Source organism: Anoplophora glabripennis, unplaced genomic scaffold (assembly GCF_000390285.2).
Source record: "Anoplophora glabripennis isolate ALB-LARVAE unplaced genomic scaffold, Agla_2.0 scaffold58, whole genome shotgun sequence".
In the NCBI taxonomy this organism is placed as follows: domain Eukaryota; kingdom Metazoa; phylum Arthropoda; class Insecta; order Coleoptera; family Cerambycidae; genus Anoplophora; species Anoplophora glabripennis.
The window spans coordinates 1417316-1489404 of record NW_019416277.1 but is presented as its reverse complement, the minus strand read 5'-3'; the positions used below and the strand labels follow the sequence as shown (position 1 = coordinate 1489404).

At 31.7% G+C, this 72089-nt stretch overlaps 1 protein-coding gene across 1 annotated transcript; it reads right to left on the bottom strand.

Annotated features, from left to right (window-relative positions):
- Nucleotides 1–30679: 30679 nt before the first annotated feature.
- Nucleotides 30680–41210, bottom strand: LOC108917600 (follicle cell protein 3C-1). Its single transcript, XM_018724289.1, has 3 exons — nucleotides 41137–41210; nucleotides 40819–41076; nucleotides 30680–30865 (listed from the first exon to the last, which is right to left on the bottom strand). The coding sequence occupies exons 1-3, from the start codon at nucleotides 41143–41145 to the stop codon at nucleotides 30680–30682; spliced, it is 453 nt and encodes a 150-aa protein (XP_018579805.1). The 5' UTR covers nucleotides 41146–41210.
- Between the last annotated feature and the right edge of the window lie 30879 nt (nucleotides 41211–72089).

The following is a 72089-nucleotide window of genomic DNA, read 5'->3' as shown; positions in this document are numbered from 1 at the left end:
TCAAACATTTCAAAAATGAAAAACTTATTCAATGTTTAGAAATATTTTTTATGTTTTCTATAATAATAGTGGACATTGTTATGGGTGTCTATTATATTTTATCTTGTCATAATAATTCTCTGAACTGTGTCAATTGATTTAATTTTAATATTTGTTTGCCTTAAGCGGGGGCCAGCGGAAAAATATGCAGTTTATTTTAAATGTTCAGTTTTAAACCAATGAAAAAACTCATTGAACAAATTAATGGGGTGTTTATCACCTCTTCAGATATTAACAGAAAATTAAATAATGTGACAACAAATTTGTTCTGTTTTAGCGGGCAGCTGTAACGTGCTAAACCATGCCTTAACCGCGCCGTCTATTAACAAGAAGTTCAATTAAAATGCCATACCGTAGTCCTCCTATTATTTATAATAGAGAGACAGAGAGGAGTGACTTAAATAAGAATGTTTCCTGTAATAACACCATAGTCTAGTACGTCACATGTTGATAAGGGTTTAAATTAAAATTTTTAAAATTCAATAAATTTTTAAATAAGGAATTATTAGTGAAACTGCTTATAGAGTGCAGAAACTCTTACCTCAAAAAAACTTGTATTCCAAGAAATAGATAATAGAAAATTGTACTCAAAAGTTAAATGGTAATTGAAATGAATTCATTTATAATTCATGTTAAACTGGACTAGGGACTTTGATCCCGACCCTTATTTTTTAATCGCAGGAAATAAAAAAAAGAAAATCTTAATAGAAATCAGCTCTTTAATCAATAAATCAAAATTTAAACAAAAATCATTCAAAATTTTTAGACGAGAATCAACGTATTTTACGGTATACATCTAGCTAATCTAATCACTACTACTAATCCGATTTAGAGTCAGAGTAACCAGACTTAAAATCACTGAGTCGTTATGTTAAAGTTATTCTTTTTCAAGAATCAGTGAGATCTCTTTAAACTTATACAGGGTGAGTCAGAAATAATGGGTCAACAGTAAACTGGAGATACTAGACACCAAAATATTATGTTTGAGCTCATCATGCATTATACGAATGTCGCTAGTTTAAAAAATACAGGGTGTTCAAAGTTTAAATTTTATTCTAAAATTTCTCAATAATTCAGAAAGTTTTGATAGCATGGTTCTGAAAATTGGTAGTTTTGGGTTTTTTTGGTGTGAGAATTACGAATTTGGAGCTTATTTTGATGTTGCTGCTAGAGGGCGCTAGTTTCACCGTATTATTTAGGTAAAACAGAACATATTTTTTTTATCTGTTGAGCTATGCTTAAAAAAGCTAAATATCTAAATGAACGTTTAATTCTACATAAAAAATGTACTCTTGTTTAAGTCGCCTAACTTTATCGGTTTCTAAGTTATTTACATTTAAAAGTTTCAATGTATTTTGTGGTGATTTTTTATTCTGGAAAATATCAATAATTATTGATAATAGTAATAATAACAAACCATTAATAAAATGCTGGAAGTTTCCACTAGCTACCTCAATACATTTTATTATACACTCTTAAATGTCTCTGAATATTAAACAAAATGTCCCTATTATTTTTAAACGTATTCGCGGTTGTTTGTATTTATTTTTCTACCGCGATACACCACATCCTTCAACACTTAGACCACCACACTTAGAAGTCCAGAGGGTTTAAGTCTGTACTTCTTGGTGGCCAACTAAATTCATTTCCAAGGCCAATCCACCGATGAGGAAAATGTTCATTTCAATATTGGCGTAATGGCAAGGCAAAACGTGGTGGTGACCGTCGTGCATAAACCACATACTCTCTCTTAAAGCGAGTGATACATCATCTAGAAGCTCGTTTAAATTATATTGAAGAAAGTTTAAATAACGAGGTACAGTTAGATTGGGTGGCAATTCAAAAGGTCTTATGAAAAAAACAGAAATTAAACCACACCAAATATTCACCTTGAACTTATGCTGAAAATATCTTTCTTTTACTCATCAGTAAATAAAATCTTATTGGGGAAATCTGGGTTTTCCGTTTGCATATTTTGTATAAACTGAGCAAATTGTAGGCGAGCTGGTAAATCTTGAGACAATAACTGCTGAACCGGAGTATAATGACATGGATGGAACATTTCTTTTTTCAAAATTCTACAAATGGACGATTGGCTTACCCCCGTTGCCGCACTTAACCGACGAGTACGAGTAGTAAAATTTTCTATTTTTCATCGACTGTGATAGATTTTGGAGTACCATGTGTAAGGAAATTAAATACTAAACAATTAAAGTAAAAACTGGTAATATAATAGGTGAAGAGTAATTCACAGCGTGTTAACATGTTAACAGTATATTAATGAATGTCTGTCTCAGGAGTATTCTGTCCGCTTCCAAATCACAATGTTTATATTGAAATAGCGCCTATTCATTACTTATAACCCAAACAAAGTCGTCTAAGGCTGGCCGGCTATGTTGAAATTCCAAACGCCAATCTTGTACCGCTTACACATGGTTACTTTTTGGTCGAAAAGATCCACACCCGCCTAAGCGATTGCAAAGATTTCTGAATAGTTTATAATTAGGTAATCTATTTGGGTACAATTGCACATATCTTCGGGCCGCCGCATGTTCATTAAAATTAGCCTAAGCAAAAACACAAATCATATCATGCATCTCACTGTTGGAAACATTATTATGTCATGGCATTTTTGGATCACTAGCTAATAATTTTGCGCGAATAATAAATCAGACGCACGCAAAATACGTTAATATTTATTGACATGAAAATTTGACACAAGCCTACTTAGAAAAGAAATAGCGCCTGAAAGAAAATCCCCACAAAACACATTGAAACCTTTAAATGCAAATAACTCAGAAAAGTATAACACCAAGTAACCCAGTGAGAATTGTTTTCCTATCCTACCATTTTAGTTCAAAATACAAGAAGTTTTATTCCATGCAAGCATCGTAAGCCATCTGGGTTAATTTGTGCAGTTAAGCAATTGCTGTTTCGCTTCACGCGATCAATCTCGGGATCAGGAAAACATAAATCAAAATTTCGGGACTGAAAAGTAGCATTTCTGGGAAAAATGATGAGGACAAAAGTCCCGGCATTTTCCACGGCGCATCCGATGGTAACCTTGACCTTGAGGTTAAGGTGAAAGTTCAAGGTCATATCAGTATCAACCGGTTTTTTTTAAATGACGACCCTTCTTTTCGATCCCAAAAATGGAAGGAGCAGAAAATTCTGCATCCGAATATGACATTGACCGTGACTCAAGGTCAATAGTTAAGGTCAGTTCAAGGTCAAATGTTGATTTTTACTGTAATTTTTAAATTTTAACTACGGAATCAGAGAGAGTGACAGTCTTTGAGTAGATACCTGATGGTACTCTTTAGTGCCTTTGATCTTGAGGTCACTAAAAAATTGTGAGTCCCTTCTATTCCAACGTTGAAAATAAAAAATGACAGCTGGAATAGTCACTTGACCTGATCTTGACCATTGACTTTAAGGTTACGTTTAAGATCATAATAACATGTAGAATTCTACGCTCTCTTACTTCTAGCGTCGAAATAACGGGTCGCTACTCCAAAAACTGGTATGACCTTGACATGTTCTTTCGACCTTGACCTCAAGATCAAGGTTACTAAGGAGTATCATCAGGTATCTACTCAAAGACTGTCACTCCCTCTAATTCCGTAGTTAATAATAAAAAATTACTGTAAAAATCAACATTTGACCTTGAACTAACCTTGACCATTGACCTTCAGGTCACGGTCAATGTCATATTCGGATGCAGAATTTTCTGAGGGAGGGTCGCCATTTGAAAAAGCCGACTTGATCTTGATATGACTTTGACGTTGACCTCAGGAATGCGTCGGATGCATCGGATGCATCCAATTTTTGGGGATTTCCATACTTTTGACTAACCCTGTATATGAATATTTCCAAAAATTTTCTCGAATTTCCTGATGTTGGCATTTTATATCCTCTGTGGTTCCTAGACACGTATAGAGACTTACAACTTCAATAAACATTTTCGTTTTCTATTCATTTATTATCGTTTCAACAAAGCTTGAAAATTGGTCAGGGAGAGAATGTCAACAAGGCAAAACAGCACCGCTGCATCCAACTTGATAAGCTCTGCTTTTAGTGTGCGTCTGACTTTATTCATTGCATACATGCTGTTAAGAGTACTTACATAAAGTCGTGACTCACTTAATACCGTAACCATTTAAATATTTAGTTGTCAAAAAGATAAAGCTTATCGTAACCGCTAATATGTTTCACTTCCTTTTGCAAGGGGAGACTTGATGGCCATAAACAATCATGGAAAGTCCACCTTGCTATGTTATAGTTGAAATTATTCCAAGCTTTAATTAAATATGAATTAGATATGTCAAGGAAGCGGTAGGGAGAGGACCGGCTCGGCTCCAAAGGCAGTGAAACGTTGCTATTGCAATTTTATTAAATCCGAGATTTAAAATCTTTTTTCTATTTTATCTTTGTAATTGATGTAAGAAATAAATAAACTTAAGTGATACTAAGGAATATTATCATTTTAAAATACTTTTATGGTATAAATGTATAGGGTGACTGATGATTGGCTGTTGACATAGTAGGAAAATAAATAAAAAACCGTAAACACGAATCATGATGGCACAATGATATAAGTGTTTAACATAAAAATCCATCTTGTAAATTTACCACCCTAAGGGCTGTGGCGTATGTAATTTTTTTTCCTAACAACTTTTATTTAAAATGTTTATATCTACCCTTTGAAAATATTACAGTATGTATGTCCACGGTTAGAGTGGAAAACAGAGAACATATTTTTATTTTTCATTTTACGAGAAAAAGGCATTCTTGATTAAAATGTTTGCTTGTCTTTGAAATGCGGTTGAACTTTCATCTTGCATGTACAGGGTGAACAGAAAATCGGTAAAAATAAAAATCGTTCAAGAATAAACCACCTTTGTTTTCAAAATACAGAAATATGTTATTAAGAAAAGTTGCTTAGAATTGAAATTTATATTATAATATCAATTTGTGTATGAATCGGCCTACTTTGATAGAAACGGACAGTAAAACATTTTTATTGTTCATTTTACGAGAAAAATGCATCCTTGATTAAAATTTTTGCTTATGTTTAAAATGTGGTTGGCATGGAGAACTTTCATTACTGCATGTACAGGGTGATCAGAAAATCGTTAAAAATAAAAATCGTTAAATGCCTTTGTTTTAAACAGAAATATATTATTAAGGAAAGTTGCTTAGAATAAAAATTTATATGTATTATAATTTCAATTTGTGTATGAAGAAAATTCTCCACGCCAACTGCCATTTTAAAGACAAGCAAATATTTTAATCAAGAATGCCTTTTTCTTGTAAAAACAAAAATAAAAATATTTTCAGTCTTTTCTACTTTAATTGTATACAGTATGTATATGGACGATATGTATAGAAAAATTAAACACTAGCAGATGAAATCTGTACTGATTTTATCAGAGTTGCCGTAGAAAACAAGATGCTTCCAATGTTTATACCCTTCACTGACATATTTAAATTGTTATTGTGCAAATTCAGTAAATTTATTAAAACATTTGAATACTCAATGAAAAAGGAGACATGAATCTAATTTTTAGAGATGCGCGGAAAGATTCGTTAAAAGTGTCTTATTTTCCACGTCAACGCTCGTAAAATCAGTAACAGACTTGATCAAACCAGTGTCGCTTTATATCTCTTGGACAGGAGGAGCTATTGAAACCTTTTTTAGTAACAGCTGTTTAGGTAAAAACTTTCATATTAGTAAGGAAATTATGTGTGAAAATGAGAAAAATAATTTCATAATAATATAACTTATTCAATGATTTGGAAAATTCCTTTTCGTGCAGTTGCGAACATTCGACAACAGAGAAAAAGTTGATGCGACGCATTTTAATACAAAATACAGGGTGTAACTTAAAAGAGGGGTCAGCCTTTTACGGGCAATCGTATGTGTTCCTCTGAATACTAATCTGAAATTCTGTTTCTTTAATTAAATAAATACTCGAGTTATAATTAGTTTTTCAAACTGCAATTGTATAATTCTTGTGTACGCCGCCACTGGATGGCGTAAACCAGCGCACCCCGAATTTACGTGTTTACTATGATAACAACTACATTGTGCGATGTTATGGAAAATAATTTAGAAAAACGAATTAGTTTTGTATAATTTAGGGACTTGTTATTTTGAAGTCACCGTATTTTTTTGATATCAAAGTTGTCGAAGATCCAAACTTTAAAAAAATCTATTATTTCTAAAAAAAAATAAAAAATATTTATATCATATTAACTAACATTGTAAATGATTTTTTTTTAATTAACACAGCGAAACTAATGAAAAACTATTTAAGGAAAACATATTGCTTTTCTATGACAACGTATTATTTTAGTCATCACATTTTTTTTATGTCAATGTAGACGAAGCACCGAACATGAAAAAAAAATTTTTTTTAAATTTTTAAAAATATTTACATGATTTATTACGTATTAATCAATGTTGGTACGTAGATACGTTACTAATTGTAAATAAAAGTAATTTGTGTTTTAGAATAATTAATTTTGCTGTTTTATATATAAAATAAGCATAATAAATTAATCTAAAATAAATAAAATAGAAAGAAAATTGGAGTATGTTAAATGGCCTCCGTTGATCTGTTTACATGCTATATTTTCCCTTTAAGAATCGAATACTGCCGATTGTCTTTGCAGGTGTGGTGATATGCCGAAATCTAACGCGTTAAAAACAAACTGTTACGTTAACTGGGCTAAACGGGATTGGTCGAACATATCGTCTACTACTTTTTTATTTTAATATTCGACTTTATTTGTGAAATGGTGTTCGTATAATGTCCTTGTGTGGTATATAACCTTATAAAGTTATTTATTTCAGTGTTTAATGATGGTACAGTGTATTTTTCTCTTTTCGTTTTCAAGATTTCTAGTGATATCTTGAAAAAGGATGTATACGAATCAAGGAAGAGTTCATATGATTAGATCCATTTTTTTCGGAGAAAACGGTTCTGCTGCAAGAAGACGATATCAGATGGATTATCCCAAAGAGCAGTTACTTCACGACAAGTGGTGTGGAAATTTGCTTTTTAATAATTTTTTCCTTAAATTATGAAATTTGACAACAATGTATAGCCCAGTTCTCAATTGTGCATGCGTTGCAACTAACACGCGGCGTTGTTTGAGACAATACCTTGTCCAGCGGTGGGGTATGAAAATTATTATTAAAAAGAGATTTAAAAGAGATAGGTTTTCTCCACGGATTTTGAAAAAATAAACTACTGATACGTGTTTCTAAAAGTCAAAGGTAACCTCTGTGTAAATATGACCCTACTCGATTTTACACCCTGTATATTGCAAGACTACAAGAATTTTACGCAAAGTGACAAATTTTGTGTTATTACTATTTTTGTTTGCCAACTTATTCAAAAAATGATATTTAAATTCGGCATTTTAAAATCAGATTTGAAATCACTGTCTTAACAACTGTAAAGTTACTAGAATTTTTTTTATAAAAGTTTTTACTTTAACAGCCTGTATCTATCTTTAATACAGTATCATTAGGGTAAGTTTGGTAAATCGTAATATTTTCATGTCTAGAATCTATTCTTGCTCTGTGATCCATTACTTATGAAACACTCTGTATGTATATACACGTTTTGACCAACGCGGATAGCGTAGTGGTATCAACATGTAAGAGAAACTTGAATATATTTACACACTGACTAAGGAATGATCCACAGAAACAGTTAAAAATACCATAAGTCCAATCAAATATGGTGAATCTGATAAAGAGTTAAATTTACAACGGCTGTGACGCTTAAAAGAAACCGTTTCCTCATACCCGACTGCAGTTAATAATTGAGAAACGTTTATTACTGTGGGTAGTGGGGGCCGCACCTTTATGACGCAACGTCATACACAAAATACACCCATCGCGACCCCTGAGCGGCTTTCCGAGATAAATCCGTACACATGACCGGTTTAGCCATATGGTAGGTGGCTGAGATCAAAATTTGATCCACGTACTATCCCGTGCAGCAATAGTAGTTACTAATTAACTAAACTTAACTAATTTTTACAAAATTATAATGAGTAGTTATCGTATATCTGTTGTACAAAATATACAGCGTGGTTATGAATACCTACTGTGTCAAAGAGATACAGTGTTGAAATTAATAATGCAGTATGACATTTATTTAGATTCTTGACGATGACTGATGAAATTTAGGCTAATGGGTTACTGAGTTAAGTTACTGGTAAAAAATTATGCAAGTCAGTGGCGGATATACTGGGAAACAATGTCATTAAGAACCCTAGAATTTCGACGCCAGTGAGTGTTTTGGAAACTGAATTGAATATTTACTTCCGATTTATATTTCCAACAAATAATATGCCGTCCATTTTTTTATCCATATATTTTTAAATTTAAAATAAACCTGCCACATAGTTGAGTAAATCGAAAATAACTCCAAAATTATTCGTCTCAAATCAGATTTTAGGAATTTTTATTTAGAAATACAATTTTAAAAGCAATGTAACTATCAGAAGACAAAAAAGTTTTTGGTGCTTAATTTAAAATTATTTACTGTCCTTCAGAAAATTAAAAATTCCCACGCAAATAGAATTCGAGTAATTTTCGTTTTAGTCAGGTATATCGTAAGTAAGTATATTTTAAATGAAACAAAAGTAATACATGAAAAATCCCTCGTTATTAATATAGAATAAAATCTTCCTTTTAGAAATGTCAACCGAAAACACCCTGTATATTTCGAATACCATAAAGGTACTTATGTATAATTTATCGTTAACCGCTGGAATACTGTTAACATTTAAACAATTTATTTTTGAGATATTAACATTTCTCCATTCTTGTACTTGCTCTTAATTTTTTTCTAATGAAATTTTTCTGTATTTTTATCATAGTAGGTAATGTACAGTTTTTCACAAAATAACTTTATTTTATAATAAAACAATACAACATTGACCAAATTATCTCAACACAACACCTCGTCAGTCGTCTGTGGTCATTCTCTCTCTCCCGTGTCCCTGCCTTTCAGTCTGAATTTCCGCGCTTTTGCCTTCACTTCTTATCGTTGTTTTATAAACAACGGCCCCAGTCGAAATAATACCCTAACAGTACTTATATTAAACTAGACTAATACAGAGCTTTCATAAATAATTACAAGCCACGTGACCAGTAATTTTGATTGGGACAGTATTTTTTTTCCTTTATGTTGGCAATTAAATTTCGGTAAAATTACACAACATTCTGTTTAACCAACTCTGATTGGTATAATTTTTCAAGAGATTCTATTCAACCCATCAGCATTATATCGAGCGTAGGCGTAACGGTTTGTTACTGTTCATTATAGACGGATCATTAATATTAGTGACGCCAAGATTTATGAATTTTTCGTTACCAGTACCAGTCGTGCAATGTTGGGTTGCTCGGAGGTCAGGTGGCTTGTAAATTTTATGAAGGCTCTGTATTACCAGTATTCAGGATGTCCAGGAAATGGTCGGTAATCTCTTGAGTATGGGTACGCGTTGCACAAATAACTCGCCCTATAGAATTAGAATTGGGGATTGAAAATCTTGTTTTTTTTGTAACTTTTTTGTTTCTCATTAAATTTGGATAATTTTTTAATAAAATGTGTTTCTACTAATGTATTCAATTTACCTATTGGATTTACTTTGGAAGCCCAGGGGTAGTTATACCTTTTACAGTTCTGACATTCTCAAGACTTTTGTACTCTTTTTAGTTGATAAAGATGTAACGGTTGTTATCTAAATAACGAATGGTTTTTGAAGATAAACGCGAGTTATCAATCCCGATTAGACGCATTAGATGCTGACTTTGCAACCCTTGCAGTTTCTTTGTTCTACTGAGCGCTTAGAAATATGCGTTAAATTCATTGTTCATTCAGTTATTGTGCTGAGGTATCACGTAACTCATACCTTTGAGATTATTGTGTTTATTTCGGTTTTAATTCATCGATACTTTTGTGAAGTTTTAAAAATAGAAGAAATTTTGTTTTTAAAAACGCAAACCGGTCGGCGCAAAAGTTATCTCGCTTTTAACGATAAAGCCCATACTATTTCTGACATATCTTAGGATCTAATAAAAACCTCGAAACAATTAGTTCTTTATGCATAAATGAATAATTCATGTTTTCATGCATCTTTAAATACCGCAAAAGGTTTGTGTATCGATGAAACAAGCTTATACATTTTTTTAAGAGCCAAGACTGCTGAGACCACTATGCCACCGGGCTTCCAAAATAGTTATCAGGAAATTGAATATATTAGTAGACATTGCTTTATACAGGGTGATGCAGGTTTAATCTGGATAACTTCAGGAATCGATAGAACAGATTAAAATAATGTTCATTCATGATATAAACTTATTTCTTAAATCGTACCGTTTCGGGGACAGAGGGCGTTAAAGTAGGATTTTTTTCCCGTTTTTCCCACATAACTTTTGAACTTAATAATACTTTTAACGATGATTTTCACAGACGTCAGCTTATACAAATCACTGTCGGTTTTGTTTTTCTGGCGACCTTAAATCGCCCCTAGCTTGAAAAAAAGCGTTTCACGAAAAAATGTCAAAACAAAAAGTGTTTATTTTTGCCCAATTTACCTTAGAAAATTGTTTGCAGAGCGGTTTTTTGCAATATTTTTATTTTGCAACTTTTTTGTTAATAACAAATTACCTACCACTCGGACACAAAAATATTACTTAAGTTTTTTGTTCGCAATAACTCAATGCATCGATTACAAAAGGTTTCATCCTAGCCTCTCCTCGTGGTCGGTGACCTTGATTTTCTAAGCATCTTTTTAGGGGTGGACCGCTCGTCTATTAGTGGATATGTGAACGAGCAAATCTGTCGAATTGGGGCAGAGATAACCCTCGAGTCATTCAAGAATGCTGAACAACCACTGTATTGGATTGAAAATGGGTCACAATTCAAATCCTGTATTACTTTTGGAACACCCTTTATATAAAACGCTAATTAAGAAACTTCTTCACTCAAAACAGAGAAAATAATCATCAGAACGCCATTAGAGCGATGTGAATATAATAACGAAAAACATTTAACCTGCATTTCAGTAAGATCCACTGAAAATATAGCAGCAAAGTTTTCAGAATCATCTTCAGATATTTTCGAATAAAACGCATTTCGCAAGATGTATCAATCGTCTTGTGCATCAAAATGTACTCTATTTGTAAAAAAGATTGAAAATATTAATTTTTAAGAGAATTGAATTATTGGAATTTTTTATATGTATATCAATATTTATTTATGACGTTATTTCAAATTAAATTACCCACAATAGAATGGAAGCACTTACGGATTTAAAATAGAAATATAGTGATAATATAATGTTACAAAATATGGAGTACATACAAAAACTGATGTTCAAGCAATATTACTTTCTTAACCTTTACAATAGACTTAACACCAAGATTAGAATTAAATGGACAAATAAAATCCTGTTTAGTTACACTAATCAAGCATTCAGTTGTTGATACGATTAATTTACACAACATAGTGAAAAATAGTAATTTCGTAATTTTTATTCCATATCTTCCATCTACTATGACAATGGTTGAATTGCTAATATTATAAGACGAAATAATGAATTACATTAAGGAATTTATCTCAATTTATGAATTTATTGATTAGTTGATTGAATCACGACAAATACTGACAGTTCAGAAATTATTACCGTTTGGAAACGCATTAGGTTGCATATTTTTTTAATCTGCAATATTACTTTCAGTGTGAGTATGTTCAATTGTATATGAGGTCTGTTCAGAAAATAACTAAACTTAATTTCTTTAAACTTTATTATCATTTTTATACATTATTGGTCCTTGTCTTCTACAAAGTACTTCCCTCCCCTTTTCCCAACGGTATTTCTATTTCGCGAAGCAGTCCTGGATAGTTTCATTTGAAACGGCCTTTAAAATCTGTGGCGAATTTGCTTTGAAGTCATCAATAGCCTGAAAACGATGTCTATTCAGCACTGATTTTAATTCAGAAAATAAAAAAAAATCGCAAGGAGCCAGGTCTGGCGAGTAAGGAGAGTGAGGAAAGACAATAATCCCATTTCTGGCACAAAACTAACTAATTGACGAAGCTGAGAATGCGGCGGCATTATCTAGGTGCAAGAACCATAAGTTGTCTCGCCAAAACTCTGGTCTCTTTTTGCGGATTTTTTCATGAAATCGTTGTAAAACGCCTTGATAGTACACACGGTTCAGTGTTTCACCTTGAAGGAAAAATGCACAATTCCATTAAAGACGAAAAAACAGTGAGCATCTTAAACTCACCTTTCGTCCCCCATTATGATCCTTCGAATGAATATTTCATCGTCATTGAATTGTTCAAGTAATTGTTGACAAACGTCCACACAATTTTCTTTCTATTGTTCGGTCATGAAACGAAGAACAAATTTTGCTACAGCTCGATGCATGTTAAATTTTTCAGTCAAAATTTCATGGCATGACCCAATTGATATGATCACCTCTTCTGCAATTTTTCTGACAGTCAATCGACGATTACCAGATCTTTGACTTTCTGAACGTGAAAGTCATCAGTTGAAGTCGAAGGTCTTCCTGGTCGAGGAATCTTCAATTGACTGACGACCCCTTCTAAATCGTGAAAACCATTCGTAGCATTGCGTATGAAACAGAGCATCATCTCTTTAAGCTTGTTTCAAAATTGAAACGTTTGCATGAGTTTATCCTAGTTTCATACAAAATTATACGTTGCATCGTTGTTCCAGACAATCGCACATTTCAAAAATCGTCACTAACACAAACAAGTGCACTCAAATAACAATATCACGAAAACTAAATCAGATATCAACAATCCAAGAACATGGGGTTACAGAGGATATCTCCAGTAGCGCGTAATTAAAAAAAATTTCGGTTATTATGTGAGCAGACCTCGTATGTATGTATGAGCATCTGAGCATTGTATTTAAATAAATACAATATAAACATTGTATTATAGTAATATTACTATCAATATTTCTAATCTTTTATTATAAGTTAGATATGTAAAAAAATTGTTTACACTCGACTTTCTTAGCTTTTTGTTATACACTAATGGTATAGGTAAAGCGTTTCATTTGAGTCCGGAAAGTAGGATGACCAGTGGTAAAGTAATGGCACAGAAGATAAAACAACCAGAATTATATCACGTTGTCGGCACCTTTGATCACTGAAGTCTTTTGTCAGGGACCTTGAATGACGTAAATCCCTCACTTTTGGTATACAAAGTCAGGATTGTATTCAGTGAAACTTTATTGCGCTAAACAGGGATGTACTAACAAAAAAGCCAGAAATTTATGTGCAACAGAAAATGAGATTAATCAAGCAAAAGACTAGGTTATTTACGTGAAAAAGTTTTTTAAAGGCGAATTTTAGATTTATTTTATTTTTAAGTTAAATCAGTCTATTAATGAAATTATTCAATGTTCAAAATATTTATAGTTAAGATCAAACTACTGAATAATTACATATTCAATATTTATTAACATAAATTTATAAGTACAAGGTAAAAAATTAAAAATGAAAAGAATTGCGTAAACAAACAATTATTGTATAATATACATATCTATCAGAACACAAATATATGTATACAGGGTGTCCCGTTCATGTTTCAAAAAAACTTGTATGCAAGTTCCTCTTGGTAAAATAATGGGGATAGTTCATGTAACGTTTTTTTCTTAGACGCTCTATTTTTGAAATACAGTGTGTCGAAGTTGTTACTTTCCAAATGGTTTTCCTTAATTATCTTTAGGTAAAGATAAAAATGTAAAAACTTGTACACGAGTAAACATCAACTGTGCGTTAAGAATAATTTGCAAACAGGTTCTTTCTGAAAAGCAGTGTCGCCGATACAGGTAATTGCAAAAAAATATGTTAAAAGTCAAAATTTATTACATTTCTAAACGGTTCTGTAAACTCTAAAGTATACTACAAAAAAGGCATACTTGTCGAAATTCGGAAGCATATACCATTTTCGCGAAAAATTAAGTTGATTTTTTTTGCTCACATAAGCGGCATAACAAAATATTAAATTGAAAGAGGACTTTACCATTGAATGGGCTGAAGACATTTATCTACCAACAGTATTTGCATTTAAGACTATAATTTTAATTTCTTACGAATCACATTAAACAGTTAAATTGTAAAACATTTTATTAACTAAAAAAAAATTTAATTTATTTTCAGATTGTTGTAAACTAACATTTAAAAAAGTAAATCAAAATCAGGAAACGCCATATTTCTTTTCAACCACAATTCCTAGTTTCTATATTGTCTTTTATTTTCTAACACTTAATTTGTCCTGAATTTTACAGTACCTTATAGAATAATTATATATACACTCGAACAATCATTTATTTACACCACAACAAAATAAATCACGTAAAACGAAGCCAATGCTCAACGCTCTGGATAACAAACGACAAACAGGTTCATAAAATGGCTAAAATGCATTTGTAACTACGCCACTTTGTTCGCATACCAAAAGTGGGGGGTGCGTGCACCGATCTGCGCGAATACCCCCTCCACGCCAACTTATAATTCTGATTGTTTTATCTTCTGTGGTAATGGAGTGGGAAACGGGGCCCATATGGAATACTGGCTACCTGTACTTCCATCTCATTCTATATCAAGTGCATTTTCTTTTAGAATTGCATATTTCAGGGCACAACTGGAATTTATCCAGTTGTACAAATTCTTAATAATACAGAATGGTGTTTTTAAAAATATATAATTTTTTAAGTCTTAAAAAAAAACTTACATCATTCCAAAAAAAATCTTGTATAATGGATAGGTAGGAATCTAACACCATATTATTTTCAATTAAATATTAAAAATATACAACTCAGAAAAGGTACTTCTAATAAATAAATGAAAATCTGCTTTATCTATGTAATACCTAATATGCTCTTCATTAAACATAATATTGATAACTTTCTTTAAAATGATTTTGGACGTCAGTTTTGACTGTCAATTTATTCAAGTTATACTTAGATAGTCTCAACCTCTCCTTTGACATGTACCTTAATGATTTATCATTTTCATTATCTTTTTTTTGTATCGTACCTACCAAGTTCTGTCTAAACCAACGGGAATACCCGTATACCTATGGAATTTTATTATACTGTCTTACAGAATTCGTTTTATTTTCAATATTCTTAAATTACTAATATTCTTTTTCTCTCAATCAACAAGATTCTCAGGGAACTGGTTCTTTATTAATCAATATTTTATGAATTTCAATTTATTTTTAAAAAATTCAACTTTCGAACAAATCAATAATGATTCTAAAATTTGATTTGAAAATAGGTCAGAACTGGTGAGCTAAAGATAAAAACTTCCATAAGTTTTATCCAAAAATTAAAAAATTTTGTTTTCATTTTACATAAGACCATTACCGATTAAAATCGAAAGTTCTATCGCCCCATAAAAATGTAAATAACAATCAATAAATTGGGCATCTCATTAATCTGGATTATTAGAATCCTGTATTTTTGTACGTTTTGTATGGTAATCTTATTATGGGGCACTGCATAAATCTCGGAGGATGTTAGTAGGTATCAATAAAAATATGTAAAGTTTGTATAAAGACTTATGGGGATTTGCTAAGGAATTAATGGGATGTAGACGGATTTAATAAGGAATTACTAGGATAAACTGTGATTTAGAGGGATGTAATAAAATTTACAAAGGATTTAAGGAGGAACTACAGGATTTATTTCAAAAAAGGTTGTCGGTGTACATTTTCTGGCCATTATCCTTCTCGGTTTGCGATATATGAAAAGGTTTGCCCTTTACCAATTAAATAATATCTCATTAATTTTCGTTCACTGTTACTTTTTTCTTTTTTGTGACAGGATTAGTTANTTTTACAGTACCTTATAGAATAATTATATATACACTCGAACAATCATTTATTTACACCACAACAAAATAAATCACGTAAAACGAAGCCAATGCTCAACGCTCTGGATAACAAACGACAAACAGGTTCATAAAATGGCTAAAATGCATTTGTAACTACGCCACTTTGTTCGCATACCAAAAGTGGGGGGTGCGTGCACCGATCTGCGCGAATACCCCCTCCACGCCAACTTATAATTCTGATTGTTTTATCATCTGTGGTAATGGAGTGGGAAACGGGGCCCATATGGAATACTGGCTACCTGTACTTCCATCTCATTCTATATCAAGTGCATTTTCTTTTAGAATTGCATATTTCAGGGCACAACTGGAATTTATCCAGTTGTACAAATTCTTAATAATACAGAATGGTGTTTTTAAAAATATATAATTTTTTAAGTCTTAAAAAAAAACTTACATCATTCCAAAAAAAATCTTGTATAATGGATAGGTAGGAATCTAACACCATATTATTTTCAATTAAATATTAAAAATATACAACTCAGAAAAGGTACTTCTAATAAATAAATGAAAATCTGCTTTATCTATGTAATACCTAATATGCTCTTCATTAAACATAATATTGATAACTTTCTTTAAAATGATTTTGGACGTCAGTTTTGACTGTCAATTTATTCAAGTTATACTTAGATAGTCTCAACCTCTCCTTTGACATGTACCTTAATGATTTATCATTTTCATTATCTTTTTTTTGTATCGTACCTACCAAGTTCTGTCTAAACCAACGGGAATACCCGTATACCTATGGAATTTTATTATACTGTCTTACAGAATTCGTTTTATTTTCAATATTCTTAAATTACTAATATTCTTTTTCTCTCAATCAACAAGATTCTCAGGGAACTGGTTCTTTATTAATCAATATTTTATGAATTTCAATTTATTTTTAAAAAATTCAACTTTCGAACAAATCAATAATGATTCTAAAATTTGATTTGAAAATAGGTCAGAACTGGTGAGCTAAAGATAAAAACTTCCATAAGTTTTATCCAAAAATTAAAAAATTTTGTTTTCATTTTACATAAGACCATTACCGATTAAAATCGAAAGTTCTATCGCCCCATAAAAATGTAAATAACAATCAATAAATTGGGCATCTCATTAATCTGGATTATTAGAATCCTGTATTTTTGTACGTTTTGTATGGTAATCTTATTATGGGGCACTGCATAAATCTCGGAGGATGTTAGTAGGTATCAATAAAAATATGTAAAGTTTGTATAAAGACTTATGGGGATTTGCTAAGGAATTAATGGGATGTAGACGGATTTAATAAGGAATTACTAGGATAAACTGTGATTTAGAGGGATGTAATAAAATTTACAAAGGATTTAAGGAGGAACTACAGGATTTATTTCAAAAAAGGTTGTCGGTGTACATTTTCTGGCCATTATCCTTCTCGGTTTGCGATATATGAAAAGGTTTGCCCTTTACCAATTAAATAATATCTCATTAATTTTCGTTCACTATTACTTTTTTCTTTTTTGTGACAGGATTAGTTAACTAAAAAATACGTATAAGCATGGATTGTAGATAAAACGTAAATAAATAAATAATAAGTTTTACATAGGTTTGTAAATAAATTTGTAGACATGAAAACCACATACACTCTAAATATTAAAATTATAAAAGTTCCTGTGTAGGCCAATCAATAGAGGTTTTGTTTGTGACAAACATACTAGTAGCAAACGGACTGTGCCATCATATAAAATACAATCTGTAGATATATGCTGATATGTTTCCTACTCCAACTTACCATTAATTAATTTTTTATAAACATTTTTACTCAAAAAAATGCATTTTTTTAGTTTTTTGCTTATAAAACTTAAACTAACGAAGCAATCTGAATGCTGTACAAAGACAATTTGTAGAGAATCTAAATACGAATAAAACGAGGGAGAGATCGATGCGATCGGATAATAGAAACGAAGAAAACTCGGAAAAATCGGAAAATGTTGCGTATTTTTTTTTAAATTTATTACTCCGCCATTTTTTTAAGTTGTAGAGTTAACGTTGTGCGCAAAAGTAGTGAATTATATGTACTTTACCATGTACCAATAGTTTTAGCACAATTGCAATATAATTTTTTTGTGCACTATTTTGCAAAGTTTCTGGATGCGTTGGAGGTGGTCTGATTTTAATCATTCGGATTTTAAAAGTAGAAGTATAATACTACAAAACGTATATTCTAATTTTCCGATAAAATGATGCGAAATAGGTGAAAAATTCCTCTAAACATACTCAAAAACGGCCGAGCGGATGTACGCGGTCGAGTAGTGGGAGAAGGTCGGGAGATGAGAGGGGCCATGAATATATAGGTATACAATTTTGATTATTTTTGGCTATAGTTTAATATTATTGTAAGTGGTAACACATAATAAATAATACCAATACACGGAATCACAATGATGTGGAACTTGTGGACATTCCTTGTTTTGTTTCTGTATTTTTTGACATTTACACGAAATATTGACATCAAACGTGAATTTGAAAGTTTTCTTAGAAAATGTACTTTCCTGTTCCAAAGAATACATATTTAGGTGTCTTGTATACCGTTAAGCAAATTTTATTACATTTTGTAAGTTGTTTATGAACGAATTTACAATAAAAACTATAACTAACAATATTCAAAATTGTATACCTATATATCCACTGTATATATCATTTTATCGGAAAATAATATTATTATTAATTAGTCCATAAGTCGGAGACTTGTGCGGGAGAGGAGGCGGCATATTATTACTAGGTAGGCCGCATTTGCGCCCAGGAACGACTTATGCTGGTAGGCCTTAACCACCATTCAGTGCAGGAATGAGGGAAACCTGGAAAACCTCATTAATTAGGGGGGTGGTCAAATGCCAACCGGTGTCAATCTCTCACATTGACCCAAGCCAACATTCTTCCACCCTACCATACCTGCACAGAGGGTGCCAATCCTCCCTACAAGCATAGCTAATCTACGGTCTACCGGCCGCGGGAATCGAACCCGGGCAGAAATTTGCACACGATTAAAGGACTGACGCCTTAAACCTTACGGCTATCGACAATAGAATATACGTTTTGTAGTATTATACTTCTACTTTTAAAATCCGACTGAAAAATTAAAATCAGACCACCTCCAATGCATCCAGAAACTTAGCAAAATAGTACACCAAAAAATTCAAATTGCAATTGTGCCAAAACTAATGATCCGACAGTACACACTTAAAGTACATATAATTCACTACTTTTGTGCACAGGGTCAGCTCTACAACTTAAAAAACGGTGGAGCAATGCATTTAAAAAGAAACGCAATTTTTTTTATTTTTCCGGGTTTTCTTCGTTTCTAATTATTCGATTGGATCGATCGACCTCTCGTTTTATTCGTATTTTGATTCTCTACAAATTGTCTCTTTGTAGCATTCAAATTGATATGTTAGTTTAGGTTTTATAAGAAAAACACTAAAAAATGCGTTTTTTATGTAAAAATTTGTATAAAAAATTAATGGTAAATTGGAGTAGAAAACATATAAGCATATATCTACATATATATACTATATCTATGCATGATGGCATAGTCCGTTTGCTACTAGTATTTTTGTCACAAAATTACTGATTTAATGCTCTATTGATTGGCTTAGTATGTAACACGGGATGTTTACAGATTTGGATGTAATGTAATTTTTAATGATATGTAGAACGCATTAATAAAAAGCATATTTAATAATCAATTAATAAAAATTACTTCTTAAAACTTATTGAGGTTTTCTGGAATCGTTAATGACTTGACTTAACATACTACATAAAAAGAAGTGAATAGAGGTGGCAGTATAATATGATGTGACATTCGTTTTTTTTGTAGTAAAAAAAAATTGCTAACTCGGTTTTATCATCAGATCTACTTTAGTTTTCATTGCTTACTTTAAATTGGGTTTTCTTTTTGTGATATGTGTATTAAATTAAGTGTGAATTATACTAATTCTAAAATGACAACAAGTGATTCCGATTCTGAATATTTGATTAGTGCAAGGAATAGAAAATATTCCTTTTATATTAAAATTAATAGTGATCTGGGATTTTAAATTAAACGTAACGCTGGGTTAGTAGGTAAAACTGGGTAAGTAGGTAAGTCGCTTTACTGTATACAGTTTTTTTGTAATAATTTTTCATAGTTAATCTAGCATATCTCTCAGGAGAGTGCACATAAATAGAAAATTTGAATAATTTATCAAGCTATCAAACATTTATCAAAAAATTTTTTCACAATAAAATAGATTTAATAGATTCAAACCTTCAAAGATAAATAATATTATTTTAATGAAGATGCTAAAGACAGGTTGCTTTATTGTTTCAATACCAGCAAAAGTTAACAAAATTATAATTTCTTACTCATAAGGAAAGCGATTATAGAGAATAATTAACAGTTGTCCTAAGTGTTCAGCGGTTAATCATCTCCGGCGATCAAAAACGAAAATAACCGTTCAATATTTACGGGGATCATAGGCGTATATTTAAAATAGTCGAAGTTATAATAAATGCTATTTTTACTATTGGTGGCGAAACATCAACTATTTCAGATTTTAATAATTTCACTGTCCGCATCGTTGTACAACAACATGTACATGTCAGCCTCTAATCTGCAGCTTCACATCGATAAATTTATTCGATTCGTATCTACTCCTAATGCCTGCTCTGTCCGCCTAACGTGCCGGTGAACAATCCAATTCAGTAGCAACGACTTACGTTGGTAAGCCCTAACCACGATTTAGTGCAGTAATGAGGAAAACCTGAAACCCTCATGAATTGACCCAAGCCAACGTTCTTCCACCCTACCACACCCGCAGAGAGAGTGCCTAATTCCTCTTTACGAATATAGCTGATTTACGGTCTCGCAGCTGTGGGGATCGAACCTGCGACAGTGACCGACGAGAATTTGCGTACTTCTTTGTCAAAAATTCACAATATTGGTTAAATGATTAAATTATTTAAGTTTTACATATAAACTAACTCTTATAGTTTCATGGCAAAATTGATTTTTCGGAATGGTGCTTCTGGATTCTGTCGATAAATTTTAGGAAGACGTTCCTCATAAAACCTAAAAAAATATAGTACCTATTAAAATTAACCTTAATCTCGAGTATGTGTGAGTCAAATAAGCCTTTTTGTCTCCCCTTCTCTTGGGTTTAGCCAATAGTATTAAAATTATTTAGGAGATGCTTCGTTTCTGAGATATAAAAAATGGTATCTTATAAGATGTGTCATGCCAAATTTGGCTTAAATAGCCTTCTTCATTTGGAAGTTATTTAAAAAATTTGAATTTTTTAAAAAATCTTTAACGCCCTATATTTCGAAAATGAAGCGTCTCTGGAAAAAAAATTATACTTGATTTTCTTCTTATTTTTTTTTATAAGGAATATCTCCTTAAAGTTTGTCGACTTAATTCTGAAACACCCTGTTATATGGAAAGAGTAGAATTTGTATGTATACATTTTTTTGTGAACTGGCACTAAACGTTGCTGCATTCAAAAGAGAAGAACTGTAAAATTAAGTAAATAATAATTGTAATTATTAAATTAGATAAACTAACATAGAAACTGTCAGTTTATTTAAAATGATAAAATTTAAGACAACGTTCAACGAAAAGATTTTCGAAATTATTTATTTGCACACATGGCAAAATATTCAAATGAATAATTTCAGACGATATAGAAATGCGAATTAACATTTTCACTTGTAAAAAACGCAATATTTTCTTTATGTAAAATAACAAAACATTACATAATAGTGACCACTAGGTTTCGATTACAAAGTACAAAAAATAGTTAAATAGGAGAAAACTGTTTATTCAGCGAAGCACATCATCTTTTCTCGTCTTTTCATCATGATTGCCTACAATGTAGCAAGTGATTTTATATAACTTTAATTAAAAAAGCAAACCTTAATAAAATAGAAACCTGTAAATAAATAATGGACTACTTATTAGTAGTTATTTAAAATAATTAAAGGTTTGTCCAAATATAAGTCCGTATAATCGAGATTTATTATAGCCAAGCCACAATCGTTTAATAAAAAATTGTTCATTACCATTTACAGTGACAAAAGCTAAATAAAAAATTTGTGCTATTACTTTTGGCTAATCGTTTGCGAAGTATCTATTTTATAATCTCGGTACCTATTAAAAAGATCATACATTAAAAAGCAATAATAAACATTTCAATTTAAAAGTAGAGGTATTAATAGGAAGAGATACAAATCAGTATTTATTAGTTATTTTAAATAAAATATTGTACATTTTTAGGTTGCACAGATCGTAGTTTCAAGAAATGCTTGACAAGTATGTCCGTATCCAGTGAAAATTTTTTAAGTCTTTGTAAAGGATTAAACAAATTTTCGATTCTTGTACTTCTGTTGACTTGATGAAATTAAAATTATAAAAAGTTATCACTTTCTATTAATTTATTGTAATTAATGTAAAATTCCAACTAACACAGATATTGATAAATATTAAATATAAACCCACTGGCAATTAAGGAAGGTAGTTGGCAAAAATTGGGACTCAATCCAAGGATAGGGTGTACATAGCGGTAGTCAGACAGAGGCTGCAGTATGCAGCCTTGATCTGGTTCTGGTGGCCGAGTGTGGGTCAGGTGATGGTAACCAGGAAACTATCGAGGTTCCAAAGGCTTACCTGCTTAGGTGTTACTGGTGCCATGAAGACTATCCCAACGTCCGCAGTAGAGGTCCTCCTGGAGTTACCTACATGGATTGTAAGGGAGGCGATGATGACATAGATGGTTGGAAATTAGAAGGATGGATAGAGGGTCACGCTGCCATAGCCCTCAGGGCGGAAACGGAGATTCCAATATCTGCCATGAGAGTCATTGAAGCAGAGGACCACTGAGGACCACCACGGTTACCAGATATTGCATTTAATTTTTTAACCAACAACAAAATAGTGCGAAGTGACAGTTAATTGACTGCTAATAAATAAAATTTATTATTAATTCATGTAGATAGTTTTGTATAGTATATTGTTCAAAGTTTTGAAATTAAACTATAAGCAGTGAGCACATCTCTAGAAGAATGTATGGCACGAAAACGGCTTTTCAGTAACCCAAAACAACGTTTAATAACATTCCTTGTTTTAATATGCGCCTGGTTATATCTTTCTTCTGGTGAGTTATCAGGATTTTTTATACGAGTTAAAAGATATAGGTCCAACGGGTAGCTAGAGTCACCTATATAATAAGTAATAAATTAATAAATAAATTAGGTGAATAAGCAACCAGGATAACAAAAACATAATTAATAATGGAAGTCACTAGAACAATCCACGAAATTATTGCAATAGAATTACTAAAAAATTTAAAAAATCTTATTTAAATAATTCAAACAATGGAAAAATACTCATAGTTGTGCATCACAAACTGCTTGAACGTTTAATGATGTTTGACCTTTACCCTTTACGATTTATATAACTAGCTTTGTATTCTAGGGGAGGCGTTAACAATCTGTGTGTGCAATCTATAGCACCTATTACATTTGGCATACCATCAATACCATACCTCTTTCGTATCAGCTGTATATGGGTGATCATTTAATGGATATCTAATGTTATTTGCTAAGTTTTCTGAAGATGTACAAAAATTGTTTAATACTCTATGCATGCAACATGAGCAATATCTCCTATTAACCTTTGGAATCCCCCTGATACCAAGAACCTTAGCCCAATAAGTACCTATTTGCAGCAGGACAAAGAGGGAATTACTTCTTCTTGTGGGATGTTCCAACGCTGGTGTTAGTAAGTCACTCAGCTGCAAAATTACATAATCTTGGCAAGCGATAGTATCTGCAATAAAAAGTATTTCATAAAATATGTTTTTTAAGTTTTTAATTTCATTAAGCATTTAAGCACATGTTCATCTGATATTTGCAAAAGTTCCAGTCTATCCCGAAATAATCTCTCTCTACGTATATTTACGTGATGATTTTGTTATTATTCTCCTATATCATTTTCCTCATTTAGCATAAAAATTCTTGCTGCACCAGGAAACATAGGTACGAATATGAATACAAGAGAATTTTATTAAATTGTAGTTTGATGTATGTTAAAACAAAATTTATAAATCAGTGTATAAAGTAGTGTAATACTTATAAATCTATTTTATGTCTGTGTTGTTTTGTAATTAAACTATTATGAATACTTATATTAACAAAATACGATTAAAAAAATAAAATGCAATAAAGTTAACCACGATTTTTATGCATTTTGAAGGTGGCAATTTTATAGAGGATTTTTATCTGATCCGACAGTCAAACCGCGCTCAGCGCGGTTAGTTCCCGAGGACAAGATCCGCTCTTGTTCAGCAGTGTGGAGATACCTTGGAGTCACTGGCCAGACGAAGAGAGGTAGAATTGGTTTGGGTTTCCGACCACATGGGTATCACTGGCAACTAGAGAGCAGACCAACTAGCTCGTCTTGGATCCAGGGGGCCTGGACAGGGACCTGAACAGAGGATGTAGGCAGGTCCATAGCCTTATATATGGACCTAACAAACCTAAGAAAATGGCTGCTGAGCCTTAGTCAGAGAACCTTAATCCAAATGGTGGGGGTCTTGACAGGCCCTTGCAGATTTAGGTCCCTTAATAGGAATTGAAGTGAAGAAGTACAGTATACCCCTATCCATCTTCTGGGATACGGTTAAAAAGTTTTTCACTAACTTTTTATTTATTATTGCAAGACCATCTTATTATAGTAGCTGAGTTCAATTTTTACCAAAGAAAACATTTTTTATTGAAGTTGTTATCGCCACACGTATATTATTTTTAACCGTTAATAGGCTCAACTAAAGTCAATTACTTAGTACAATAAGTTATCTGCTTAACCTTTAATGTCAGATAAAATGTACCTATTCACCATAAGAAGTCCCTTCTATTCTATTATTCTCTTAAAGCATCGACTGAAGGTAGTAAAATCGCGTTGGTAAAGTAATTTTTATTAAGCTTGGCATATGATATTTTAACAGCAATAAGAAAAACTGCTGTTGTAATACAGATTATCTTAATAAAACTTGTAGACTTGTAGGAAAATATTCTAGATCGAAATGTCTGGTTCACATTTTTATGTTACCATTTTAATCGTCAGTAAAGTTAATCAGAATAGAAATGGATACACCAAGATTAGTATCTTAGTGTGAGAAAAATACACAGACATTGTCCTGCACTTCGAAAATATTCAGTATTTTCAGATGTGTCAACAATTTAACAAGAGGTGTATTAATACGAATCTACTTTCTTTATGAAAATTTGGTCTTTCGAAGAAATTGATTTTGCTGTATCATCTAAATCGTTAATTACATCTTTTTTTAAATTTCTCTGATGATTTTAACTGACATTTACACATTAAATAAATGTTATGCATACTGTAAAAATTGATAATGTTATTCATACCTGGGTAAACTCAGATACAATATTCTGAAGACTACATCAACTTTATAACTTGTGCATATAATAAATATCATGTTGGCGAATACCTTTAAATAAATGAATATTAGAATGGGAGAATTTAAAAACTAGTTAATGGGTACTTTTCCATTATAATTTATAATATAATGCAACCCAGTAATAAATACGAGAAATTGATCGCTAATGAACACCACTTCCGGTTTAATTTAAAGTTATTTTTAAGTATTCTAATTTTGTTAATCTTTTTTCAGCCAACAACTCATTTTTGGTCATTATTTGTACGAACTTTTTTCTCTATTGCTGCTCTGAAGTATAGGCTTATCTTTTCATTATATCATATCAAAATGAAATTTATTCCTTAATATAATTAAATTCATCGACAATCTTTACATAATAGATTCCTTTGTCACAAATTTAAAATAGGTACCTATTTATCACTCTCTAATAAAAATATGGTTTCCTGTTATAATTACTGTGTGAAATATGAAATTATTAACTTCTTATGGGAAATAACCACTCTTATGTTTTGTTACATACCTATACAAATTGTACGTCGAGTTTTACGATTTAAAATTAATTCCACAATTGTTTTATTATCTCAATATTCAAAGTCTGGTAAAAATTTGTGTTTAATTTCGGCGCTATTTACCATCCATTACTTGATTTTCCATTATTCCATAAGAAGGCTGAATATTGTCTGCTATTCTTCCACTGAGGTTGATTTTTATTGGTGCATCCCTTAACAATAGATAATTTTGTGATTCGACGTTGACTCAGGTAGGTATTTATACAGAGAATTGCCAATCGGGGAAGTTTAATGTAGGTAAATATCAGCAAAAGGTCCCTTAAGACTTCCTTCATAATCCATTGCGATTCTTTGTTCATTTTCGTTTGGCAAGTACTCTTACAATTAGCTGCTAATTTTCCTTTAACGAAGCATCATATACATCCCTTGATTTTTGAGATTGTCATCTCTTCTTTTGAGATTATGAAAATAATGTTTTCTTTGCCTATTTTTTTTAATCTACATATACTTTTTCCAAATGTGTTTCAGAAAGCATTAATTGCAATTTAGAAAAATCAGTTTTATTTTAGAAATTACATGGTATATTTAAATTAAGTCATTTGTATTTAAAAAAATGTCAAATATATTTCATGTCCATTAAAAGTATTTAAGTAATAAAAATAAAGGTTGAGGTATGTCACATACGTACTACTATGTTCTTATATAGGGTGATTTCACTTTAAATACAGAAGTTGCAGGAATAGATTCATTACCAAAAAAATTGACGTTTTTCCTGGAAGACGCGGTATTCGAGTAGGCAGTGAATGTAACTTTCAAACTTTTCAGTTAGTAATAAAATTATTTTATTTCAACAATTGCCTTTGATTGTTGTTGAAAAAATATCCATTATTATTTTTATTACGTATTTTTATTTTTTACTTAAACTACCTAGGTACTTGTTTTCTTTTTGTAGAATTAGGAGAGAAGTGAAGTAAAATTTATTTGGCCAATTGTCAAATTTGAAAGATAAAGCCTACTACTGACTTTTTGATTATTTTCTAATGAACACTGTTAAAATCTTGTGTCAGTTAATACGGTTTTTCTTGAAAACCATAAAGTTTTTTAAAATTTAACAAGAGTAAAAAAAATTTAGAATTAAATTCTGCTGTGAATTAATATTACTATTTTTCAATTCGGTCAATAAAAAAAAAGTTTGGCACAATTTTAGGGATGAGTCATCCCCAATGGACACCTTGTAGTGCTTCAATTAACTTTAAATCATAGTCAAAGAAGACCAGTAATAAACCTAAATCATGTACCAAATTTGGTTCTTCTACGGTAAAGTGTTGCAGAGATATTAATTTTTTTCGAAATTTAGGGCCCCACTTTGGGGGCTAATAACTTTTTAGGGGTCCAACTTTGTATATAGGTAAGTTTGGTTAAATTACAATATTTTGGACACCCCTACATAAACCTGTCCTGTGTCGGTTCTTATGTATATATTTCCCTGTATATTTCCTTTGCAAACTTTACTCTTTATCCCGAATACCGCATCCCCCAGAAAAGTTTATAGAACAAACTCTACATTTTTTTTTGACAATTAATCTATTCCTGCAGTTCCTGTATAGATGAAATTATTTTGTGGCTACGGAAACGTTTATTGACATTTAAGAAAAAATATCTTTTAAGAAGTTTAGTAAAATAACTATTTATGGGCAAATATTGTCGATAGTTGATATATAAATCTGTCAACCAGTGACGGAAATATTGGAAACTAACGTCGTAAGGAACATTAGAATTTCGGCGTATAGGGTAAATATAATTGTGGTTGGTGTTTCCAAGAAAAAAGACGTATTCCATTTTATTGCAAAAATGAACCAGTCTAAAATAACTCCAAAACTGTTCATTCCAGAAAAAGAAACACTATATGCATTTTTCGTTAGAAATATGATATTAAATGGAAGCCAACAAAATCATTAGCTTAGCAATTTTAAATTTTTAAAGGGTTTTAAGTTCGTACTATCGTTCGTATACTATTTTTGTGTAACGATTATTTTTGGACTTATTTTTATTTATTTACTTAGGTTGAAGGCTATTTTAAACAAAAATATAATAAATACTCAATTGGCTTGTTTTTCAAATAAAATGAAAGACAAGGATGCCAACTAGATTTAAATGCACATTGTAAATCATTCAGGGGCATCGAAATTCTATGGTTCTTAATACAATATTTTGCATTATTTCCAGCTTAGAATTATTCACTTCGTCAAGTATCATTAACCTGCATCAAACATCCTGATTTAAAATTAAATATCAAAAACGAAGCATTCTACGACCTATCTTTATATGAACTTTTTTTCTTATTTTGAAGTGTTATATTTTACTAACAAAAGCTAAAATTAATTTTTATTCCAAATATTATGACTACAACACAGTTGATAGCTGTAATGAATGTACGAGTAATGAATACTCGTCTGAAAAAAAAAGAAATAATTTACCTACGCTTTCTCAGTTATAATTACAACAGTTTTCCCTAAAATCAAATTCGCGAGTCCTGAAATAGAATTAACTAATCTGTAATAAAAATGTCCCATTCAGAAATTAAATACATATAGGTACTAACATGAAACAGTAATGCTACTTTCTCAAATTAAATAGACAGCATCTGAAAATCGCATAAATGTAAAAAGAATCTCAAGTGATGGGGATATAATTCTCCATAGCAAAAATCTGCAACAGAACTAATTAATAAATAACTGAATTTAATTTGATAAAACAGCGATACATTTTAACACCCCTCAAACAGTGAGTGAACTACCAAAACCTCTTATCAAAAAAGTATTTGAATTGACGAAAAACTAAAATATTGTAATTATTTTCTACAATTTAAAGATTATATGTACAGGGTGATCCATTAACGGTATCGAGCAGCTGTAGATAGGAAAATAGACGTGCTACGATTATGGGGTAAAAAATCTGTTAACAAATACGACCAAAACAAATTGATTTAAAATATTTTGAAGTTTATAACTTCACCGCTACTGCTATAGTGTTACAGAAAATTGTCGGATTTTCGAAATTTCGCTTATCCCCCCTCCAAAACTGCTTCCTTAAAATTATTTTTTTATTGCAAATATTAAATTTCTACGCTATACCTGCATTTTCACTTAAATTGAAATATCTCACAAACTGTAAGTCCTACAGAACCTTTAATAACTATTTTTTTACGGTGCTTTCAAAAATGCAGTAAAATACAGGGTGTTCCATTTAAAAAAACAAAACTTTGATATAGTACGCTTTTCCTGGACATCCTGTATATCTCAAAATATTTTTAAAATGTAGCCGTAATCAACCTACACATACCCACCTAAACAGGTTTCTGTAACATTTTCCGTTTGGTCACTAGCGACCGAGGCGTTACTGGTGGCCCACCCAGTATAACCTAAGTTGCAAATACATTTTTTAGATACACTGTTAAACCCTTCACAAGTTTTGTTTGAACTTTTTTTTTTGTTGTTACTATAGCAACGTCAATATGAAGGACGCTATCTTGACGTTTTTAAATTGTTATAACTTCTAAATGCCTTAATCGATTTCAGTAAACGATGGCTCATTTTAAAGAACTATTAATAAAATTTATTTTTATGATATAGGAATAAAAATATCATTTTCATGCGCAACGGTAGACGATGCTAATGATAAAAGTTTTGTAATTGTCTCCGTTTACTAAAAAAAAAATAAATGCAACGATATAGTTTTTTTTTTTTCATGGCTTGATAGACAAAATATTATGGAAAACAAATACACAAATCGAAGGTCGATATATTTTTTTCGCTTTCAAGTTATTGCTAAAATAGTGAGGTAGTGCTAGAACTTCCTCCTTTATTTAGTTCTCTAAATAACATTGACATAATCCAAGCCAAAATTAAATTGTAAAACTATACCAATCTTGTTCTTAAAAAGAATTATTGCTTTATTTTGAAATTTTTTTGATAACTGCAATGTTTCATTTTTTTATTAATTTCAAATATCTGAGTAGTTATAAAGATTATTGTTTCCATAACGAAGGAGGCTTTGTCTTATGAAAATAGACAAATAAAAAATTGCCAAACGAAATGTCACCCTGTATTAACTATAATATAATTTTATGTTATGTTAAGTCCACAAAAGTGCATAACAGCATATGAAATATTTATAATAAACCGGTTAGTACTTTGAATCCAATAAGAATTTAATCATATTATATAATTGAAATCATGTTCGAACGCCTGTTGGCGTCTATATTCTGCCATCATTGATAAAACATTTGATATATGTAAGTCAGTATACAGGGTATAACAGAAATGTTGGTAAATCTGTGGAAAGTGACAGGAGTTCAAAATCATTATAATATATTTCTCAGGAAATTATAAACTTTTTCAAGCTATTAAATACGTATATTATTAATTAATTAATCAATCTATGCAGGCATATTTACCTACATTCTTGGAAAGATGTTTCCATCACCCTTCAGAAGAAAAATTTACCTGTCTCAGTATTTGTTTTTTCTTCTTCTAGCTAAATACCCTATAATTTTTCGAAAACCGTTGATAAAAACTAATGGATATAGTGCTTACTAATAAATTTAAGATAATTTTTTTTGCAGACGAGAAACAATTACCTTGAAATGATTAAACTGTTAATGACAAAACGTTTTATTGAAAAACATAACTACAGAATTTTTAGCTACCATAACATCTGTATGGTTCATTATTTCTGCAACAAAATTCTCTTCCAGCTGATAAATTTGTTCCATGCCATTTGTCGCTGTGGTTTTTTATAAAAAGGTAGGCTTTCTCTCTGTGGACATTTTCCCTGTCAACCAAAGAGCACAAGATGTCCTTACTTCTTGGTAAATGCCTAATAATCTGAAATAAGAAAATGTAAGTGCAAATGAAAAAATCAGAAGAATTGTGAGGGTACCTAGAAGGGACATAATGGAATCAATAAAAAGGAAATTATTAATATGTTATGGTCATCTAGAAGGTATCAACGACACCAAATGGACATAAGAAAATGCGCTAGACCGCCCAAAAGATAGAAACATGTTAATGAGGCCATGTACACTGAAGAGTACAACAGGGTAGAATAGAAATTTATGATGGTTGAGAACCAAGAAATGATAAAGTAAATGTAAAAAACTCACTTAAAAAAATGTAAAATAAATAAAATTGTGTAGAAAACTTTTTCTGTAATTAAAATTTTTTGTTTATATCTAGCAATTTTGTAGTACATTTAAACATAGCAAACGTGGAACACACTTAAGTCTAATTTTTTTATTTGTTATTTACATCGCAATTCAAAATTTCTGCATACTTTTATGTTAATCTCTACAATTATTACAGTACAATAATTTAAAATAAGAAGAATGGATAACTGCCATGTTGTCAGGCGTAAATTGCCTCTATGAAAGTATGGATTTTTAAAATTTTTACTGAACAGAATGTCGTATTTCCGAGATATGATTTTTTAATGGAATCCCTGCAGATTTTATATCATTGGAAAGTTCATAAAAAAATACGTTATATAAGACTTATCGGTTTTCAAGATTGTAATACGTAGTAGCGTTCGAAAAATATTATTGACAAAATGAAATTAAAATGTTTGCGGCAACGGAAAAGTGCGATATAGGTACATACCGACAACTTACTTAAAAATTCGGCCAGAAGTAATTCCAATTTTATTTAATTTCTATTAAATAAAATAAAAAATTAGCAATACTTATGGTAGCCAGATGTTAGCATCTGTTTATAATCCCATAGAACTTTTCATTCAAAGCTTACTTAAAAAAAAAAACTAAAAATGAGGAACCATGTTAATTATAGTCTTTCTGATCTCAATTGAAGAACCAAGAAGTTGGCAGTATGTACCAGGTTCGATCGCTGACGCATCAACTCAGCATTGAAATATTTGAAAAACTTGTTCCCATATTTTTTTAGCCATACCCATATACAGGTCTGGTCGCCCAGATGAAGAATGAGCGCACGGGTAAACGCGGCACAAATACAGCTGCATTGGGCGACCTGGCCATAAATTCACTTGCCAACAAATTGCCAAGCATTGCAGTGCAGCAATACGGAATTTGGTGTGATCAGTTAATTTTAATTTATTATAGGCACCTAGGTAAGAATATGTGAAATATTTTGTGTACTAATATTATTACAACATGGCATTTTGGAGACCTTTTGAAACGGAACAAAACGAAATTTACCCTAAATGTAATAAAATTGTTTGAGGACATAAATAAATTAAAATATGTTATTTGTCAAATGAACATACAGGTATAATAGAAATTTTCTACACATTATATACAAATCATTATAATTAATTTGTTTACCTTTAGCAGAAAACTTTTTAGGGGCGCCTATGAAACTCATTAAATTTTATTGCTAGGTGTTTTTATACATGTTTAACTGATTTCGGAAATACTATACCAAATGTAACAGTATGAAGATGACTTGTCGATGATGTTTTTTCTTGTAATATCTTCAACTAGTGGAAATTTCTATTCCAAATTTGGCTGTAGTGCCCACAGTTATACGGAGTCACAAGGAAAACCTTTTTCGTAGTTAAAACATTTTCAAATTTGTATCTCTTTTTTAGAGGATAGAGTTTTACTATGTAACATGAAAAAATTATTGATATCTGATGAAAAACATCCCTTCTTGATGTGCTAATACTGGGTGTAATGTAACATCATGATAAATTTTTTTAATGACACCTGACTTATGAAAATTTGTGAAAGGAATGATTTCTTCAGCTACCATCACTTTTTCATGTTTCATGAACCAACAATAACTAGTTATGTGTAATAAATTTGGCACTAAGACTTCAACTGGTTTAGAAGATATTTTTAAAAATCCATTGTCAATCGGAGTCGGCATTTACCCGTAACTTTGTGTTAATCTTGACCAAGGAATAAAATGTAAATAGATTTAGCGATTTTTGATTAAAGTAACGTTTTGTTTGGAACATACGGTACTTATAAGATTTGATGAACCGATAAATTATATTACATACCTACATTTTTAGTTCTTCAAAAATTCACATTGAATATGATTTTTTATTAGTTTTTAAAATTTTTCAGATTTAAATTTAACGTTTTCTTTTCAATAACTTTCAATTTTTTTTCCGAAATATTTATCTCATTTTCAATTTAATGCCCTTTTATATAAAAATTGCTGGTTACTAAAACAAAGTTTAGTTCTTTATTTTTTTTATATTTTTTAATCGTAATCAAAAGTGATACATTTCCAGCAAAAATAGTAATAGTTCAAATAACTTTTTAATAGTCCACAGTACAGGCCCCCTCTAGAAAGTTGATTACCACATACTTTATAACTCCTGAGGAGCTTCGTTTTGACGAGTCTACCACACTTTTCCTCCGCGACTTTTCTCGATTCCTCCGCTTTTCCACTCGGAAAAGTCCAAAAACATGGCAATATTCCGGGGTCTTGAAAAGTCAAGACCACATGTCCGGCAGAAATTCTTCCGACATTGACGTGTCTACCGGTCAAAACATGCCAAAATAACAGGGTATTGAAAATCAATTACCACATAGGTAATTTTTAGTAAAATTAATTGTAAATAATTAATTCAGTCAAAAAGTATTGTTGTCCGACAAATTTCAAGTCGCGTTTTTTCAGTCCGACAGCTGGAAATCGGAATTTTCACGGGGTATGAAAAATCGATTACCACATATCTAATTTTCATTTTTTCCACTTTTAAATTTACTGTACAAAATAGTGATATAAGTGTCCGACGATTTAATGTCCGCAAATTATTAAAAAATCAATAAATCAATAATCGTGATGAAATTTAATTTTTTCACTCCAAAAATTTCACATTTATAAATGGTTATTAATTATTATTATGTAAATTATTATTTGTTTCAAATAAATAATTATAATATTGCTTATTTTATGCTTAAAAATTTAAAAGTTATAAAGAAATGAAGTTATTTTTGAGGCGATTAATACCTACTATCTTAGTGCATAATACATTATTTCTAAATAAATTAATATTATACTTGATATAAAAATCCTTTTTTCTCTTTCAAGTTTTCATTCACGTTTGTTATTTTTCTTTACAAAAATTTTCCCAGTTTTCTAAAAGAAAATCCCAAATCTTTTGTGCATAATTTTTTTTACACCATACATACTTTTTTGAAATCGTTTAATTCTTTTCTCGATATTTATTTGGCTAAATTGAGCATATAGAGATTTACAATAATTACAAGAATAAAACGATAGTACGACAAAAAATGAGAATTTTTTGTCTTATGAACTATATGTCTATCTCCTCTTGTTTTCAAGATACAGAGACAAAATAAAAATTTTTAAATAACATTTATGAAAATTTCCAAACGGTGCGAAATATTCTTATGAAAGGTAGTCCGGGGTTTTTAAGGGTGCCAAATACGCTAGTCTAATTATTTTTTCTGTATTTTTTAAGGTTAGGTTTTTTACCATTCGGGCTCCAACTTCTAATGTACAATTTTATTTTCTAAAAACAATGTACTATTGTTAGAACTTCCTAATGTGGACGATTTTCGTGAAAAAAGGCTTTTAATTAAACTCTTACAATATTACACTATAAAATAAGTGACTTTTCTCAAAGTAAGTTTGAGCTTTGAGAAAAGTCACTTATTTTATACACCGTAATTTTGTAAGAATTTAATTAAAAGCCTTTGTTCTCGAAAATCGTCCACATTAGGAAGTTCTAACAAGAGTACATTATTTTTAGAAAATAAAATTGTATATTAGAAATCGGGGTCCGAATGGTAAAAAACCTAACCTTAAAAAAAAGTAGAACTTAATACGTAATAGGATTGTAGCATAACTAGCGCCCTCTATGAAATATACAAAAAATAATTAGACCATCGTATTTGGCATCCTTAAAAACCTCGGAATACCAAATTTCATAAAAATATTTCGCATCGTTTGGAAATGTTAATAAAAATGTTATTTAAAAAAATTTATTTTGTCGCTCTGTATCTCGAAAACAAGAGGAGATAGACATATAGTTCATATGACAAAAAATTCTTATTTTTTGTCGTCATCACCCCCTGTATTTACGGGAGGTCTTTCTGAAACACCCTGTATTGTACATTTATATGGAATTTTGCTTAATACATGAAAATACCTTATTAGAAATTATAAATACATGTGCACATTTTTTACGAAATTTCACTTTTTGTCGGACTGACGATTTGCGGATATATTTTTATATCCGTATTATAAAAAACACTTTTCTATCGTGTGTTATTTTTGTCCGACATGGTAATCGATTTTTCATACCCCGTGAAAATTCCGATTTCCAGCTGTCGGACTGAAAAAACGCGGCTTGAAATTTGTCGGACAACAATATTTTTTGACTGAATTAATTATATACATTTAATTTTACTAAAAATTACCTATGTGGTAATTGATTTTCAATACCCTGTTATTTTGGCATGTTTCGACCGGTAGACACGTCANGGGGGGGTGGGGGGGGGTGGCATGTACTGTGGACTATAACGGTTTGCAATAAATATTTCTTACTTAATTGACATCTTCAGCCTAATTTAAGCCTAATAATACTATTTACATATACATATAAGAAAATGATATACAAGTTGCTAATTTTTGGGGATTCATACCAATTGACCACCCCATAACTTTTTATACATACCTAATTTAAGTTGGCAAATTGCAAATAAGTGGCAAATTTACTTGTTTTTTCACTTTTTTTACTGCCCACGAAAATCTAGACGATCTATCGGAACATGACTTATTTTATGTTGTAGGCAATTAAATTACCTACAATTTAAGGTAGGTACCTACAGTCATTTTTCACATTTCGAGTTACTTTTTTGATATTATCATTCTACATAACCTTCCCATCATAAAATGCAATAAAATGTCAACTAGGTAATAATTTTTGCAGTTTTCAGGATTTATAATCTAATTCGACTGGAGTACCTACCTATACCTATATCGTTTAAAAAAGAAAGTTCGAAATATTTTAATAACGTACGGGTGTTGTAAAACTGTGTTGTTGAAATATTAAACAAATTTGTTAAAAACAACTTCTGGATGATACTTGTGGCGCAGGGGTTTATGTATCTTCTTTTAGTTCTCTAAATTGCAGTGTGACAAATGTCAAAAACAGAAAAACTATCTAAAACGTCTTATTTGTCATTAATTTATATTTAGTCCAGACGGTATCTGTTTCCAAAAGCCATATTTGGGTGAATCGTATATCCACGGAGATTTTTGGCTTTTTGGCTTTCAAATATCACTAGAAATGAAAATTTTTCTATGCGCATAAAAAAAACCGTGGGCTTAACTTTTGGCGGCACAATATGTTAAAAAAATTGGAAAAATGTCATATTTTGACGTAACTAATTGATCAATCGATCTGTTTTTTTTTTAAAGAAGCGTCTTTCCAAGAACTTTTAAAACCTGCTTTAAAAAATTTGATTTGATTGAATATTCACAAAGTTCTAATTGTTTATAAGTACAAAAATTCAACCAATGTTTAAACAAGCGCCAGAGCTCTCCTAATTGACGGATTCGAATTTTACAAAAAAAGTTTGAAAGCCTGAGAGCCCTTCTATATGTGATTAAATTTTCAAGTATCTAAGGGCCTTGGTTTTTGCTGTGCAAAATTTTGAAAATTTGCAATTTTTTTTTCAAAATCTGGATTGCAAAATTATTATGCAAAATCTATCGAACCGATTTTGATGAAATTTGGTGTGATGATTCTACATAACATGAAGTTTTCTTGAGCCAAGTATAAAGGTCCTACACCCAATTTAAATACACCAAAAAAATTCCCTAAAAAGTATTGTTTTTTAACCCCATTTTTGTGATTTTTTCGATTTTTACCATAATAATCATGATTCATTCGATTTGTAACCAGTCATGTATTGTAAAAAATTTAATTACAAACATTTTTTTCCTCTTCCATTTTCGCCTAAAATCAACTCTTGAAAAGATACATAATTAAATAGGAAGAAAAATATGACATTTTTCGAATTTTTTTAACATATTGTGCCGCCAAAAGTTAAGCCCACGTTTTTTTTATGCGCATAGAAAAATTTTCATTTCTAGTGATATTTGAAAGCCAAAAAGCCAAAAATCTCCGTGGATATACGATTCACCCAAACCAAAACAGATACCGCCTGGTCTAATTTAGTATTTATTGTTTTCAAATAGCAAAACAAATGCTTAACATTCAGAAAAATTAAGTAACGTCATTATTCACTCAGTTACCCTCCACCTTAATTTTTACGGTTGGAACTCGAGCACCCCTCAAGTTCACACGTTTTTCACCCTAACATAATTAAGCCGATTGCATTACAATACTCCTACACAAAAAATTTAAATCACAACTGCCCATCTGGACAAAAACTCCAGACGTCCATTTCATCAAACAACTTAAATGGATAGGTAGCTCGCTAAAGGGTATAATTTCCCTAACAAAGTAGATTTCCACCCTGGTGACTCCTAACAATGGCCGGACAGACATTCAACAACACGACATGAACAGGTACAAAAAGTTTTGGGAAGCGGGTGGATTCTTATACAACTTATTACAAAGAACGGTTTTGCAAACACTGGCCATAGAAAAAGGGCTGACCAATAGACAAACGTTTTAAATATAAATACCTCCTTATCTATTTAAAAAGGTTTATGGTTGCATAAGCCTTGGTTTAATTAATGTCTACTAGTTTGTCAATAAAATAAAATGCACAAATTTCATTTGTACTTTTTTTTAAGAAAGAAATAAACTTATTCAACAAGAATAGTATATTTTGTTTATGTCAAAGCTTAAAATAAACAAACGATTATGTAAGTGTAGGTAATAAAACATCTTGTATATTATAAGAACATTTAATTTATAATTTAATGACTACAATCCGACAACACATTTTTTTTGTTGCCCTTCCAACTGTAAAAAGAGCAACAACTCAATTCTACTACAATTGTTTTTCCGATTACGTATTGTGATTGCACAAAACTTTTTACATATGTCTACATATGATTATATACAGGGTGTCCCAGAATATATGGGCAATCTCTCGGATTTACACAGAGGACGTTCAAATAACAAGAGAAGTTCCTATAAAAATTTTCCATAGAGGACCCTCTACGAAGATACAGATACTTTGTGTAATTTAATTATTTTTTAATACGTTGGACAACAGATAAGACTCTTTTAAAATTAACCCATGATATCAATTGTATTATTACATCTAGAATATATGTTTTTGCAATCAATCGATTAACAAAAAATGTCATATTCCGTAATATCTTTCGAAAAAGCCGCGATTGATATTTTGCTCAAAAATTATGTCACACTGAAAAAGATTTTTTATTTCTTAAATTCAAACTACATTTAGAAGAATTTGGCAATTTATAAAAATGATTATTTGTAGAATATGTAGAACGTATTTAAATGATTTTACAAATAGAGTTCTTTGTGCCCCAATACAGTTTCCGATATACATTCTCACAAATCCTCTTACTCTCTGTATTCCCTTATCTCCGCAAAATGCTAATTTTTGTAAAATTATAAAGCATTTTTTACATTGGCTTTTTCAAAAATTGTTGCCAGCATTTCCATTGATTTGAGCTGAGACTCAGACTTGTTATTGTTATTTTAGACATGTATTGTGTAAAAAAATTCGTTTCAAAATGTTTATTTATTCAGAAGATATTTAAAGGTATTTTATATTTTTTAAAAAACTTCAACATATACCTACCCCAAAAACAAAGTTTGAAATGTTTACATAAGAAATATTTTTAAATTTGGAGAAAAGTCTTAATTTTGGAGAGAAATGCTTCTTTTTTGTAGTGTTAACGCTTTGTAGATTACTGACATCCTTCTAGAGCTATATGTAAAAATATACAGGACGAATCACTAGAACATTTCTTAGAATTTTGGTTCATACCCGTAAATATCAGTGTGTTATTGCACAGCCCACAAAAAAAATATGTACCAGAGACATGAGTATATAGATTCTATTATGTATTTTCCGATGCTGAATCCGAATCCGTAGACCAAAAAACCGATTTACATGTCATTTTTTAGTAAAACGCTAAAATGTCCCCAAAATAGTATAAAATAATGAGGATAAGCCTTTATAATGAAAAGCAACAATTTGTAAATTGAGAAAACATTGAGCATTGGAAAGAAATACATGCAAATTAAATCCACACCCACCCCTACGAGGGAATCAATTCCAGATCTAAGATCAAATAACGAATGTTATGTTATAAAAATATACATGGTGTCTCACAATTAGTATCTAATAATATATCACTTGATTATATTACCAAAAATAAGAATATTTTTTCAAATAAACATGGGTAATATTTGCCCCTATTTTTTTGCTTGCCGAAATTTTCAAATTCAGATACCAACATATGATAGACCTTAATGTCCTCTATAAAAAGGTACTCTTTATATCTTTCGATAAAATGCTCCATTTTCGAGAAAAACGGATTTAAGCATTTTATTACATTACATCAATAATATTATGGGCGTCCCAAGCGGGGGCGTCATAGGAAACTCAATCAAATCAAAGGTCAATCAAACTTTACTAATTTTATTGTTTAAATTTGAATATAGCAACATGTAAAAAATTTGGGACAAATTTTAACCGAATCCCTCCCCCCTTCTTGCTTGCTTGCTTGGGACGGCCATAACAAACTTTTCGCGTTGTAATAGGGGCAAATTTTAGCCGACGACCCCCCCCCCCCCAATTGAGACACCCCTGACTAAAACATTTGAAAAATTTTATGATGATCTATTTCGACTTTTAATGAGCGTTCATAGTGTCAAAATTCATAATTTTCCTTCAACCCGCTTTGAAAATATAAAAAAAAATAAAAATAATCTTATTTTTGGCAATATAATCAAGTGGTAAATTATTGGACATTAATTATGAGGCACCCTGTATAAAATAACTTATCCCTCAGAATGTGTAAACCACCTACAGACTAGGGTCCCATTTACCCCTTTAAGTCACACATTTATCTATTCAATATTTTTGCCTGAATTTTGATACCGCAGGTTTTTGGGGTCGCTGATTACGAATCTGAAGTCCGAATCTGAAAATTCTTGTATAAAAGATGGAGAATTCAATACTATAGCGGTAGTAGAAATCGGAAAAGCATTCAAAATTTGAATATTATAGATGAAACACTAATCACGAATATAAGGATTTAATTCGGAAAATCTTAAATCCGCAATTCTGGCGGATTGGAAAGTACCATAGAAATTGGTATTTACTACCTAAAGAAATGAGTTATGAATGGTTAAAAATTGATTCAATTGACTAAAAATAGACAAACGTTTAAAAATGAGAAATAAAAAAGGAATGAATTAAATAACTCGCGCCAAAAAGATCACTGATTATTTTCATGAAAATAACTTTACCTAACAAAAGTTTTCGATAGTTTACATTTATTTATTTTGTTATTGCTTCCATGCATATAATCATAATATATATCATATAATTTTTTCCTTTATTATCTATTATCACACTTGAGAAAAGGGTCATATAATTCAATGGGAACCTTTGGAGAACGAAAATAATACCGTTAATAGAAAACTAAACGAGACCTGACCATTTCATCAAACGGTGAAAGATGTGTTTCAGATTACTCCGTGAACTTCATTTCTTGTTGGCTATAAATACTAAAAGAAGAAGTAAATAATACCCAATAAATAGTGAAAAAATTAAACCAATACCGCAATTAAGTAACTACAAAATATTCCTGTACCTAGACATTTAAATAATGAAATAATGAAATAATGAGATTCTCACCAACTCCAAGCATTTATTAACGCACTGTCGATTTCCCACCGCATTATTAAAAAAAGGGGTGTCCATTTCCTGTGTTAACACTGGCACCCCCTTGGGTTGATCCTTTGACCCTTTCTTGAACTGGCCGCTCAAGAATACTCCACATGTGCAAGGGACTGGATCCTTCGCTTCCTCTATTTTTATTTCGTTTGTTTGGGTAGTGGTGAAGCTACCTGCCCGGCAGATTTCTATAAGGGTGAAGGTTACCAAAAGGTGAATCTGAAAAGTACAGGTGATTTATAATAAGTCTGAATTAATTTGTGATTATTTGTAACACACCTTTTTCATTTTTTTTTTATAACGCTCGGCAGTGATATCGCAACGAATTGCGTACAGATACTGAGGAATTTCTCCAAAATGTAACGTATATTTAGGTCAACTATACATTATTTATTGTTTGCTATTGAGAAATGCAACTATAACAAATACTTATTCAATTTTGCAACGCAATGTCCTATTCTAAACAACCGTTCAATACTACTGCGTATGAAACGCGAGTAACCAATTAACTTTTTGTGAAAATAATATTTCTGTTGTATTATTTAAGCGTGATAAGAAATGCATATTTAGTTGTAAACATCTCTTTTTTAAAATGTTAACAACTTTGTAATTCAATCAGTAAATTACAGAATTGGTAAACTGCGTGTGTCATTGTTTGCCCATGAAAACATAATATTTTACACTTCTGCACTTATTTGAGAAAGGTATTTAAAAAATTAATTGGTTTTGCCAGACACAGTTTTCATTATCTAGAAAGCAACTGAAGAATTTAATTTTAAACAATTTATTTTATGAGTTGCCTAAACAAATACATATACTTACAGATTATACAGGATGTTTTCTGAAGACATTTTCCTTGAATCATTATAGATCAAAAGCTTTATAGACCAGAGTGTTGAAATTTAAAAAATTGTCGCACTATTTTTAAATTTAAAATAAAAAGTCGTACATGTTTTTGTATAATCAGTAATTTTAAAGATGTTTGAAGTTTATTCAACTGTGTGATAAATTATGAAATGGGCTCGATGGCTCACTGTTAGAAAATACCAATATTTTATAACAAATTTATTTGATGTACCTATCTACTTATTTAAATATATTACATTTAATGAAATCATATTTTAGGATTTTTGAAAAATATGTAATTTTTTAAACAGGGTGGATTTATATGATATCAAATATAAATATAAAATAAATAAATAAATAAAATCAAATATAAATGCTATCAAATATCTTGAGCTTGACATAATGATGATTAAACCAAATATGCCTTTGTCCAAAGTGGTTTCATTTGCAAATTACATGGTAGGTACTTAGGTATGTTCTTCAAAAACGTAGATATTCCTTAATATGACGTAGATTAAAGAAAGTTTAGCTTGCGACTTAACTAAATAAAGATAAAAACTCACTAAATTTGTGTACAACTATAAGCAACCCTGTATAAGTGTACTTACTTCAAGTACTTATCTAAATAGGAATATAAAAATGTAGGTAAAGAAAGGAAAATATTTACTGAATTTTTATACAATTTTATGGCGAAGATAATGGAAGCAGCGTCATTAAAAACATCAGAATTCAATGCCACTGACTGTTTTGGAAATTCATTTGATTCACAATTGTATTTTGCAGAAAAAATCTCCCCCATTTTATTCGAAATCTGAATCATTTTCGACTTGAACTTGAATGATAGGGATAATTTCTATTAATTTACCCATGTAGTAAGTTTATATTAAATATTTACATAAAAAACCATTTGGCGTCAAATGATCTTATGCAAAATAGTCACTGGCGTCAAAATTCTGACGTTCTTGATAACAGTTTATCATCGTCTCCGCTAGTGGTTGGTTTAATTCCTACTTAGATAAGCACTTAGAATGAAATAAGTGCAGAGTTCTAAATATAGCTTACTACACATATGCGGATGATTAACGAATATTTTTGGGTTTGTGGCAATGGGCAATAAGTATCTAATATCATTTATTCTTTTGTGTATTTTTTTGTGCAAAGAAATTTCGTTTAAATCAAGATTATGCACAAATACTCATAAAATTTGATGATCACTTCAGTCACTTTGAAAACAATTAGATATACAGAAAAGCTTAGCAGTATTCCTCTGTGAAAAAATAATTAATATTCGTTCGGTTCTTTATTTAGAAAAACAGTTAAAGCTATTAAAAAGTAAATAGTAACTGCGTTTGTTGTATAATTAGTTTTATTTTTTATACTAAAAAAACCAATTCTGTTATTAAAAAATATATCATCCAAAATTTTAATCTTCATTTTACAATTGCAATATTATTATTTTAGTTGCACAGCTGAGTGATTTATTTTAAATAGCGACGCGTTGTTTATTTCATTGATTTTAATAGTAATAATATATATTTCGTTTACGAAGAAAATTCTGAAAAATGTTCATTTTTTGATAATTTACAACATCTGCGGCTTCAGCGAAATGTTGGGTTAAACGTTTGCAGATAAGATCTAATCGTATTAATTCAAAACAACAGTGTAAATAAAAAATCCGTTACCGTTACAAACAAATAAGCGATAGCTTTCAACACCTTACACCTGCTCCATTAAACTGTTATTAATAAACAATAACAGCGCCAAAATTGTATTACAGGGACTACCTATAATAATTCAGCCACGGCCTTTGTGTTAAAGCCGTCTGGGATTTATTCGTAACCGGATCCAAGAAGTGTATCAGCACTGATACAACAAGGTGAATCCTAATATTAGGCCGTACGATGTTGCCTGGTCGTAAACATTTGATTAACTTCAAGGAAATGTGTGTGCATGTAGTCGGTTAAGGGAAATTGAAATTTTAACAAAATTAGCCGTAGGATATCCTAAGTAGACTAACTACTAATATGTATATAAACATATACAAGGTCATTCAGTCATAATATCATTAATTTTAACCACGTTTCCGGAAGGCCTAAAAAAAATAAGCAAATTACCCCTTAACTCCCGTTCACCCGGTGCCCTACTTCGCAACAGGGAATGCGCCGGTCGACGGACCACAAAATATTCGAACATTGAAGCGAACCAGCTGATTTCCCCAGTGGTCTTGAATTTTATTAACAAAGTGCTATGGACGGATAAATGTTATTTTAGCCGCACTGTCATTTTAAATAGGTAGATAACATATTACTCTTTGAGAAGCAATAAGTCACTCAATAAGATATACGTACTACAAATCGAATATTTAATTGAACCTAAAACTCATATTCAATTATAAAACATAGTGAAAACATTAACAATATTAAAAATACTAAATTGTAGTAACCTAACATTCGAAAACAATTATTATCCTTATACATTTGTTAATATTGAAAATGTAAAAAAAAATATCTTATTCATTCAAGTGTCTAGGTAAAAAAGGTCTGTTTTTGTCGTTCACTATTAAAAACGCAATAAAAGCTAGGTTAATAACCGAATGTTAAAGTATTTTTATAGATTTTCGGAAAATAGTTTTATAAAAAATATTTGTAATGAAGCATAAAAACATAGTTTAGTTAATATGTTGATCAAACATTACGTTGCTAATATTGTGGGAAACAACTGCTCTATTGGCGACATCCTCATCTAAAGATGCGTATCCACCAAAGCAATATAAAACAACTTTTTTGTTTCTGTATGTTGTTGTCAGTTCCAAAATGTAGAAACAAGAAGCAACATACATAAACATTTCGTCTCCACCAAGGCATCAAAAAGAGCAAAAATGTTTTAATTGGTCCCTGTTGACCAAGGATTCTCTCGCAATGCAGTTCGGAAATTTTTTTAACTCTAAAGAAATGGCCAACCAAATTTTTTCTTTTTGCTTTCACTTCATTAGCCCCAGTAACAGTACACAATTTAGACCATGCATCGTGCTTTGTATTTCTGCATTTATATTTTTGATCTTTTGGGTTCTAAAGGCACTCTAAATTTCAATTAATAATATTAATAAGTCATTAATCCATTTAAATTCCGCCATAATAACTTTTTTTTAATTATAAATGAAAAAAATACAAAGCACAAAGGTGATCTGCATCCGGATCTGTTCAATCGCAAACTACAGCAAACAGCGACAGCCCGTCTCCACCGACGCCGACGTCGCAACTGAAGCTTGTCGACTTACCAACTTTTTCTTTCATGTTTGCCTCTTCCAACGGAAACACGCAACATAGAGCAACTTTTTAGTTTTGTCGCGGCAACAATGAGCAACTGAACTTACTGAAAAATTTTTGTAAAAACGCGACAGAAACACAAAATTTGCTCTGTGTTGCTTTTGTGGATACGCATCTTTATATTGAATTACAGCCACTATATCTAGTAATCAATTGAGATCATTTATCAACAAAATCACTGGCCACAGTGTTATGCTAGGCGAAATAAATATGTTATCTAATGATATTGTTAATATGCGGGTTACAATGTTGACAATTAAGATATGACATATTTTGTAGGTTATATTTCACCCACACTTAAAATATGCGAGTAGATAGACCTCATAATGAATCAGTTGTCAGTTATCTCACCTACAACACACTTATGAGAACTAATAAGTTCGAATCAGTTTGTATTTGGTGATTCTGGTGATGACTAATCTTAGCTGTTATAGATACTTAGGGTCAAATTCAATACTGGAGTTAAAAAATTGTCTTCGGATTCATGTATTAGTAGTTTTTTCTTATTTTGATTTTTGTAAGTAGTTACCTATATCTCTAGGTTTTGAAGTATGTATTATTAAATAAATCGTTCGATAAATTTTGACACAATATTTCTAAATAGTCGCCAAACCTATGGAAATGATTTCAACTTTTCTTTTTTAAGAAATAGGGGAAATATCCATATGCAAACTACCTAAGTACAATTAAATTTAGCCAGTTTGAAACGCTCCTGACAAAATTAAGAGATGCTTGCACCTACTTTTATCGCAACATGCGCTGATGAAATACAGTCCGTACAATATTTGTTGAGACAGAATTCCAACGAGGATTTACTAAATAATTACTAGGATGTACTGGGGATTTAGAAGGGTTTAATAGGATTTACTAAGGATTTCCAGAAATTTAAGGAGGGATTATAGAATTTATTTCAAAAAAGGAATGTAGATATGCACTTTTTAGCCAATGTGTCCCCCCTCGATCACAATAGTGTGTGTTGCGGTGAGATGTCTTAAGACTTATCATGTACAGAGTCTTCATAAATGTTTACAAGCCACCGAGCTTAGCCAGCCCAACAATGCACGATTGGTATTGGTAACGAAAATTACCAAAATCTTGACGTCACCAAAATTAATGATTCGTTTCCTATGAACAATGACAAACCGTTACGTCTGCGCTCGAAGTAATGTGTTCGATGATTGGTATAATTTTTCACGAGATTCTATTCAACCAATCAGCGATCGCATTATCTCGAACGTAGATTTGTCATTATTCATTGTAAACGAATCTTTAACATTAGTGACGCCAAGTACGGCGGTCTCGTGACTTGTAAACATTCATGAAGGCTCTGTATCATCACGACACGACACAATAATATATCCTCGGCTTTATTGTATCCATTTACTATAAACTAGTACGTTTGCTAACGATTGTGATGTGCGATTAGACTGTGAATGTACACATTTGGTACAGTCTTATTAGATATATTTCTGGATTAGTTAATTAAGATATAATCAGAACAGAAAGTACCCTCCGACCCTATAACAGTTATTTCAAATTCCCCTGTATACTAACTTCTACGCACTATGTATGAACTGTACACCGCCATCCGCGACTGCAGTACGGATGAAATTTAGGACGCTGCAACGATTCATTTGGCAACATTTTATAATACCAGTTCCACCACTCGTTGGAGTGGGATGGATGGATATGGTAGTTTTGCCGGAAATCATTACGGTTGGTTTTATGCATGGTCGAAGAGGGGCCGCTATAAAGGGGGAATTAAAGGGGCGCATTATGCAACGCTACTCGCTTGAGGCCGAAAAGCAAGGTCAACCTAGTACAACAGGTTGTCTCCACATAATCAGGTGTGCCGGGTGTAGACTAATCGGCCGAATCTTGAAATCAGACCTGTGAAATATGAGACACATGCATGGATACTGATATTAACTGTAATTACGGGTTTTAAAAAGGGATCGCGGTATAAGGATGTATACATGTACAAAGAAGGCCTAGCCTAAATAAGTAAAAAATACTATATAGGGCCTTTTTTATTTTCCAAAAATTATAATGGTGATCATATGAAGGGTTTCTAGCAAAAACAATATTTGTCACAAAATTAACTTTTTCAGTTATTGGCAACATTGTATTTAAAAATATCATATCTTTGCCCCTACAAAATATTTCTAGCGAATACCACGCATGTCAGGGCGATATACATTGCTGAAATATAGGGCGTTCCGCGAAAACCGCACTTGTCAGTGACATGTGTTTTTGAAGGAAACTTTTAGTCGCAACAATGAAAATCGCGGAGCACGCTGTTCCTTTGAAAAAAAAAACAAAAAAGATTAAATATTTACAAACACTGTGTAACGTTCTGAGAAACAAAGAAAATTGTACAGTTTATGAGTCCTTAGTACCATGACGATGCCGAAAACAACATTGATCCAAAGGATAATAGCAGTGGTTGCGAAGAAACTTAACAATCAGAACTATGCTTCTCCTTCTTTGTTCTAAATGCAACGTATGTTTCCTTTCTTTGTTCTAAATGCGTTTTTTAGTAATAATTTCGTTTTTTTTTTCTTAAAAAAAAAATTAAGTAGACTTTAGTCAAAAGTCTCTTTTAATTTTCTTGCAAAAACCACACATATCAAACAATTTTTTCTTTGATACAATTAAGTCGGAAGATTTCATTACACACTGTTGATTATAAATTGTCCTACAAACCTTTTTTTTTAATATTTAACCTGTTTTAAGAAAATCAGTTTTAAGGCTCCCCTCTAAATTTGTTTTTTTTACGTATGTTATTTTTTCTAGAAACCTTTCAATCATCAAACCAAAAAATATATATATAGGGTGATTCACTTCTTATGATTAGAACTTTAGCCATCGATAGATCTCGTAAAAAAAAGTCATTTTGAAGGATATACTTTTTCTTCCAAACACTTGCATTTAGAGATACAAGCTCTTGAAAAAACATTTATTTTGGGTTTTTATTTATTTTTTCTTAAACTATGAAAGCCATTTGTTTTATATTCAGTATAAAGTGTACGAATGAAAAGGTCTACCGATTTTACAAATTATTGTAAAAATAGATCAACCATAGGCGTCCGTAAGGGTCTCCGATTTAATATAATTTTTCAAAATGAATATATTTTTTTTACATCGCGGTTTATTCTGCAGCAAAAAGGACTCTTACTATTTTTAAATGAAATGTTTGTTTTTTAGAAAAATTGATTCTTATGGATTCATTACATATGAAATGGTTAGGGTTTTAAAAAATTGAAATGATAATGATTTTTTGAATTTTTGGGGGAAATTGAGGGTATGTCACGTCAGATTTTTTTTATTGTTTTCGGATTCATTGGAAAATTTTAGTAAAGATAGGTAGGGTCGCGTCTCAAAAACACACAATTTCTTTTTGTCGGCCTGTGTTATTAATGGTCTAAAATTTGATGAACACTTTGTTATTACTTGAAACCAAATTATTTTTAGTGGCAAATAATAATACAGGTTGTCGTTAATGTCATAACTGTATAAATTAGTAGCCTCTCCATTTGCATTATCATTATCATATATTTACACAAAGTTCAATATCATCATTAAAAAGTTCTAGTTGATATGCTACAAAGTTGGGACTTAACATTTTCTAATAAAATTAAAAATAAAAAAGTTAAGGGTTGTCGACATTTATAACCAATAATAATTTACATATGTGTGATACCAGTTTTGAAAATAATTTTTTTACAAACCATTACCAAATATTACTAAAATTTTTAGTGATACTCTGCAAGTTATACATTGAACATACATATGCTATATTCATACCATGATTGTTCAAATTTTAGAAATATACTTTTTTGTACAACATACGGGGTCTGTTCAGAAAATAACCGAACTTTATTTTTTTAAACTTTATTATTAATTTTATACATTATCGGTCCTTGTATTCCCTTCCCTATTCACACACTTTTTCCAGTGGTGTTCCCATTTCTCAAACCAGTATTGGATAGCTTCATTTGAAATGGCCTTTAAAGTATGTGATGAATTTGCTTTGATGTCAACAATAGTCTGAAAACGGTGCCCTTTCAGAACTGTCTGGCGAGTAAGGAGGATGAAGACAGTAATCTGATTTTTGACACAAAACTGACGAATTGAAACTGAGTGTGGGGGCGCATTACCATGGTGCAAGAACCAAGAGTAATAAATTCATAATTCCATTAAATTTGGAAAAAACAGTGAACTTTCTCGAGGCGTAGAGATCCTTTGTCAATCTGTTGTGATGAATGATGATTAAACTTTTATCTCAATATCGTAGCCATAAACCCAGCTTTCGTCTCCCGTTACGATCCTTTCAATGAATGTTTCATCGTCATTGGATTGGTCAAAGAATTGCCGACAAACGTCTTTTCTTTATGTTGTTCGGTACTCAAACAAGGGACAAATTTTGCTGCAATTCGATCCATGTTCAATTTTTCAGCAAAAGTTTCATGGCATGACCCAATTGAGATGCTAACCTTTTCTATAAATTCTCTGACAGTTAATCGGCGATTTGCAAGTACCAGATCTTTGACTTTCTGAACGTGGGAATTAGCAGTTGGAGTCGAAGACCTTCATAGTCGAAAATCATCTTCAATTGACTAACGACCATTTTAAATCGTGAAAACCATTCGTAACATTGCGTACAAACTTCGTAAGTGTGTTTCAAAAGTTGAAATGTTTTTTCCATTGCATCATTGTTCCAGAAGATAGCAAATGTCAAAAATCGTCACTAATACTTAAACAAGTTGCACTCAAATCACAATATCACGAAAATTAAATGAGACATCAACAATCCAAGAACATGTGGTTACAAAGGAGGTTATGCGTAACAGAATGCAGCCAACCGCATGTCACTAAATATCTCTATTAGCGCGTAATTCAAAAAATTAAAAAATAAGAAATGTGGGTACACATGTTCGCAAGTGACCCATTTTTAAGCATTACGTCAAGACCGCCAGCAGGACGCCACCGGACGCAGCAGCGTTCCAGGAAGGGTCTACGGCGGACTGGCGCCGGCGACCAAATGCTTATTCATTTACCTACGACCGACTCCACACACCAGGATTCTCCAACGAACACTCGCCCCGTCAACACGTCTTTTCCGCAAACTTAATTTTTAATAAAATACTTTATTATTACCGTTGAGAGAGCGTTTTATTTTTGCTGTACAGCGAAAGCAATCCAATACTATGAGTTTTACTTTAGTCGGATAATTTTACTGAAATTTTTGGTGATACTCTGCTACTTATACATTGAAATTTAGTTGATACTTGAAGAATGAATTGATGAACATGCTATATTCATACTACGATTGTCCAAATTTTAAAAGTATACTTTCAGTGATTGCAACGTACACCAAGTTGCTAGAAATTTTAATAGACACATAGACACTAGTTTCTGCCTATTTAGCCTCAACATTAAATACTTTTATTCACTCGACAGGGTGACTCACAAATGGTGACCAAAAATACAACGTTGTATTCTTTGGTGAATTTTAAGGGGAGTCTTTCATATAAAGTTGTTATCTAAGACGCTTCGTTAAAAAGATACTGGGTGTTAAACATATTTTTCTAAATAAAATAGTACACAACTGCTTTACTGGAACAACCATGATATTTTCGGATTCGTCTTTCAATTTTCTACAAATTATTACTCTCTTATGTTTTTCGAAAAAAAAGCCTGATATTCGAGTAAAACGAACTAAGAACACACTTCGATATTCAAATATAATGCTTTTTAAAATTACATAGTGGTCTGCGATAGCAACTTTGACATTCTGAGCAGTTAGAAGAAAAGATAAATAATGCTTTTCATCAGATTCAAGTAACCATAAATTTCGAACAAATTAACTGAATGATTAGTATGACAAACACTAATCATTCGGTTCGGTAAGTAAAAATGTTTTCAGTTGGTTTCACTCGAAAATCAGGATTCTTTCGAAAAACATAAAAGAGTAGTAATTTGTAGAAAATTAAAAGATGAATCCGAAAATATCATGGTTTTTACAGTAAAGCAGTGGCATACTATTTTATTTAGAAAAATATGCCACCGGTACCCTGTATTTCTGGAGTATGTAAATTTTAGGGGAAGCCCTCAGATTTTGAAAAATGTTGACATAAATACATGTACCCAATTTCAAATTATTTCACTTATTAGTTTTTAAATTGTTTAAAAAAATTTAAAATATTTTTTGAATTTTAACACCCTGTTTCTTTTTAACTAAAACTAAAAACTTTATAGGAAGGACTCCCCTTAAAATTCACCAAAGAATAAGAGGTTTCATTTTTGGTCACCATTTGTGAATCACCCTGTATTTCAAAGTCCACAATTTTTAATTTTTTACTATGAGTTTAGTTTAATAATGTAAAAGTAACCACATGAATTGAGTATCAACTGTTCACAGAAAAAAAGCTGATATCACCTTAACATCTTTAATTAGCGTTAAAAAATATTTGTATAGCTTAGGTACTACTTAAAATTAAATTTTTTCATAAATTTTTGGGTAAAATAAAGTGATTTGTACCTAACCTTAAAATAAATTTGAACTAAAATAGTTTCAGTTTATGTAAAACTTGAGAACCATTTCAATTTTTTTTTAAATATTAGCTTGTCAAATTTTCAGTAAACTCTGCATCTGCTTCTGCATCAAAACATAATAAGCATCATCAAATTTCAAATTTGGTCTGTGTATTTGAACAAGCTGAAGGAGTTTGGGTATAAAAGAAAAAACAAATAAAATTTATTATAACAAAACCATAAAACATATCGGTACCAATATTAATTATATGGGTTTAAAACGAACCATTACATTGATTCATTGATGACATTTAAAACTGTAGGAGGCAAGACGCCAAGCTGTAATATTTAATTGACTTGAATACAAAGGCGCCGTTTTACTCTCTTTCCAGTTGGTCTTTTCTGATTCTGTTCAATTTTTCTCAGTCGACGGAAAAACTCTACAACAGCAACAACTACTACAAATGGTAAATATATTTCAGATATTATAGGCTCTATTTTCCAGAAAAGTTAAATGGTGATAACCACATTTCGAATATTTCGATATCTTAATTCGCTTATTTTATTTTTAGCCATGTAATATCAAATAATGTTTTTATTTGTGAAATTTTTTAATTTTGAAAGAGTATCTTTTAGTAAAATTCAGAGATGAATTTACTTTTTCACTGCCAATTTTTACAAGAAATGAAAACCATAGCCTTTTTGAATACAGAACGAAGAGACTTTTCAAATGATGTATCACAAGCCCCTACATCCCATTTAAAAGTTTAGGGGTTACAACTGCGACTCGAAGGGGATTGAACTTAGGGATGAAATTTTGACGTTGCAGAATGTCATTTCAGAATTCAAAATCGAGTAGGTACCTCAGGATTTTTTAATAAATGTGCACAATAATTGAGATACTGAATTTATTCTATGTGGCTGTTTCACACTGTATATCACGTTCCTGAAAGTTATTGACGTTTCGAAAGTCCATCTGTTTAGTTTCTCGTCTTCTGAACTGATAATGACTTTTCGTTTTTAATTATTTTTACATTTCAAAATGAAGTCATTATCTATTCAGAAGACGAAAACATTTTTGAAACTGTTTGAAGTGCGCAATATACAGGGTGATTCAGTCAGAATGTCATTAATTTTAAAGGAAGATATGGAAAATGAGTAGAATACGAACACGCGATTAAAACAAATTTTAAATGCATATTTAAACTGAAAAATATTTTCAAATCATTATTTAAATCGCTTTTCCTCTCCTGACCGCTGGCGGCATTGATTCACGGTTCTCAAGTCAACTCAGTGTTGGCCTGAAGCGACGTTGCCAAATTTAAACATTTTCCTAGCATTAGACATCAAACAGTTGTATTGACTATTTTAGAAACACATGTTTTTTTCTTCCTCACTTTAGCCAATAGTAATTTAAAATGTTAAAATATGTAATGAATGATATAAATTAATTTTTTAAAGTATGCAATTAACACATTAAATTGCCATTGTTGCCCAGCAAAGACATCGAAAAAACAGTTTTCTCGTAATATTGTCCAGACCTTGCTTTGAAACGTCCCTAACCGTCAACGGTTCTAGTCGAAATAGTAAGTTGCTCCTCAACTAAATTTAAAACAGCTTCTATCATATTCAAGTCATTTTGCCATTGCCCTGTAAGTTCTCGTCGCGGTATAGTATTAAAGATCCGGCATCGCAAAGACGTTAAAAAATTCACACGAAGGTTCAGGGACTCGGAAAATGTAGTCTATGGGGGAAAATCCTCCGATATTCTGCTGCAGCGGCATTCGCATTTCGTAAACATTCTCCGATATAATCCACCATTTCTGTATATTCAAAATTCGCAAAATTAGCCATTACGCGAAACAATCCGAAATAAACTGCGGCTTGTCTTGCATTTTCCATACTAGCTACATATCTCATTTCCATATGTATGACGTGATCTCCAAATTCACGGGAAAGCAATGCGGAAGATGCGATGACTAACGATAGTAGATTTGAATATTTCACTGAATTTTTTCACTGTGAGATAGGCAAAACTGTTTTCATAAAGATAACCCTTTACAGATTCTTTGGCGCAAGGATTTATTTAATTAATTTTTCCTCAAAAAAGGTTTGCACCATATCATTTTCACAACTATTTGCAGGGCGTCTTATATAACTTTCGTTTTTTCAGTAGAATTCAAACTTCCCTTTTTTCCAAATATTTACATTCTTGTTTTTCGATTTTTAATGTTTGTAAAATTTTATTCCAAAGAATGACGATATTCAAAACAAAAATTATTTTCAAGGTGCATATAAGGTTTTTATGTAAAAAAAATATTTTCAATAGATGTGTTTTATGTTCCATGGCTCATTAAATTTTAAAAAGGGACAGACCTTACCTAAAATATTTTTTGAATTTTTTTGATAAATGGTCATTTGAAAGGAAGCAGATTTAAAAACTCGAAAAGTACATTACTGTGTAAAACAACTGAATACAAATTCCAAAAATATTTTCAGAAGTAAAAAAAAGTTTTTCAATTTTTTTTTTCATCAAAAGTTTTTATCGAATAAATATTCTAGTCTTATCGTATTTCCCTTTGGAATAGTAAAGTAGGTATGTGACATACTTTCGGTGATTATCTTAAATAAGTATAAGGGAACAGCAATACTTAACAAGTTACTATACTAATATTTCGTATTTGTCGTCAAGCTTAACAAAATGTATAAATTCGTATATTTTCACATTCTTTTTGCGAGTCAATGAAAAGAGAATATGTACAAAAAACTGTTTTAAGTAGTTCGTCAACAATCAAAAGGCAAAAAATCATATGTGATTAGTAATTTTGTGGTTCGTAATTTGTAACAAACCCCATCATCGAATGTGTACATTTTAATATTTAGATATTTACAAATTTATTGTTAAATAAAAATTTTCCAGTCTTTATTTTTAATTTGCAAGTTTACTCAAAAATTTGGAACATACAAGTCTGTTGTTTGCAACTTATTATATTTCATCTGATTAAGAATTTGGTGAGGAATTAAATTACTATAATTTCCATATACTTAAATCATCTGTTGTAATTATTTAAAATTTTTCTTACTAATTAACACAAGTAAAGGTCTACAAGAAGGTTGCCTTAATAACATGCTTAAAATAAGCAATAATGAGTCTTCCATTTCCTCTTAGCGCTTCCTCATTTCATGCTCTATTGGATGCCTTTAATAATCTGTGCTTTTTCTTATCAGCAACCAAGTCATCAACTTGCTTTAATGTATATCAAATGAACTATGAATCTATTCGAACTGATTTCGCACAGTAGTGCCAAAATTCATGTCATATTTAATTCAAATTAATTTTGATCAATCAATGATATTTGTATCTTGGCGCTTTCTGCATGATTGCTTTTATACACGATTTAATAAAAATCTTGATAATCTCAATTTTAAGTAAAACTTGTATTTTTTAAATTGTTCCTATCAGAAAATACAAAAAATAATATAAAACTTATTTCTTCTACTCTTATAAATGAAAGTAAGGATTTCCACACAGTTTAGTGGATAGGAAAGTAACGCTTTTTCTGTCTTACGCTGAAAATTATATTTCAAAAAATCATAAAGATCATTCGACAAAAATTTTGTTCACCATAAAAATATATGAATAAACCAAATGTGTGACATTCCGCATCAAGTGGCCCCTCCATCTGTCCAAAAATTGAAGCGAATTGAAATATTGAGTTTGGGCTTAAAATGTTCATATAAGCGAGTGCTTTCGAAATTTAATTGGCCTTTTTGAAAAACTCCATAACCCCATGACCCCATTAGCAAAATAACCCAAAAAACTTATGAAGTGATCTTACAATATGATTTCTGCGACTTGTCTTGTCTCAATATTCGCTTGAATTAAGCTGTTTGGCCCTAAAACCCCTATCAGCTATTAAATCCATGACCCTTTTACCTTATAACCCTCAAAACCCATTAACCTCATAACCATACAGCCCCATAAGCTTTTAAACCCCTATAATCAAAACTATCGCACATTGTCTTTTTATACCTCCGTAATTCTGTAATACCATAACCCCTTGACCCTACAACTCCAAAACCCCATAACCTCATACCAGAATATCCCCAACTACAAATTTGAATATGCATCATATCTTTACCTCTGCACAATGTCACGACTCATTCCAAAAACTGTACTACAATGTCGTCAGTATCCAAAAACCCCATAACACATATAATTTTCTTTGAGCACATAATTTTGTAGTCATTTACTTTGTTCATTCATTGTCTTCATGAAATCATTGTAATCGCCCCGAATTATATGTAGTTACGAATAAGATGCCAATTTTTGCATCCATTCATAGTTCAAAGTTCGGACAGCAGGTGGTTACAGCTCAAAGAGCACTTGCCCGTAGAATAAGAAATATTATTTTGCGGCTTCAAGTAAAATACTAAGTTCTGGTATAATATATCCAGTCCTTAATTTGAGTGAATATTGGCTTGACTGAATATTTTATAATTAAGTTGAATTGTTTCATTTTATTTTTTTTATTCTATTATAATAACCTTTAGGGTAAATGGAGAGATGACGCACATTTTTTAAAATAATTATAAAATATATGTGAAATTGAAATTGAGCTAAACTTCAGATTGCGTTAAAAGAGCTTACTAAGTTATAATATATGACTTCAAATATGACAAAATGTCGGTGATTTTGGTAAAAAAAACATTTTTTTCTTATGACTGCGTCATCTCACCTTTGGTATCGAGAAGAGATAACGCAGTATGTTAAACGATCGCACATTTTTATTTTTTTCATAAATTTGTATTAAAACTTCATATAATTTACTTTTGGTTTATTTTGAAATTTATTAATAATAATAAATATAAATATTCATTATTGTAGTTAGACAAAGAAGCGTATACTCTGAATGAAAAGTAATTGTTTTCATAAAGAAAAATCTAACCATACATACATAGCCTGCCTTGCGAGATTTTCTGTTGAAATTGTATTCTAGTTTTTCTGCTAACTCAAAAGCCATAAAGCGCATAAAGCATCTCGTAGGTAAAAATCCATGTGTTTTCAACTTTACTAATTTATCCTATTGTGTACTTGAAGGTCCAAACGATTTAGTTTGAGGTCTTCACATTTCCTTCGGCGTCGGAAAGTGCATTCGGGGCTACCGAATTCGCGACCTGCCTCAGGAATACTCATCTCATCTCTATCGGTAGCACTGATTGCTCTATTGTCCCCTCTCCTCTTCTAACGTTTCCATTTCTTTTATATTTCGTCGGTATGCTATAAACGATAAATTAATAACATTTCTGACAATAAATTTTAAACGATGTGTCTATTATTGCGCCAACTCTCCTTACGCATACGTGCGTCAACTCACTCATAGTATAAGGTGAGTTGACGCAGCAACTTTTAACTAAATTCATTAGAGGAAATATGTGAAATTGAGGTTAGAAGTACTTAACTACTCATTATCTACAAACATTATCCTTGAAAACTTAATAAAAATATAACTTAACGTACCTTTATATTTTCTGACTCTATATGATGTAAAAATATTTAGTGTAACCTCAATAAATTTAACAAAATGCTGTCACTAACACTATTCAGATATAACTATTTGATACGTATATATGTGACGACATAATAAGAATTACCGGTGTTGCCAAATATACGCTATGAAGAATGATTGTGCCATAACGAGCGCGCGCCATTATTCCATGGCTAGAAATTGGCCTCAATGATTTGGGATCGAGGGGGATTATCCCTCTTTATCCTGCCTCATCTCGTGTAGGCCTGGACAGCCTTCGTAGGTGGGCCCCATCCGTCGTCTACCCCGACCGCAAATGCGGCCGGTGTAGGCGCTTTGTGGGACCTCCTTTTGTCCTGGCTGGGCCCCGCCGGCTAGGGCCCTTTCTTCTGGCGCTCTTCTTGCTTCGCCGGCTCGTCTGTGTAAACCCCGGGGGTAGTGTCATGTTTATGTGTGGTATGGTTGGGTAGGGTAGTGCGGCTATGCAGCCTGGGATGCGCTTTGCTAAGGTGGCCCTTAAGCTAGCGCGGGAAGGGAGAGGTAAGGAGGGTATGGGGGTGTGTATGTGTGTGTGTGTGTGTGTGTGTCGTTGTCTTCGTTTCTTGATCCTGGCTGTCTCTGAAACAGAAAAGGTTAGCGGGCAGGGGGGGGGTCATTGGGGTGGTCACCCAGGGTCAAAAAGTTGGTGTCTAGGTCTTTTGTGTTTGTCGGTCACGTCGGGTACGTAGTCAACGGCTTGCCTGAGGAGGGGATTGTCATGTCTAGCGGCTACGTCAAATCGTTTCTCCGCGTTTTGTCTTATTGTCTGTGTAGCGTTTGTGTATTGTAAGTCTCGTAATATGTCAGTGTTTCTTACGTACCAGGGCGCGTCGGTGGCCGTGCGGAGGGCTATGTTTTCCACAGCCTGTAATGACTTTAAGTGGCTTTTTGCCGCGTGACCCCACGCCGTGGAGGCGTAGGTTAGCTGCGGTTGAAGTACCACCTTGATAAGCGTTCGCTTATTCCTTAAACTGAGGGTGTTTCCACCTTTGAGTAAGGGATAGAGCCTAGCCCTGGTGGTCTTCGCTCGCGCCACCGTCTCCACGATGTGCGGTTTCCACGTGAGACGCTGGTCCATCGTCACGCCCAGGTATCGTGTTTGTCGATTCCAGGAGATGGGTTCCTGGGATAGTGTCAGTCTGTCGAGGTTTTGTGGGATTTTTCGTTTGGTAAAAAGGATAGCCGAACTTTTGTTGGGATTAATTTTGACTTTCCACCTGTTGCACCAGGTTTCAAGTTGGTCTAAGGAGTTTTGGAGGAGGGAGACGGAATATCTAGGATCTACGGATTGGGATGTGATTGTCAGGTCGTCGGCGTATAAGTATATGTTGGTGTTGGGGGGATGTGGGATGTCGGAGTTGTAAATGGTGTATAGGTGTGGGGACAGGACGGTGCCCTGGGGGACACCGGCCTCCATGGGACGGGTGGTGGAAAGGGAATCTTGGATTTGGATGCGGAATTTTCGGTGGTGTAGGTAGGATTTTATGAGTTTGGTAAAGGATATGGGATATTGGTTGGTGAGCATTTTCATCAGTAGGCCTTCATGCCAAACCGTATCGAAGGCCTTTGCGACGTCCAGGAAGACAGCACCAGTGTACTGTCCCCTGTTGAAGGCCGCCGTGATGTGCTCGGTAAGGCGAAGGATTTGGAGTTCAGTGGAGTGATTGGGTCGGAAGGCGAACTGCTCGTCTGGAATGACTTGCAGTTCTTGGGAGTGAGTTCTTAGACGGGTTAGGATAATTTTTTCTACCACTTTGCTCATAGCCGGGAGCAGGCTAATAGGCCGGTAGTTGGATGGGATGGTGTGATCTTTGTTGGGTTTTGGGATAAGGCATAACGAGCAGTGCGTCATCTCACCTGATGCGTCATCTCTCCTAGATTTACCCTATATTATGCGAACTCTGATAAAAATGTCATCTTTGGCGTCAAAAACTCGGACAGATAGATTCTGCAATCCGTTCAGTTTGGAAGGTCACAAAGGGAGATCTTTAAGGAAGATACCTACCTAAATGTTTGCTACTTAATTTACCAGATTTTACTAGTATCGAGAAAATATGCTACTCTTGTAGGAAACTTTCTTCAAACAAACACAATGAATATGGCTCGTCTGAAAAAGCCGAAAGCAGTTTTTTGAATTCCGGAGATGAAAATGGCTCTTCAGTGGAAAGATATCATTTATCATAAGTATTCAAATTTGTAGTTGGGATGTTCTGGTGGGGTTATGGGGTTTTGGTGTTGTAGGGTCATGGGATTACAGGATTCCAGAGGTATAAAAATACAATCAAAGTGCGATGGCTTCGATTATAGGGATTTTGAAGCTTATGGGGCTGTATGGTTATGGGGTTAATGGGTTTTGAAGGCTATAAGGAAACGGTGCTACGTCCACCCACTCTTGGGTATAGTAGCATACTAAAAAAAAATGGCGAGACTGCCAGATGCAATAGCCTTAATGGCAAAATGTGCAAAGGTTGCAGAGAGTCCAGTAGCTCAGGGAGATGGGCGTGGAGGTGCAGTCTCTATCTCTGCGGTTGCACCAAGGCTATGTTATAAAACTACAAGAAATTATAGCAAAAAAAAGAATGATAATAATCAAACTACTTTAATGATAAGTAATTATCAAATAACAATTGTTATAACAAAACATGAAATAGCCAAGAATAGCAGATTGGTCAAATATATGGCTGCAATAGGTCAAAATACCCCCGAGAGGGGTGGTCATAAACAAATACGCGGGGTCCTAGACACCTCTAGGGTAAATATGCAAAATGAAGTCCCTTTTAGTATATATACTGGCAGGTTTACAGTCGTAACTAAGTGAACAAAGAAGGCTTTAAGGGAAAATAATAGTTCAATAATTTAACTAATTAATGAGTAGAGAAATGAATAAGACCTTGTGTCCGGTGTTTTTAGGTTACAAGCGGGCGAAGCCTCGCCGCCTGGGTCGGATGTCCTGGTACCTTCGCCCTGGTCTGTCGCCTGCACGTTCGCCTCCGTGCCTGGGGCTCGTATTGTACTGCAGTACTATTGGGGCTCTCTCTCTCCACAGTATATTTTGCAATTACCAGCAATTAAGGGCAGCCACACGGGGAAAAAAAAAAAAGGCCTAGAAATGAACGTAGTTGAGGGAAATAAACGTTAATGCAGGTGATTGAATCCACCTCACAAAAGTTATATAAATGGCTTGACAGAATTAATGGAAAAGAATGTATTTAGATACCTTGGATATTGGGCGGCCTTTCTTGCAATTTTTATGTGTTGCACAGTACAATTGCAAATCCAGATTAACACTGCTATCTATCAGCGATAGATACGCTAATCAGTAAAATGCAACACACTTTTAATTAACTTTAATTTACATAAATCCACAAACTGCGTGAATGACTGCTATCTTTCAAGACAGAATTCGTAGTAAATCGTCAATTTTATTTCAGTGCGAAAAACTGAACATCTTTTTGCCTATACTCGACGGCGATAAAAGTGTATTTTAAAGGTTTCTATTAAGATTATAATATATTGCCGAAATGTACTGAATTTAAAGGTGCTTAATTATTTATTTTAAGAAAATCTTAAGCCATTTATTTATTTTTTTTTCGTATTTAATTTCAACCTCAAACCGTTCATTTCTGGTTCGTGCAGAAATGTTTTAAATATTGCCATCACTACATTACATTCGTCTCTATACCGGGCGACAAAATAGACCCGTAACAACGGGGTTATGAGTTTAATAGCTGATGAGGGTTTTAGGGACATACAGCTCAATTCAAGCGATAATTGAGACGAGACAAGTCGTAGAAATCATATTGTAAGATCACTTCATCGGGTTTTTGGGATATTTTGCCAATGGGGTGATGGGTTTATGGAGTTTTTAAAAAGGCCATTCAAATTTCGAAAGTCCTTGCTTAAACGAACATTTTAAGTCCAAACTCAATATTTCAAGTCGCTTCAATTTTTGAACAAAGGGAGGAGCCACTTGACGTGGAATGTCACAAATGTAATTTAATAGACAAGAGTTAACAATTTGATAGACAACAATTTAACCCTTCAAGTCATAAGGTCTCAGAACATTTTAAATCAAAATTAAACCCCCTTGAACTGGCAGCCTAGAAATCATTTCCTGGGAATTCCAAGAAGACGCCTCCGTCATTTTCTTGGAATTAACCGCATTCAACACCCGAGGCAGAAAGACATTGGCAGCATGGCGTTCACCGTAACAGCTTACAGTACATACTGTGTTTTGCAGAAAATTTATCAGGTTAGTGGCTGCAGCAGGTTACTTAAATACATGTTTCTTTGTTTATCCCTTTTCTTGTACCAGCGTGTGCATATTGTCTTCTAGTTTATTTATGATTTGTACTCTACTGCAGGTAAAAGTAGAAACACATTTTAATTCAAAAAATCTACTTTATATATATTTATCTCATACCTCATACATATACATTTCTGAAAATAACACGGAAAATTTTAAGACTCGCCTCTGCCGCGGTAAATTGTTACAGTAGTTCCGATAACAGAACTTTATTGGCTTATTATTTCTCAACGAATATTGTACGAACTGTAACAATTAAGAAACTGCACAAGACCTTTAAATATATGAGTAACTAAACTAGTAGCTGTACATACATATTTTCATTGGTTTTTATTTTTTCTCTTCATTTGTGTCGTATCCACTATTAAATTTTGATCAAATATTTTGGTTACAAAGTGTATTTTGGTCATAAGTTATACCACTGCTGCTCCATAATAGTGAGTCCTGTATCGTAACAAGCTAAATTTGAATTATTCATAGGATGTAGTATAACATTCTTGTATTACATTAGACATATGTGGTACATATCCTTTCTTCCATTTAGGTTCAACGTGATTTTTAAATTGCCTGTACTCGATGTTCTTGCCATATGTTAAAAATATGAGAATACCAAAAAGTATTAAATTAAAATTTCTTTAGAAAAAACTATCTTCCTAAGCACTGAGTAAAACTACTATTTATTGAAAATTTTGTAAGGAACTTAAATTAGAATATCAAAGCTAATAATTAAACGTACAGCAAGTTACGAAGCAACCTTTTTTAAGTGAGATGAATTTAAATCTTTCAAATAATCATAATTTTGCTTTAATAATTAGCTTTAAATTTTCTATCGAAGTCAATAAAGATTACCTAATTAAAAGAATACTCTATCTCCAAAAAAATATACTTTTATATTTCGGATATTTACTACTAGTCTTTAGTTCCCAGTTTTTTCAGTTACTTAAATGATTTAACACCACCACCACCTCCTAAAATATTTCGCACTTATTTACAAACACCCTGAGGATACGATCACATTTTCGTATACCTCGTATGCTACTGTAGTTAAGTCAAATGTAAATTTCGATTTTGTTTGACAATAATGTATGAACAAAGTTCATATAAGGGTATGCATACAGCTTGTCTTTGTACCAGACCGATAAAGATAAAATTTCTCTTTTATTATCTAGTTGAATTAACGCAGTTTAGATTGACCGACCCTGCTCTGTCGCACCCATCTTCCCAAGTCGTTACTTCAGTAAATTTGAAATCTCTAAAGCAGCTAGAGCGGATCGTACAGGGCCTGATTATCACATTATTAAATTTTTATGATTCTCAAAAACGTAAAAGTTCATTTATTATCTTTATCTATACTTAATATTATTTCTCACTACTATTTCCTTCAGTTAACAATGTGAATCGCATCTACCAAAAAATTTAAAGACAAAACCGAAACTAAATTGAAATTAGTAATGCCATAACGAGAAATAAATGTGTTTTTACAATTATTTTCTAGTTTTAATGTATATTGTACAACGATGATATAGAAAATATAAGTTTCTTTTTTTAAAATATGGTTCTGTTGGGTGTAAAGATTATAGTCTCTTATTTTGTTACTATACCCTATTTAAATATAGGCAATGTTTTCTGAATGTGGAGTACATGAAAATATTTTTACGTAACAAAGCACAAGAAAAAAGTATTTGACAAAAGGATAACTCTTGCGATTTATTGTCACAGTTTGAGATAGTTTTACAAATCCATTTAATTACGCAAGTTTTCCATTGGCATAGTTTTATTAGTAACTAAAAATGTAAGTGGGCCCTTAAGATAATAGGGCTCTAATAATAAGACAGATATGGTCAAAAGTATACCTATGCCACGCCACTGGACAAAGACTACGTAGAATCTGACAATAACCTCTTTCTAAGGTTTATGGTACATTATTTTGGTCATATCTCTCTTATTGTTAGAGATAGGTCCATCAAACATTACATATTCAAATATGTGGAAATAAATAGACTGTTTAGTTTACAAAAATCCATATAGGTTTATATCTCTATAACTTGATGCTTAATTATTGCTTTTGCAACTTATTTGGGGTGACACCATGTGATCACCTTTCTTATATACAGGGTGATTCAGAACTTATCCAAAAAAAAAATCTGGATGTACAGGGGACCCTTACAAATACAATTTTGTAAAGAAAAAATCAAAAAGGGCAGTTCGAAAATGATTTAAGAATACACTTCTGCACGGCACTGGAAACTGATCCACTGTAAAACCTGACCTAGCACAATGCGACCGGCATGGCGGTGTGATAAAAACGGACAAAAACTTTCTCAAGGAAAGAAATATGTAAATAGAATTTTATCACACCTATTTTATATCGGCAAATTCAACTGCTTTTGTCTTTATTAATTAATAAAATTAATTTGCGTTTTTAAATAATAAAATCATTTGACATACCCAATGTTACAACAAATGTTCAAAATTTTATCCACCAATATGTAAACACATTTGGGTCCGTTGTTACAGTTTCTACGAACTAACACAAATGTTGTCTTGTTTCACCATAACACAAATGCTTCACCATAAATTAAAACGATATCCATCAACTCCGAGTACACGCAAACCATTTTTGACACTAACTACCCATTTTTGACACTCACTACTAAAAACCTATTGTAAACGACACAGATAACGTGTAAATATCTCCACGACGATTGCAAAATCCGAATTCAGTATTCGGAGTCGCTGAGGCCACGTGGCGAATGACGCTAGAGACTACAGTTGTCCAGCTATGTAGTGGTTGAATGTACTATAACTTCAATATTTTTTCTCGCAAAAAATAAGGATTTTACAAAAATTTTTTTTACGATATTGATTCCATTTCTCATGCTGCATCTAGGTATTCCCAAATTTTTTTGGATAAGTTGTGAATCACCCTGTATAGGTGTATACAGTAAAAATAATCAGATCAACAAAGGAAGAGACTGACGATATGATCTTCTAACAACATTGTACATAATATTCACATAACATTCTACTACATTTATCCATTGTGTTTTTCTATTTCGTAGTAAATTGTGAAGACCAAAGTTTTAGGATTTTTTTGCGGCGATCTCAAAGAAATCTATAAAAAAAACTATTGAATGTTGCATAAATATGCACGGATTACCTATATAGCAATCTTGATTTCGCAATCAGTAAATAAAACAAAATATTCTAAAAACTGTCAAAATAAATATGTATATGACAATGTATCCTACGATTTTGTTCCGAAGCGGAGAAGATTTTTATGTTACTACTTTCTTGATGTTATATGCTTACAGTGTATTCGATTCTTTCAAAGTAGTTTTATCTTTTAAAATATTGAATAGTCACTAAGGGATATTGTTAGTAATTCCAAGAAGATTGTAAATATAGTTTCAGTTATTTTGTAAAAAAATAATTTACCTTAATTCATATTATTTTTGTAGGTTTAGACATACATTACGATGATTCTCGTGATTGTATGAGAAACTGCATAATATGTTCTTCAATACCACAAATGTTTTGGTATCGAAAAACATTGTTTGACTTAATTTGATAGGATTTTTAAGGAAAAAAATGAGTTTATATGAATTAGCTTAATAGACTTATAATAAAGTTACAACTAGAAGTAATACAGGGCCATAATGTGAATACGCGATACATATTTACACCAAAAAAAAAATAAATTTCAAATCATTATTTATTAAACCCCTTTCAGACCGCTCCTGACCCCTGACCTACAAAGGTTTATCGAGAACGAATGTTGACCTAATATATTCGTAACCTAGCTTTTACTATGTTTTTAACAGTGATACATGAATTAATAAGATAATTTTTTACAATTTGGATATTAATTAATTAAGTTTTTTTCAAAGAGTAGTACGGTACCTACCTATTTAAAATGGTCGTACGGCTAAAACAATACTCCATAGCACTTTGTTAATAAAATGATGATACACTGCACTTTGATTTTGAAACCAATTGTAAAATTTAAGACGACTGAGGAAATCAGCTGTTTCGCTTCAATGTTCGAACGCTCTGTGGTGCGCTGGCGCGTTTCTAGTCAGCAAATGTGATGTAAAGTATAGCGCCGAATTAACTAGCGTTAAGGGGTAATTTACTTATTTTTTAAAAGGCCGAGTAAAATTTTTTTTTAGATTTTCTGTCTATATTAGGCCTTCCGAATACGTAGTTAAAATTAATGACATTATGACTTTATTGTCTTCTTTGTATTTCTTACTGAGTTTTGGGAAAAAGTTTTGGAATTCGTAACTATAATACGTCCTTAATTCAATAACAGAATACGAAAATGTAAAATTATAATATCCCAGAAGTCCAGATTTGAATTCATTGGATTGATTCATTGATTGTCATTTGTTAATAAATTTCTGGCTTTATTACGACAAATATAAATGTATCCACACATAAACTGATATGAAATAGGGTATTGTTTTTTATGCAAAACAATTAAAACTTCATATTTACAATCTTCTTGGAATTCCTACCAATATCCTGACATTTAAATTTATCTAAAAATTGAAGAGCCTTATATAAAATTTCAAAAAATGGTATTAAGGATTTGAGAACGTTTACGGAAAAGATTTCCCTCTTCGCGACACAATTACACTGCAACACATTGTATCGTTGTAATAAGAAAGAAAGATACTTTCAAAAAAGATATGGTCGAAATAAAAACACAAGTATGATATATACCATTGGAAGGCAACATTCAATTATTTTTCATGCATTTATTTTATTTGAGGTCAAATTTCCGAGAACTTTGGTCTGTTTCTAGATAGAAATACAAAAAACATTATGAATGTATAGAATGTTATATCAATCTTTGTACAACAATGGAAGGTTCACTAACATTTTATACACTAGAAATTCGTATTTCGTATTAGTTTTTACTAAAAAATTTAAATAATTCTAAATCGTTGGCTCTCTATAGATGCTGTAAGCTGCATATTGGTTATAAAAATATATAGCGGCGGTGTGTCACCCTGCGTGGTAGATCATTGTGGCATCCATGCGTTGTACTCCCTCATCTTGATTGCCATTTGTATACATTTTGATTGCATCAAATTAGATTTATGTATTTTTGTATTTATAATTTACTCTCTAATTTTGTTCTTTACCAGTTTACCACTAACGTATTTCTAAATAAATCGATCATTGCCTTAGATATCATATTGTGTATCATAAATTAATAATAAATATTGCCATTTTTATAGAAGGACGTAAAATTTATCGTTATATTACGTTTAAAAGGAATACAGTCTGATTTTCTTTAGTTTATTATACTCCAGTCGGCAGAGGCCGAAAAGTTACTGTTGGTGACATTTTCTTGATAACTCGGAAATAACTACACAGGAATACTTTAAATGATGAGTACAATAACAGGCTAATTTGCTGATAAAGTATTTTATCAGGAAAAAAAGTTATTAACAATTTAATCGTGAAAAAAATTTTTTTAGTAGTTTTCTTTAATAATTCACCGGGATGACTATACGAAAAAATGGTTAGGACATGATTTTTTTCGTAATAAAAATGGCTACAAAATGGCAGTGATCCGATTACGAAATTTGCAATAACAAAGCCGTGAGATTGAAAAAACGGTATAAAATGCCAATTTTTTTAAGTTGCTGTAAAAATGTCAATTATAAACAAAAAGTGATAAAACTTTCGAAAACTATAGTTCAATATATATACAATAATGACGCTAAAGCCGAAAATCAGGAGAGCAAAACTTTTTGTTCTATAAAGTTTTATACATCTATCGGCATCTGAAAATCGAAACTTTGCCAAATTTGTTTGAAGTTTTGCTGACACTTGAAATTTGGTATCCACATAGTGTAAATATGCAGAAACCAAAAGCAATTTGCAAAATTTAAGTATCTTCATTTTTACAGTTTTGGTCAGGTTTTATACGTCACCCTAGTTATATACGTCACCGTTTTCTTTAATTTTTGGAAAAATATGGAATATTTTATAAATATACATAAATATACGTCCAAAAATTAAATAAACGGTGACGTATAAAACTAGGGTGACGTATAAAACCTTACCAAAACTGTAAAAATGAAGATACTTGAATTTTGCAAATTGCTTTTGGTTTCTGCATATTTACACTATGTTTGTACCAAATTTCAAGTGTCAGCAAAGCTTCGAACAAATTTGGCAAAGTTTCGAGTTTCAGATGCCGATGAATGTATAACGCCTTATAGAACAAAAAGTTTTGTTCTCCTGATTTTCGGTTTTAGCGTCATAATTGTATATATATTGAACTATAGTTTTCGAAAGTTTTATCACTTTTTGTTTATAATTGACATTTTTACAGCAACTTAAAAAAATGGACGTTTTATACCGTTTTTTCAATATCACAGCTTTGTTATTGCAAATTTAGTAATCGGATCACCACCATTTTGTAGCCATTTTTATTACGAAGAAAATCATGTCCTAACCATTTTTTCGTACAGTCATCCCGCTGAATTATTAAAGAAAACTACTAAAAAAATTTTTTTCACGATTAAATTGTTAATAACTTTTTTCCTGATAAAATACTTTGTCAGCAAATTAGCCTGTTATTGTACTCATCATTTAAAGTAGACCTGTGTAGTTATTTCCGGGTTATTAAGGTTTGACACAGGTCGAACCTCTACCAACTGGACTATTAGTGTATCGTAAACGAGAAATTGTTGTCATATAAAAACGTAGTTAATCTTGTAAGAAACGAATTTTAGCAGGATTTTTGTATTTTTCCAATCAGTTCAGCTGATGGAGATGAAATCCGGTCCTGGTTCATGTATACGGTGACATCACAATGGTCATCGTCCGAAGAACTATAGAGTTTCTAGGGGTCCAGCGAGAGGGTATTCAAGGGCGAGCGGGGGGTGATACGCACTGCTGGTACGGGTCGATAACCGGGCAACCCCGTGGAAGGTACTCACCAAAGTCAGTACTCTCCGACTACCACGTCTATTCTCAGGGATGTCGGCCGCCTTTTTAAGACGGGAAGAAATACCATATCAAGAAGAATATACGATGCTTGGTTCAATTTTAAAAGTTAGGAATTAATTCAAAATTGATGTTAAGGATACTGTGAAACAAGCTAAATTAGAACTTCTCGGCCTTCAACATATTTAAATAAGGCATAGAATATTTAACATTTGGATATTTAAATCTGTTGGTTAGCGATAAAGAAATATTGGATAAAAATAAAGCAATTTCAATTTCAACACAATTTAGAAAAAGTTACCAAAAAAAGGAATTAAAAATGAGTAAAATATGTCTACACAGAAAAAAAATAGGGGAACAGAATTTTTTTTTCCAAACCTGCACGTGGCTCAGATTTTTTTTTTGTGTCTTAATCAATGTTAGGGCCACTGAGCCTGATTTCTCAACTTCAATTTGATCTTTTTTTATTTTCTTTACCATTTTTTCTCATTGAGATATCAGCTATTGAGTGAAAAGTCATTTTTTTATCGTCGATATCATATGAACTAATGATCGTACAGTAAACGGAACATAGGTTTTGGAAACTTCAATGAATCCTCTTCAAGGGCCTTTTTATGTTTGAGAAAAAAAAAATAAATTTGAATTTGAAAAGGTGCAAAAAAATGATTATTTTTGCTGTTTTGGAAAATCAACGACTACTTTGGAAATATTACGAAAAGTACCAATGTTTGTAGTTTTTTTTAGCTCAATACATGCCCATGTGGCCTGTAAATTTTGAAATCGGTCGGTCGAACCGTTTTCCTTTCCTGATTCGTCAGTTTTATGAAAAATTAAAGGGAGGTTTATTACTCCTTAAACAATTAAATTAACAATTAAACAATAATTAAGAATTAAACAGATGATTAATTAAGAAAAAAATTGTTTACTTTATTTTTCTCAGAATTTCGCGTTAAATATCGAAAAAAAAAAATCTATTTTGAAAAAGAAAACCAAATTTTCAAAATTTTTATGTTACCTTTTTTACAGTTTAACGTTGAATATTATTTCAAATGTCGAAAAAAAAATGTTTTTAAATTTAAGACAAATTTAGAAATTTTGGAATTTTTTTTTTATTTCAAAATAATATCTACTTTTTCGAAAGTTGTCAAGCCTTCTAAAAACAGTTATTTTCAAAACTACAAATTTTTTTCATAAAAACAAATAATCTTAAATTTTATTAACAATTTTTTGTTTTCAAATTGTGTGAAATCATGAAAAAAATTAAAAAAAATATTTTTTTTTCAAAATTTTGAATTTTCTTTTTTTTGATATTTGATGAGTATTTAACGCGAGAAATTGACTAGTCATTACTTTTCCAAAACAGCAAAAAAAGTAATTTTTTGCACTTTTCCATGCTTATGAGCAGTTTTGAAAAAAAATTGTAAAACTAGAATCTTCAAGCTTCAAAATGATTTTTTTTCTCGATGCGATTATTTACGAAGTTACAGCCTTTCAAAAATCACTAAAAAAATAAAATTAGGAAATTTTTCAGCTACCTGAAAAAAAAATTGAGTTTATGTAACTTTAATGGTTCTTATTTTTTCCTATGTCGGTTGCTATTTTCGAAAAAGAAAATAGATTAATTTTCAAAATTTAAAATATCTTCTTTGTGATGTTTTAGTTGCAAAATTTATTTTCAGATGGCAAAATGCTGCGCTATACGGGGTGTTCTGAAAGTCCGTCAGGAAACTCCGGGAGGTGATTCTACGGTTTAAAATATTAGCAGTATGTAATGAAAATTATTTTCGAATTGTCAATTGTTTGGAAGTTACAGCTTTTCAAAATTCAATTTTTTTTATTCTTTCATTTGGCACACCCACTAAGTAGATGAAGCTCTATTGGAGAAAGAATATCAGAAAAAATTATGTACTCTTTGTTCCGCCGATGAATGTAACTGTTACCAGGAAATCGCTATTAATGTGTTATTAAACATCAATTTTTTTATCATTCTTTCTGTAATTAATCAAGTTGCCATGCTTCAAATAAATTTAATAATAATTTTAGTGTTACGAATTGTAATCAAAATTGTTTAAGCAGGTATGTTTGATTTTTCACCATAATAATTTTTTTTTTCGGCTCAGTAATAACGTAGAAAAATAAGCTGAGGATAATGATTTTATTTTCTAACGAAGAGCTGGTTCTACAGAGATGATATTACAGCATGGCAACTTGATTAATTGTAGAAAGAATTATCAAAGATTTGATGTTTAATACTTTAATAACGATTAATAGCGATTTCCTGCTAACGGTTACATTTATCGACTTGAATTAAGACTACATAATTTTTTCTGATATTATTTTTCTTTTCAATAATGTTTAAATTTCTGTGATGTCTATAGTAGGATCATATTCGATGCAAAGTAATAAATCATTGCCTGTCAAGGGAACCAATGAAGTACGCTTTTAAGGGTTTTGCAAATTGAATAATTTCTTTATACATTATGAAGGGACGAGGGGATCAGTTCAGATCTGGCACCCCTATTCCTGCAAAAATTCCTTTATTCTCATAAACTATTTATTTTAAATGTAATTTATTATAAATCCAATTTGTTTCCTAAATTCCACATATGTACTACATTTTACCTCTGTACGCGCCACTGTTGTTTACTTGTTTTTTGGAAGCGCTCTCTAATTGACGGCAAAGCTCGCCAGGTTAGTATTTGACGTATAACCGACCAGTTCGTACACTCGATGCACCTGGGCGACTACAGCTACTACCAGAACACAGTGCGTATGCAGCGGTATTTCAGATTTTACATTGAATTTCATTTTAAATTTGAAATGATTTATCTTACGCCTCCTAAAAATGATGACAAGATTTTCCTTTGATAAAAGACCGACAACTTTTTGCTCTACTTTGCATCGAATACGATCCTACTATAGTAAGAGAAAAAAGTTATGAACAAAACAAATTTTGAGTTCTAGGTAAAGTGTCCTCTAGCAGCACGTAATGAAACTTTTTCTGACTGACCCAATAGAGCTTCATCTACTTAGTGGGTGTGCCAAATGAGAGACTAATCGAAGTTGAATTAAATAGAAAAATAAAAAAAATTGAACTTTGACAAGCTGTAACTTTCAAACAATTGACAATTCGAATTATTCGAAAAAAATTATCATTACATACTGGTACTATTTTAATCCGTAGAATCACCTCCCGGAGTTTCCTAACGGATTAAGAACACCCTGTATAAAAGAATTATTTCTGATCACATATAAATTTGTTGGCTGAAAATGTAAAATTTTGGCCTACATATGTGTGCTGTAATATTTTTTATATACTTTCATTTACTAAAGTAGACATTACAGTCTCAAAAACAGTTTTGTAGGAACTTCCATTACAGCACTAGTGCGGTCGGCGGTAGCGGTTTTTTGGCGTCTAAACGAACTTGTTAAGAAATTACTTTTATGCATGCAAACTCATGATCTGGGACATATAAATTTTGTGTTACAAAGTCACCCCGGGATTTTTCTCTTTGTATTTATACTGAAAAAACGTAATCGTTCTTCCTTGATTGTACAATATGCCATCGTGAGTTTTTACGGTCAACATCGTTCAAATAACAGCTTAAAGATTTAGGTTTGAAATTTCAAAAACCATTTGTAGAGGAGTTTATTAATAGCGTCAAAAAAACTAACCAA

Excerpts from the sequence above, each read along its gene's own strand:
- LOC108917600 (XM_018724289.1), bottom strand. Across the intron at positions 30,866-40,818 it reads TTAATAAATGCTTGGAGTTG|ATTATTAGGCATTTACCAAG; the intron begins GTGAGAATCTCA and ends TTCTTATTTCAG.